At 36.4% G+C, this 68,922-nt stretch overlaps 6 protein-coding genes and 1 pseudogene across 8 annotated transcripts; 5 read left to right on the forward strand and 2 right to left on the reverse strand.

Annotated features, from left to right (window-relative positions):
- Positions 1–4,291: 4,291 nt before the first annotated feature.
- On the forward strand, positions 4,292–6,266 carry LOC137721474 (glycerol-3-phosphate acyltransferase 5-like). The gene is made up of 2 exons (XM_068460568.1): positions 4,292–4,980; positions 5,172–6,266. Exons 1-2 carry the CDS (start codon positions 4,408–4,410, stop codon positions 6,096–6,098), a joined length of 1,500 nt encoding a protein of 499 aa, XP_068316669.1. The 5' UTR covers positions 4,292–4,407; the 3' UTR covers positions 6,099–6,266.
- Positions 6,267–9,123: 2,857 nt separating this feature from the next.
- Positions 9,124–10,872, forward strand: LOC137720840 (probable E3 ubiquitin-protein ligase RHC2A). The gene has a single exon (XM_068459948.1). It carries the CDS (start codon positions 9,367–9,369, stop codon positions 10,579–10,581), a length of 1,215 nt encoding a protein of 404 aa, XP_068316049.1. The 5' UTR covers positions 9,124–9,366; the 3' UTR covers positions 10,582–10,872.
- A 9,916-nt stretch (positions 10,873–20,788) lies between these two features.
- LOC137719694 (uncharacterized) lies at positions 20,789–22,239 on the forward strand. Its single transcript, XM_068458738.1, has 2 exons — positions 20,789–21,890; positions 22,202–22,239. Exons 1-2 carry the CDS (start codon positions 20,789–20,791, stop codon positions 22,237–22,239), a joined length of 1,140 nt encoding a protein of 379 aa, XP_068314839.1.
- Positions 22,240–26,700: 4,461 nt separating this feature from the next.
- On the forward strand, positions 26,701–28,743 carry LOC137721565 (aspartic proteinase PCS1-like). Its single transcript, XM_068460660.1, has one exon. The coding sequence runs from the start codon at positions 26,711–26,713 to the stop codon at positions 28,211–28,213; it is 1,503 nt and encodes a 500-aa protein (XP_068316761.1). The 5' UTR covers positions 26,701–26,710; the 3' UTR covers positions 28,214–28,743.
- A 2,041-nt stretch (positions 28,744–30,784) lies between these two features.
- Positions 30,785–34,008, forward strand: LOC137720302 (E3 ubiquitin-protein ligase SDIR1-like). Of its 3 annotated transcripts, XM_068459353.1 has the most exons (10): positions 30,785–30,972; positions 31,417–31,557; positions 31,893–31,947; positions 32,035–32,087; positions 32,193–32,421; positions 32,575–32,689; positions 32,850–32,895; positions 33,088–33,213; positions 33,543–33,697; positions 33,817–34,008. In XM_068459353.1, the coding sequence occupies exons 2-9, from the start codon at positions 31,480–31,482 to the stop codon at positions 33,657–33,659; spliced, it is 819 nt and encodes a 272-aa protein (XP_068315454.1). In that variant the 5' UTR covers positions 30,785–30,972; positions 31,417–31,479; the 3' UTR covers positions 33,660–33,697; positions 33,817–34,008. The 3 variants fall into 3 exon arrangements, with proteins under 3 accessions (XP_068315454.1, XP_068315452.1, XP_068315453.1); XM_068459351.1 differs by having other exon boundaries at positions 33,543–34,008; XM_068459352.1 differs by lacking the exon at positions 30,785–30,972 and adding an exon at positions 31,079–31,324 and having other exon boundaries at positions 33,543–34,008.
- Positions 34,009–34,151: 143 nt separating this feature from the next.
- Positions 34,152–35,994, reverse strand: LOC137719696 (peptidyl-prolyl cis-trans isomerase FKBP20-1-like; annotated as a pseudogene).
- Positions 35,995–43,771: 7,777 nt separating this feature from the next.
- Positions 43,772–44,071, reverse strand: LOC137719697 (small polypeptide DEVIL 11-like). The gene has a single exon (XM_068458739.1). It carries the CDS (start codon positions 44,069–44,071, stop codon positions 43,772–43,774), a length of 300 nt encoding a protein of 99 aa, XP_068314840.1.
- Positions 44,072–68,922: the final 24,851 nt, after the last annotated feature.

The raw sequence follows: 68,922 nt of genomic DNA on the forward strand, positions 1-68,922 counted from the left end.
GGAGAGAGAGATAAAGAGACAACGAATGGAATTGCAGAGGAAATGAGCGATAGGGTTTGACGATGGATTCTGTGTGTTTCTACGATTATTCTTCTTCGCCTTGATTTCAGCGGCCATGGCTGCGGGTTGAGAACAGTGAAAGGAGAAACTTCTCCTTTGTTGGTGTTGATGCTGCTTGGCTGCCATGGTTGGATTGCTGCGGGTTGCAAAGTAAAGAAAGGAGGTTGAGTACGGGTTACAGATGAGAAAAGGGATAGAAAGGGGTTGGGGGTGTGAGGTAGGAGACGGGTGGGTGTTTGGGTCAAAATTTTTTTTTTTAAATTTTAATATACACATGACGTCCAGTCATTGTCCACATGGGCGCCACGTCATCAGTTAACAGAGTTTATAACGGAATACTTAACGGATGTATGAAAGTCTCCTAGAATTATGACTTTAGGTACCAGACTGGGACGGAAAAAACTTCATGTACCAAATGTTGAAAACCAATAAACTTTAAAGTAGTAAACAAAGTTTAACCCTTAATTATTTATCTTATCTTTTATATTCCAAACTCATATGCAGATATACAGATATTTTAATAAAGAAATCAAAGGAATGGATTTATATATGTATACATGAAAGGGTGAGGCATAACCTCGAAAATTGGCAAAGCGGAATTCATGACTAGCCATATGTCTGCCATAAGTATCTTATGTTGCTTTATCCTTATTAGGGCAACTGCATACTGTAATGATATTTTCATTGCTTACCTTACAGTCAATGTACATATATAGTATATAGTTATATTATGTGCTCTTGCATCTCTCATCTTGTCTCCAGTAAATACTTTTAATTATAAATGAGAGCTTCGAACTATGAGTATGTCTCTAAACTACTTATACTCTCCATTCTACCACATCTCATTCCTCGTATAACCCTAGTAGTTTAAACTGTTGTCGTTAATCATTTAGCTAGATTTTCAACCTTGCGCACAGGACTCAAGCAAGATTTCAACCAAGGTAGAAGATCTGTTGATGTGAAAGTGATCTTTGTTGATTTGAAAGGTCGGTGAAACATTGAAAGGAAAAGTAATGACCTAGTTAGTTCACAGTCGGCAGTGAACAAATGCCAAAGACTTTTGATTTTTGATTTTTTTGGAAAAACAAAAATATCCATTCACTTGTGGACACGATTTACGAAAAGAATTCGAAAAGAATCTGTTAGATTTGCTACTAACAAAAAGAAGTAAGGATTAGATCAAGTAGGTTACCCTTCACTGTAACCGAAACTATACATGCTACCAATGACGCTGTTTCATGGAGAAGTTTGTCCACCACCATAACTACATTTAACACTTTGTGAATAGTGATTCTTTTTGAAGAGGATTATTTCCGGATTCATTTTGTTACTAAGGATCCTCACATCTTAGTCATTCATTATAGTTTGTTCGCTCAGTTTTCGTCAGGTATTATTTATGTTTAATTTTAAATAAATAATTTAAATAATTTTTAACTGCACGATAAATGTTAAAGATGTAAGAATTCCTATGATCCTCATCATTTCAATCCGGATGGAATCCAATTCCGTTCTATTGGATGTCAGTTTCGTTTAGGTCATCATATCAACTTGTATGCTCCTGCACAACCCCAAAAATCTAAGCCCATTCAACGTTTTGGTGGGTTGGGATGAAGGTTTTCCTCTTGAAGGCCTGAACTGTCAATGTTGGGCCTATTTTGGGTGGGAAATTGAACTTAATTATATGCTACCACTTCTTCACGCTAATCGAAACGCACCTACAGGCCGGAAAATGTACGTCGGCACGTGTATCGGAGTCAGCCGGAGCATGTGACTAGCTGGTGAGAAATCAAAAGTAAGAAAGCCAAATTGAAATTGGGTTCGAGATTAGTGATTTTGTAGTATGCTCTGCCTGTATATATATATATATGTACAGACCTTTTATGGAGAGGGATCTCCATTTTGGAAGGAAAAAAAAAAAAAAAAGAATAAATTGTAGAAATGGTCCATTAATTTTAACTTAATTGAAGCAATGATCTATCAACCAAAAATCTATTACCATTGATCTCTCAACTCATCAAAACGTGCAGCTATGGTCCCTCAACTAAAAATTCATTACCATTGGTCCCTCAACTTTAATCCAACTAGAGAAATAGTCCCTCAAATTTAACCCAATTGTCGCAATGGTTCTTCCAAAATAACTCATTTTGACAAAATTCTAACAAAGTTGACGAAAATGACCATAGCTACATGTTTTGATAAGTTAAGGAACCCTAATTGTAGCAATGATCCTTCTAACATAACTTATTTTGATAAAATTTTGACGAAGTTGACGAAAATGATCATAGCTACACATTTTAATGAGTTGAGGGACCAATAGTAATGGACTTTTAATTGAGAGATCATTGCTCCAATTTGATTAAAGTTGAGGGACCATTACTAGAATTTACTCAAAAAAAAAAAAAGGAGATTAATATGGGACTCGCTTCACATCGAACTTCAACAATTTGAACCGTATATGTTATAAATTTCGATTCATAGGTCATCCTTGCAAAAATTTAATACAATCCAAATCCATTTGCCCATTCAATTGTCACAATGAAAATTTCAATCCGAAACATTTGATTATTCAATAGTCCCAATGAAATTTTAATGTTTCTTAGACAATAGCGTTCATCAATTTCATTGAGCTCAATTAGATGCCTCAATATTTACGATTTGGCTAATATTTTGCAAGGATAATTTATGAGGTGCAACTTGAAAACTAGATAGTTTAGATTGTTGAAGTTCTGTGTCGTTTGGGCCCACAACTAATTCTTATTTTCTAAAAAAATGGAGATCCCTTCGGTTAAAGACTGTGTGTGTATATATATAATGATGAAACTGAAATGTTGGTTTTCATCATCTATTCAAACCAACCTTACCAAACTTGGAGCAGAAATTTTCCGTGTCAATCTGATAAAGCAAATTAACAGCATACTTGATCGCACGAAAGCCGGAGACGGCAGATGGCTGGCCTGGTTAATTTCTAACCTACTTTGAATTGATTCTTCTTGCAAGCTTTGCTAATTGCTTTACCTATATGCAAGTGGCTAGCTTGATTTGAGGATCAATATAACAAGTGATTTGAGTTCTGTGTATCCTCCTCCTTTGAATTCTATTAGGACATTTGTTAGGTATGACCTACGCGAATTTGATATATTTTCCTGATTTATTACTATCCTATTTGAGTTATTGACACATTAATCAACACAAAAACTTGATATTGAAGATTTGTTACCTTTGCAAAACAATTTCCAAGGATATGAATCCTCTTGTTTTTACTTGACTTTTAACCTAAGTTATCTTTCCTTAATTTGCAAGTTCATCCATAAACCCGTTTAAACTAGAGCATAGAAGAAAAATTTTGGGTTGGTGACACAAGCAGGCAATGAAAGTTAAATATTGTCAAAACAAAAGTACATGAGATATTCAATTAATTTGTTGTTTTTTTGTAATTTTGTATTGGGTACGAATGAGAATCTTTACTTTTGTGAAATACGTACATATGACGTTTTGTTAGTATCCTCTTCCGTTTTATAAGATGATTATATATTATAAACCTACAGCTGGGGGATCTTTGTAGTATGTCCAAGTAATCTGTATTACGAAATCTCCAATTTTGACAGCAAAGAAAACACATCAATCATGAGTGCCAGTTTGTAAATAAGAGAATGCAAAAAGGAAATTAGTACAATGTGATCATATTCTTAATGGGAAAAATCTGTTAAGAACAAGGAAAAGCCATATAAAACTATATACATCAAAATCTAAAACGTGGAAAAACCAAAAGATCGAAATAATCGAAACCGATATCTGCCAAAAATTTCCTCATCAACCAGCTATTGGCATGGACTCGTATGCACCCCGTGCAACATGAACGTGGGGTGGCCACTGTTACAGAAACTTTCTGCAAGCCTTATATACGAAGATTGATTGAATAACATGTTCACTAGTAACGTTGTAACATGTTGAAGTCAGTGACCTAAAGGCACCAAGTCAGACCTGCTATTAGGTGTGTACAGATGGACTTTTGTATCGCAAATTAAACGTCCACGTCACCAAAGTTGCTGGGGTTAAGTAATCCATATTTTCTGTGGATTTATGTGGCGTATGATACTTTTTCCTTTGCAGTTACATCCACCTCAAAAACCCAAAAGCTGAGGGTCGAATTAGAGGGAGAAAGTTTGATCTTAGAAAATTTTATAAAGTAATTAGGGTTGTTGTAAACTGATAAACCGATCCATTCCTTCATTCTTCTAACCAGTCGTCAAATAATCATTATCCTAAGCCAAATATAGTACTTATAACCACATAATCCTTGTCTTAATTAATCCCAAACCGAGAAAAACAAGAATCCGTAGAAAACAAATGCAAACCCATACTAGCTCAATGGAGTCTATTGTTTCGGAGCTCGAAGGAACACTTCTAAGGGATCCTGACCCCTTCTCTTACTTCATGTTGGTAGCATTTGAGGCGTCAGGTTTGATACGGTTTGCCGTGTTGTTAATGATGTGGCCGGTGATCCGGTTTCTGGAGATGATAGGTATGGAGGAAGCCGGGCTTAAACTGATGACTTTTGTTGCTGTTTTTGGTGTTCCGAAATCAGAGATTGAGTCCGTGTCTCGTGCAGTGTTGCCAAAGTTTTACGTGGATGATTTGGATATGGAGGCTTGGAAAGTGTTTAGCTCATATGATAAGAGGGTTGTGGTGACTAAGATGCCAAGGATTATGGTGGAGAGGTTTGTGAAGGAGCATTTGAGAGCTGATGAAGTTATTGGCAGTGAGCTTCTTGTAAACCGATTTGGGTTTGCCACCGGCTTTGTTAAAGGTGAAGTTGACATATACAGTCGAGTGGCCAAGCTGTTTGTGGATGAGGAACAACCGACATTAGGGTTGGGAAGGCCTTCATCATCCGGTTCTTCATTTGTATCCTTATGCAAGGTGCGTGCATATTTGAAATGAATAGTATTATTAACTAATGACGTGATACATAATATATACATATTGGATCTGAACCATTTGTTCTATTCATTATCAACACATACCATAACGATGCATACTTACTAATTTAGTAAATTATCTTGGTGTGGTACTAATGAAGTAAATTATGCATGCTTGGCTTGTCACTGCAGGAACAAATCCACCCACCATTTATGATCACCAACAAAAAGCATGATGAACAGCAAGTCCTCCGACCACTCCCGGTGATCTTCCACGACGGCCGACTAGTCAAGCGCCCTACGCCCTCAACCGCCCTCTTAATCCTCCTATGGATGCCCCTAGGCATCTCACTTGCCTTCATTCGCCTATTCATGGGATTGATATTGCCAATGAGGGCTATACCCTACACGTCTCAACTATTTGGTGGTAAAGTCACTGTGAAAGGCAAACCACCACCGCCCTTCTCCGGTGGAAACTCGGGCGTGCTATTCGTCTGCACTCACCGAACCCTAATGGACCCCGTTATACTCTCCACCGTACTCAAACGTAGGATTCCAGCAGTCACATACTCTATCTCTCGACTATCAGAGCTCCTATCCCCAATCCCCACCGTTCGATTAACTCGTGTTCGGCACGTCGATGCTGAGAGAATCAAGCTTGAACTAACCAAAGGGGACTTGGTGGTTTGCCCCGAAGGAACGACGTGCCGTGAACCTTTTCTTTTGAGGTTTAGTGCACTCTTTGCTGAGCTTACAAACCGAATCGTCCCGGTGGCCATGAACTACAGGGTAGGGTTTTTCCATGCAACGACAGCAAGGGGCTGGAAAGCTTTGGATCCCATATTCTTCTTCATGAACCCTAGGCCAGTTTACGAAGTTACATTCTTGAACCAGTTGCCTGTGGAAGCCACGTGTTCATCTGGGAAAAGCCCTCATGATGTTGCGAATTACGTGCAGAGGATCTTGGCCTCCACGTTGGGGTTTGAGTGCACCAACTTCACAAGGAAGGACAAGTACAAAGTGCTTGCTGGGAACGATGGGACCGTTTCGTATACTTCGTTTGGCGATCAGTTTAGGAAAATGGTGAGTATCTTTAACCCTAAGACGATGAAAGAATAAGATGAACTTCTTTGTTTTGTGGACTACCGTGTGTGGACGTATGAAATAATATTAGTTTAGTTGGGGTGAATTAATTTGTATTTGGTTAATTAATTATTATTTCTTGAACTGTTGAATAAAGTATATGATTGTAAATGCCCATGATTTTGATTGCAACTGATTTTGGGACTTTGAATTGCTAATTAATCAAAACGAAAATGCTAGAAAGATCATTTTTCTATATCATATTTTGTAACCAAACGATGCAGTCGTTGATGGTTGGATTTCATTTTCAATGATTTTAAAGAATAATCTAACCATCAACCATCACATTACATAGTCTGCAAATATGATATAAAAAGACAGTCTCTAGGGTTAAATTAACTATATTCTTAATTTGGGTTTCTTTGTTTTACTATTGTTTTGATTTGTGATTGATGATCAAATGATGATGACTTATTTTGGAGGATTTATAGAGTGGGCCAGACCTTGGGCCGTAATATTGGTAGCTGGTATTTGATTTTTTAGGCTTAGTCCGCACCTAAAATATTTTTCGTATTTTTTGTCATCATTCTTTTTTAATTGAAAATATTAAAGATTTGAACAAACAAAAGAGCATCTGACCTTATCAAAATTGACATTGTCAAAACAAATATTATTGACTAACATACAAAACGATATTTTATTTATTTATTTGTCGTAAAAAATTAAAGTAATTTTTTTGTTGAAATATTTGTTTTCTAGTGACAAAGAATACAAAATGAATAATGAATGGAAGCAAACGCAGCGTTTAATGGAAAGAAGACAAAGAGGCATGCGATGTGACGAAATGATGATGACGTGTTGGACAACGAACCAGTTCAAATGATGACTCAGCTCCTTAGCCGTAACCACGTTGCATCTTAGGCCGAGCCGCCATTCACTCGGAGCTCGCTCCAGTTGGATTGCATATTAGCAATAGATCAGAAAGTATAAAAATATAGACAAATTTTTAAAACAAACGATATTATCAATATTAAAATAAGAGGAGCGGGCTTAGTTTTATAATAAGTTAGTAATAATGTGATTTTATTCTTACCAAAATAGTGAGCTTAGCCTCGCATTGGCCTAACAATAATATGATTCAAAATTGCATTTGACGAGAATCGAACCTTAGGATATTTCACTTAAAATAAAGAGAAATATTATCAAATCGTAGTATTAAGTAAAAAATACGTAATAATTTTTGTATATGTTTTTATGTTTTAACTGAAATATACGTTTCTATTCTTTGTACGTGTTTTATTATATGTTTTATTTTGGTTTTTTCTCCACAAAATAAAATAAAAGTCAGCAACATACACTACCAAAACATTGTGCTATTCTATAAATAAATAAATAAAAACGTTGTGCTATATTAATAGTTAGTAACCATTTTGGTGTATTTTAATGGGGCATGCCAAAAAGTCAAACAACATACAACAATTTTCACATAAAAATAATATACCAATACGGAAAAAAAAATATACCAATGCGGAAAAAAAATAAAGTAAACCATTTTTGGCGTATTTTGAAAAGATTTCACGTGCGGCAAGCAACCCAATGTTTAAGGAAAATAACAAAAAGAAATTAAAAATTTTAATTTTTAAATAAAAGTATTCAACCAACTTTTTTTAATAGTTAAGACTAGGGGTGCAATTCGGGTGAGTTGGACGAGTTGGAAGATCAATTCAATCATAACCCAACTTTTACAATTCGGGCTCGCGTTCCGGTTGGGTTTCATTCGGGTTCATTTGGCCTTGGGTTTAGTTGGGTTAGGGTTTACTTGGGTTGGGTTCGGGTTGCCCAACTTTTTCAAGTTTAATCTTGTAATAACTTAGTTTCCAAGAATTCCTAAAAAAATTAAGCCAAGTAGCATCAAGGCTAGCTAACTTTAATTTAATAAATCCATCTACTATAAAGCTTTAGGATTTAGAGACTACAAATATGGGCTAACTAATCAAAGCCTCTTATTTCCTAAAAACTTAAATAATTATAAAGGGTAATTTATTAAAAAGAATATTATAAAGTGCATTGGTTTTTTGACTTGGCTCACTTGGGTGTAGTATGATCATTAATTGATATGGGTTACAATCTGGTTAGATTGGGTTTGGTTAGTCGGGTTTGGTTGGGTTGGGGATGGACGGGTAAATAATGAACCCAACTCAACCCAATTAATGAACGAGTTGAAATTGGGTTGGGTTCGGGCATGTTATAATAACTCCAAAAAACCCAATTATTTGGATTTAAAGTCGAATTGGACATGGGTAGTTTCGGATTGGCCCAACCCAAGTTGCATCCCTAGTTAGGACGAAAAAATAAATATCACATTTCACACACCGTAGTTAATAGGGGCCTTACCATCAGCCACATTGATTTTAGCCCCAAGTCTAGATCCATGGTAAATACCATTAACAATGGATGCAGAGTAGCATAATCATATCAACATATTCTAAATTAACCTCAACTGTTAAAATAATTTGGTGAATAATAATTGTTATGACAGTAACTATTCACAATTTACTATTTAAATGGATAGTATCTGCCACAAGTACACTCTCAAACCCAAATTCAAATGCGTGTAAATGATCTTATAAGAGAAATTACAAAATGAATAACAAATGGATCTTACAAGAGATATTTAACACGTTTCAATTTACCTAACTCTATTCTGTGTACTCCTCCAACTGAAATTACACTTTTCAACCTAAAAAAAAAAACTGAAAAAACTCCTTTTCCCCATAAATAGAATAACAATAGAAAAATAAATTTAAAAAAAAATCTCAGTTGAGAAAAGTCTCGCCACGTCAGCCAGTTTACTGTTTAGAACAATGTGAAGCTTTCAAGCCTATAGATTTCGTGCCGGCTCGGCGCAGGCCTCTATTCCCGCGGCTTCTGAAACTCCGTTCCGTTTCATCCTCGAAATGCGCCGTCTCCTCCAAAATTCGACCGACTGATATCTAACGCTGACTAAACGTCGTTACGTGTCAGAAACTTGCGAGAGTTCTCACCACGCGGTTTTGCCGTTACTACCTCCATAAATCTTTCTGTCTTCGTTTTCTCAACACGCAAAATATCAAATTTGACCTTCCCCAAAAAAAGAAACCTTTACAAAATTTTCTCTCGGGGTTTTTGTCCATTTTCCCGTCTCCCAAACAATAATTTACGATTGGGAAGATTCGCATTTTCTCGGATCGAATTTCGTTCCGATTCCGACTTTCAACGGCGGAGTTTTGTTTTCCGATTGAGGGAGCGTTGATTGATTCTCTGCATGTCCGCGGCGACTCCGTCTTACTGGTGCTACAGTTGTAGGCGCTTCGTTAGGGTTTTCAACGACGCCGACATCTCCACCGCCTCCGCCCTATCCTCCTCAGTGGTGTGCTCGGACTGCGAGAGTGGCTTTGTTGAGGAGATCGACAACCCGACCTCCTCCGGAAACGTGGACTCGCGCCGCGGCAGGAGGTTTTCAGCTGCCGCGATGTACATGATTGGAGCCAACAACCGCTCGGTTTCCCGTCCGGATCATACCGCTTCTGTTCCGTCCGCCCCCCGAAGAGTTAGACGAAACAACGGCGACCGCTCGCCGTTCAATCCGGTAATCGTCCTCCGCGGAACAACGGCCGAAGGAGCCGTCACCACCGAGGAAGGCCGCGGATATGAGCTCTTTTACGACGACGGTAGCGGCTCGGGGCTTCGATCCTTGCCTACAAGCATGTCCGAGTTTCTACTCGGGTCTGGGTTCGACCGCCTACTCGAACAGCTATCGCAGTTCGAAATCAATGGAATGGGGCGATGCGAGCAGAGACCGGCCTCGAAGTCGGCGATTGAGTCAATGCCGACGATCAAGCTCGATGAGGCTCACATAACGGCGGAGCATCACTGCGCCGTTTGTAAAGAACCGTTCGAAGTTAACACCGAAGCTCAGGAAATGCCCTGCAAGCATATATACCACTCCGATTGTATACAGCCGTGGCTTGCGCTCCGGAATTCATGTCCGGTATGCAGGCACGAGCTACCGGCCGATTCGACGCCCGATACGGGTCAGGGTCGAGGTCAGGAGGAGGACGAAAACGCGGGTCTGACAATCTGGAGGCTGCCAGGCGGCGGATTCGCGGTGGGAAGATTTAGCGGGGGGAGAAGAGGCGCTGAGAGAGAGCTGCCGGTAGTGTATACGGAGATGGACGGCGGGTTTAGCGGCGGCGGAGCTGCGAGGAGGATTTCGTGGTCAAGAAATGGACGAAGAGGGAGACAGAGCGGTGGGTTGAGGAGATTTTTCATGAATCTGTTTGGCTGTTTCAGCGGGGGTGTGTCGTCGTCGGTGAGTTCGAGTTCGGGTTCGGAGATGAGGGTGGGGACGCCGACGCCGCCACCATCGACGGGTCGTAGAAGAGTGAGGTTTATGGAATTGGAACCGACGGAGACGTCGACGCCGAGAGGGCGGAGGACTTGGTCTACGGAGGTGAATAGCGGGATTGTGAGATGGTGACACGTGGAAAATGTAGGCCATATGCTTTTTTTGTCCGGGGAATTATGCTTATACGATAATATGCGTAAATGAGCGATTTTAAGTTCAATTCTCGTGAAATGTAAATTTAGCATTATTATTGTTAGCATATTGTAATGTCAAACTTCCCGCCTCCCTTTAGTGTAGTTTTTCGTCACCTAATAGAGGCAGTAGTCCCCTTTAGTGTAGGTGGTCGTCGCCTAGTCGGGGCCACGGGAGTTATCTGTGTAATATTGTTTATTAAAAAAAAAATATATATATATATATATATATCATTTAAATGTACTGACTTGTCGGTTCAATAATTCACCCTTTTTCTAATTCAAAAAGTTTGTAAATGCATATCAATTTCAATTTCAGAATCGAAATTTTGAATTCCATATACTCGTGTCGAATTTGGTATTTTTGAAATTGGATTATTTCATTTCAAAATTATGGGAGTTGTACCAAGAGAAAAAAAAAATGTCATCCCATGGCTCTCTCTGCAACCATAAAATTTTATAGTTCTCAATTCTTTTGTGGGAGTAATATATTTAAGAGAGTTGTAATTGAAAAAGATAGTTACATATTTAAGTACAAAGTCAACAAGTCAATAATTAAGTGTGTATCAGAATTGATGCAAGTTTTGAAATTTCAGATCGGATTCAAAATATTAATTGCATTTCAATTCCTATCCAAATTGTTTTCTTGTATTTTTGTATTTTTGTATTTTCTTTAATTTTAAAATTATCGATTTCCGATTCCAATTGGACGAAATATTTTCAGAATTATTTGGACTCGGAATTAGTTTGTACCCTAAATGTATGTCACACTATAGTTCTTGCATTGCTTAGAGGAAACTAATTGCTTGGAATCACAATAACGAATCATTCCGAAATAATGCTTTTGTCGAGTTCACATCGGACTGTTGTTTTTTCTTCTTGTATTTGCCATTTGGTGTGTATTCCATATGAGTCACGAAAATTGAGTGTACGTTTGCCAGATGCCAATAAATTCCAAATGGACAGTGACAGAGGAAAAAAGACAAGGCTTTCAGTATCCAAGTTAGAAATACAAGGTATCTTTCTACTGTTTAGGCTAGCTGGGTTTACAGCCTTTTCTGCAACCCCTCTCTTTTGGGTTGGGGAAATGTCGACAGATGCATCCTCCCCTCTCTCTCTCTCTCTCTCTCTCTCTCTCTCTCTCTCAATCGCGTAAACTCACTTCAAGTTATGTCATGAATGATTGCAGTGCCATGTAACCGATGACGTTTCATGACAAATATTTGTTGAATAGTTAAAGTAAGTTTTGAACACACGATAACATTTAACGGAGTGACGATGCCAATGAGATTATATATTGGTTTTGAAAAAGAATCTCTCATGCAGTGCACTCTAGTTTCTAGTTCTTGATGGGAAATTTCAACATTCAAATGGATATGACATAAGAACACATCTGAATTATTAATATCAATAAACGGTTCAGACAGTGTTCGTATGTGAAGGTTGCCAAACCCTATTTAGACAAGTACCTTGCTAGCATAGTTGACTACGAAACCAATACACAAAATGGTCGTCTAGAGTTGCGAAGAAGCAAAGCATAGCACATGCCGGGTGTACCTTTTTGGTGCCAACAGTGTCTCGACCGAAACCGGTAAATATCTTGAAGGGATTTGGAACACGATTTGATTCGATCCTCATCTGATTTAATTGATTTGTTTCAGTTCTTTCTTTCACGCAAAATACGAACCGCACAACATGAAAGCTAGATGCCATGAAAACATTTTAGAACCAGATATTTTGAGTTAGAGAGTCCATGAATTTTACCAGATTTTTTTTTTGTAGACAGGAGTAGACAGATTAGTGTTACATAAAAACTTCCATGCAACTGGTGGCATTCATTTTCACTTTGAATGAGATGTCTTATATTCGAATCTCGTGGATAATGAATTCGATACCAAATTAAGTTGCATATTGTGTGGCTCAGCCGAATTCCCTCTCTCTTAGTGTAAAATTATTGATTTATTAAAAAAAATATTAAAGTTCTAGAGAGACAAGTCATGGTGACCCTAATAGCATCGATATTGTCCCCACTTAATCACCCGTGCGATCAATAGGTGTAGGTTTTTATGCAAACGATATCGATACAATTAAAAGATGAACCATTTGATATAAGTTGTGATTTATTATGTAAGATGACATGGGACTCTTTACTTTATTCAACACGCCGGACCACTTTGGAGTTGGTCAAACATGGAGCTACATCGGTCATGTTTGGAAGTGAACCCGATAATTTGGGCAAGATTTGAAAGCCCTCTCTGAAACTATGTTAAAGTTTTAGAGAGATAGACTGCAGTCCACCACTAATAGTATCGATATTGTCCACACTTAATTGCTCATGCAATCAATAGGTGTGACGTTTTTATACAAAAGACTTCAACACAACTAAAAGTAGAACTATGCTATATAAATTGTAATTTGTTTTGTAAGATAATCGATGTTGAACTTTTTATTTTATTTAACACATGAATACCTGAGAGGTTCAATTTTTCCCAATATCTGCTTTCACTTCTCTGTTCTTTTACTTCTATAGAAATGGGCCCAAGAGTATTACCCACGTCGACCCATAACCTTTATCCTTTCTCATACCCCAAAAGAAGATAGTTGGCCCATTGCCCTTAACCCTTTCTCGATTTGAAACCTTCCAATATTATGCAAGGTTGATTGGCCCTTTCTCGATTTGAAACCTTCCAATATTATGCAAGGTTGATTGGGACAATTCATAATATTTATGAAACTTTAATGAAAAGTTTTCGGTATTATTCATTTAAATGAAAAATTGTATTTTTATATTAAAAAATTATTTCTGGTACTATTCACTTTACTCTTCATTTTGTCCTTATCGTTAAAACTCAAAGTTTTTAAATCATTTTCATTAGTTTTCTTTAATATTTATTGGTGCACCCCAATGCCGACTATAAAAATAAACATGTTAATCACTCTTAAATAATAATTTAATAATTAACATTCATATCACCGATTTACAAAATTTAATTAACAAAATTTGATTTCTAAAGCATTACTCTTGAAAAAGTTCAATCCACCTAATCCATTTAACGAGTTTTTAATTTTATATTATGTATTTTCTCAATATTTAAAGACATAGTTCAAATCTCATTTTCATGCTATACGAAACAAAAATGTTCATTGCACAAATTTATTTTGCATTCGATTTATGTTATTGTTAAATCAAGCAATAATGGTTATGAAGAGGCTAAAACACATCTTCAAATCTTCCTAATTTCTAAAAAACGAAGACATCAGCCAGTCTTTTTTTGAAAAAATAAAATAAAACATACATGGTACACTGCAATATTTAAAAGCTGTAGGTTGAAGACGGTGGACATCATATGGTTGGGCTAATTACTTTGTCAAAGTCGTGGCTATATGCAGGGTGCTGTGGGTATTTAATTAAGGGAGTAATCTAGTACTGTTCACTTTACCCTTTATTTTGTCCTTATCGTTAAAACTCAAAGTTTTCAAGTCTTTTTCAGTAGTTTTCCTTTTAATGAGAGTTTTAATGAAAAACCCACGGTAGTGTTCATTTTAATAAAAAACCAAATTGTTACATTAAAAAGTCAAACCTGGTACTGTTTACTTTACCTTTTATTTTATCCTTATTGTTAAAATTCAAAGTTTTCAAATCATTTTCATTAGTTTTTCTTTTAATTAATTGTAAGTTGGGCCAAATATTTTTAACCTAATTTCAACAACCCCATAAAAATATATATAGTGGGCAAACGCTCTACACTTTCATTATTTATGTAACACTATTTCTCCCATGCAAAACAACACGTCGTGAAGATGTGATTTAATGAAAAAAAAAGAAGAAGATATTTTTAATAAATGTTACTTGACCTTTCAGTCATTGACTAGGTTTTTGTTTGTTTGTCTTTTTTTTTTTTTTTTTCCTTATCTTGTTTCAAGAAATATTTTTTTTTGTAGAAGTTTAAATTTAAAATTAATTGAAAATATTGAGAGAGATCCCGATGTAGGGGTCACACTTTTAATATGTCCATTCACATATGAGTGAGATGACGTTATACTTAGCTTGAACAACGTATTCTAAATCATAAAAAATATTCGAGATTTCACCCTAAAATAAAATTTACATTGCAAAGTAAACCCATGCAATTTTTTTTAACTTTCTGTCGTAAGATTTACTATCAACACAACATACAGCTGAGACTGGGTAACAAAACTTGGAGAAAGAACAAAATAAGTCGGTGCCGATTGTCAAACCGCGTTTGCACAACAGAGTCTGTGAAAGAATCCAACTCACGTCACGTACGTATATAAAAACTTTGCATGCAACTTACCTTCCCTCTCCGGTCCCTTGAGTTTGTGAGATTGATTGAGAAAGCACACCCGATTCATTTGTTTGTTATATTGACTTCAATCTCCTCCAACTCCCTGGTCTTGTTAAAGCTAATCATCATTATTCAATCATAAAACTACTATCTTTAGTGACATCAAATCCACTAGAATAATCAAAAGCTTTTTTCACATATGTAGACTTAACCTTCTTTTTCTTAAAAAATGGATACTAGAAGCTTGTATCCTCATAATATAAATGTTAAAATTTAATTTTTGTGGAAAGAGTTAATTTTTTGTCGGATACATGTTATTCAGTAGCTATACGTTCAATATCATGTAAAAAAATTAAACCGTCATGTTTTCTAGTTTAACATCATAACATGCAAGACAATTATGGGAAATGAAAAGTTGGATCATAGTGAAGTTCCCCTAAAATTTTCTCACTCTGTATACCAAAATTTCCACCAATTACGTGTGCCAAATCTTTGTCCCACTGTCTGGGAATAAAGGCGTCGGAGACTTTTGAAATATTTCCAGACCAACTTGTCCATGCATGCTAATAATGTTTGGTTTTTTGCCATTAATTCTACCAAGAAAACTTCAAACCCTAGAAAGTCAGGGCTCTTTTATTGGCATTGACAATGCAGATGGTCCCTTAGGGTAACCAAGCTAATGGACGCACTCAGGGACATGTGGTTGGCCATGGAAGCTCTGATAATATATAAGGAAAACTAATGAAAATGACTTGAAAACTTTGAGTTTTAACGATAAGGACAAAATAAAAGGTAAAGTGAATAGTACTAGGATTGATTTTTTAGTGTAAAAATATGGATTTTTCGTTAAAGTAAACAGTACCAAGAGCTTTTCGTTAAAATTCCTTAATAAGTTAATATATATGCATGTAACTTGAAGGCCTTCAAACTATTAGGTCTAAAGATTATCACCACATGCTCGCAGCTATATCTTTCTTGTGAGACATTTAGTTTTGTCACTGCTCCAGTCAAAGCATGCCTAGGTATTGTGATTTCATCAAAGAACCCACACGATTCCATTTCAGTCTCTATCTGTTTGGTATTAGGTGTGCTTCAAATTTATTTGAAGATTTTATCCTTGTCGGAACCAGCAAATTACTTAAGTGGTATTCAAGCTTTTAGATGAGATTAGAGTGCATGAGCTATCACTCTTTATTTGGTGGATAATTGGGTACTCCAATCATTGATCAATTCTCGATAAATACAGATTTTTGGATTATTTAGACTCTACATTTGAGCGAAACTAGATTTATCTAGAATGAAAAACATTTTCCACCAAAGATTGTAGAACATAAGAATAAATCGGAATGATACTGCTAGTATTAGTGACTCAAATTGAATTTAGACGACACAAGATTAACAATTTAACAGTATAATTTATCGTGTTATAGTTTGCATTTAAATTCTAAATTTGAATATTAAGACAATGATTGACGAGGGTCTAAATGATAGAAGTTACATTGACTGAAAGAAAAACATGGTATATGGTAAGTCAAGACTGGCATGCAATAAAGCATTTCTGATTAAAGTAAAAGGTTTTGAGTGACATTTGGACTGATACAAGTAGTTGGGGTAGGCTGCCTTCAAGACCAAAGTCAAGAGTTTACATGTATGCCGAAATTTTCAACATTAATGTTAATGCCGGTGGCAGTATAATATTGTTGAGCTTAAAAACAACTAAGCCTATTTGTTGCGCATGTCGAATAACTAATTAGCTAACTATATCTTTCGATTGAATACGTGACGTGCCAACTGGTAAAACCTCATTCGCTGAGAAAATAAAATGGGTTCGACTGTATGGACACAAATATTCAAAAGATTTAAATAAGTGCATTGAATCGGTAACAGGCTGTATGGACATAAATATTCAAAAGAGTTAAATGTCTTGATTATAAATGTAATTCAGCTGTTGGAGTGCCGAAATCTAAATGCACTTGTGAATATCTAATCATAAAATGGGTTTGACTTTAATGTATCGAACAATGTAACTTGGTAAAAGCTCCCTCGCTGAGAGACTAATAAGATGACCCATTTCAACAAGGACTAAGAGATCCCTTGTTGACAAATTTGGATAGATAGTCAACCGAACTTGGAGCAGTGCTGTTAATCCAAACTGTAAGGCACAGATCGATCACCTGACGATACAGTTCCAGTGTTATTTATCCAAACTATAAGATGTCGTCGTTTTTCAACTACAATGTTGTTTATCTAAACTAGAAGATATGCTTGACGAAGTTAGGAATGTTGGTGTTATCTCAAAGATGAGAGGGTTTTGCATAAAGCAATAAATTGTGCAGGGCAGATATGTGTGTTATGTTGAAGGTCCAGCAAATGTTGTAGAACCTCTTCAATTTATAGGAATGATTTTCACGTTATTACAACATGTCGTAGTAGCTTCCTATCTGTGTTGTACTTCCTCGGCACCAAACCATCCAGACTTCTGCTGACACGCCCCAACCCCAATACTTCCAGATACCAGGGTAGGCAAGTGCTGGCCGACACCCGAGGGTGATGAAGCCATTAAAAACATGCATACCGATAAAATATTTAATTAGAAATATATAAACCGATGGAATCATGTACAGAGCATACAACTACTAAGAATAATATGGAAGGAATTATTATGAAAAGGTACAAACAAAAAAATGACACCTATACTGAGAAGACTCAAGAATATCTATGTTGTAGAGTCTTGATGCCGGGATCATGTGTCTCGAATCTAAATCCTGAAAGGGGTGCAAAACAGAAAAGGTGAGTGGACCAAAGTTTATAATATTAGTACTAATAATAGGAAAACATTTTATTTTTGAACATAATAACCCCCTGTTTTGAAAAAAAAAATATATATATATATATAATACTACATAGTAGGTTTTATGAAAACCCTAGCATGGAATGAAAAATGTTTGTAAATCTCATTAGTAAAGTAATCAACTAAGGGTATCATAATCGCTCGAAGGCAGTACCTGTCTATCACCCGAAGGTGAAGCTGAATAACCTATCCATCACCTGAAGGTGAAGCGAATAACCTGTCCATCACCCATAGGTAAAGCTATATAAATAGCATACATCCACACCAACACTAATTGCAGCTAGTGAAGTTGTCTGATACCTCTTTCGACAGTGAAGCTGGGGGTATATATAATATCATATCTCACTCTTCCATCATCTGTGTCTTATGGCCATAGACAATACCCATGGTGTGCGGATGTGCCGTATGATAAACCACTAAGTAGGTATCGAAAACATAACTCAAAACATTGTATCAAAACATCGACGCTCAAAAGCTCAACCCTCGTTTCATAAATCATATAAAACCATGAAAGCTATCCAACTCAAATCATTCTCATAAATCACATTCCATAATATTTCATAGGGTATAAAAACAATAGTATTAAACATTTTCTAAGTTTAAAACCAATAGTTTATAACGTTTCCTAAAACGTAAATTAAATAAATCATAATATAGAAATCCATAAAATATAAATCATATTCAATTCACAAACTATGCCATGTATGCTAGGTAATATTTATAAAAATATATAGGTTAAGAAGGGGTCCACTCACTAGTTTTCCATTGCTCGAAAGTCGTTCGAACTATCGAGAATGTGATCACTTCCCGCCAACGTGCCTAAACACAATTAGGAACCTTTTAGTAAAACTATACTAAAACGTTATAATTTTGGAAAACAGATGGCAGATTCAGATTTGCCACATCGAGGAACCTCGGGTTTTCCTCCACGTGCCTCCCCGACTTGTCGGAACATCCAACATCTCCAAAAATTTCCAAATTTGACAGGAATAAAGATCTTGATGAGAGGAACAACTTTCATACTTGCGACCAAGGCCAATTTGGCTGGAAAAAGCCTTAATTTCATGAAAACCCATTGAAACCCTAGATTTGGGTGTGCTTTGATTCGACCTCAATTCGAACTCCGACACCCTTAAACTTGTTTGGGCTTTGTTCCTGGGTTCAAGGTGAGTGGTTTGATGGTGGTAATGGTTGACAATGCTTTCACGATGGGCGGATCTCCGCCATGACACCTTCGGAACCCACGAGTTCCGTTCTTCTTCAAAACGGGGTCAATCTAGGTGGGGTTTTGGATGGAAATGAACGAGGGAAGGTTGGGTAAGTGTTTGGTAGTGGGGGTAGGCCGTGAATTGCCGGGAAAATGGACGGGAAACCCGTCGAAAATTGTTGCAGATGCAGGTCAGGTCGAGGGGAGGAACCAGGTCAAGGGTGATCCGGTGCTCCTCCACTCTCTCATTTCCCTTCCTTTCTTCTCTCCCCATTGGTCACTCTCTCTTTCCCTTCTTTCTGATCGGGTGTCATGCCCCTCCTTTCTCTCATTTATATTTCATCTCCACCACCCATCTTTTCTTCCCTTTAATTTGGGCCACACATGTGGCTTTCCAGATTTTGCTCCAAAAATCTAGAGCATTCCATAAAATATTTAAATGACTATTTTGTCCTTATTTTTACTCGCCCATAACTTCTTCGTTATAGCTCCAAATCACATTCCGTTTGTGCTCACGTGCTCATGTCGATGAGTACTACCCGAATACGCTAAGAAAACAGATTTTACGTGACATGACAAGGTGGTCAACAAAAGTCAACGTATTTGTCTCGATAGGTATTTTCGTAAATTCACATTTTAAAATTATAAAAACTATCATTTTTGGGGATAGGTCGTTACATCTGCATAAAGCTCGGCCACTCCTACTAGACTTAAGACTTTGAATCTAGCCCTATTTCATGTTTAATTCATTATAGATCTTGATCAGCTATGAACAATGATTAGCCGAATATTACGAACATTATGATTGTTCAATGATTAGCCGGTTATTACGAACCTTATCATTGTTCATTCTAATCCTTAACAATCTCACTCACTTTTGGACTCAACCGGATCGAATCTTGATCCCCAACGAATCAAATACTAATTAGGACTCGACTATCTCTTCCTGAGCTAGACATTAAGAATAGATGTGGGTATTGGCAGTCTTCATTTTGGGCCAAACTCAAAGTTGTACTCGGACCATGTCTAATATTTTGGGTCCAAACAAATACATGTTTAATAGTTAATCAAATAATTGTCTACTAATAAGGTTTAAGAGTCGAGCTTCACCACTCAGTACTACAGTTTGGTGGTATTCCTCTTCATTTGTAAGTGAGTGGTCTTAGGTTTGAATCTCGTGGATACAAATTCGATACCAAATTAGGTTGCCCATTGTGTACCTTAGCCGAACTTCCCTTTCGCTTGGTGTAAAAATATTGATGTATTAAAAAAAAAAAAGGTCGAGACTCAAATTAATAACGAATAATGCCAGTGATATAAAAAAAAAATGCTAGAGAGATCATGTGTCGTTATTGAACCCATGTAAAAAACACCCTATTTGTGTTTGTATAAAACACCCTATCTGTGTTTGTATTTATTCACTCACTAATATAATGAGTATCGTACTATTTCTGAAAAAGCAGTAAAAAAATACAAAATAAATGTAAATTAAAAAAAAAAAAATTCATTGACTCATGGTATGAAGGAAGGAATCACAGAATTGGTTAAGTAAATATTGTAAATTGTTAATTAATTATTTACTTACTTGTTTTGTATTTTGACTGCCTTGTTTATAGGCTTTAGTATAGGGTCCAAGTTAGAGTGCGACTCTATATAATGTTGTAACCCTAGTTCTTTCATAATAAGAAGAAGAAATTCATCTATCATATTTCTTTAGATGGTACCAGAGAGTTGATCTGGGAAACACAGCAAAACACAAAAAGCCACCCAAGCCGACGCAGCCATGGGTGACAAACCAGAAACACAAATAACTTCTTCAGGCATAGCCTCACATCTAAAGTGGGAAAACCCAAACCACCCACTCTATCTCCATCATTCGGACCAGCCTGGTGCAGTTCTCGTACCGCAGCCATTGGTGGAAGATAATTATGGTACATGGGTTCAATCCATGACAATGGCCTTAACGGTCAAGAACAAACTTGGACTTGTTGATGGCACAATCAAGAAACCAAGTGAGGACAAACACGAAGAGTTGCAACAATGGAATCGATGCAACAATTTAGTCAAGACATGGTTATTGGGATCGATGTCCAAGGAAATTTCAGGCAGTGTTATCCATTGTAAGGATGCTCGTCAAATGTGGCTTGACTTGCAAGAAAGATTTTCTCATGTGAATATCGTACAACTTTTCCATTTAGAGAATGAAATCCACGATTGTGTGCAAGGAACCATGACCGTGAGTTCTTATTTCACCAAACTGAAAAGTCTTTGGGATGAACGGGATGTCCTATGCTCAATCCCCGCTTGTAGTTGTGAAACGAAGAAGGAGATTGCTTGTTACGTGGAGACTCAGAAAACCATGAAATTCCTCATGGGTTTGAATGACTCGTATGCCACTGTTCGTAGCAATACCCTTCTACTCGAGCCACTGCCCACGGTGAACAAAGCTTATTCCTTGGTTCTTCGTCATGAACGTCAACTAGAAGTCTCTAATGGGAAAGGCACTGCCCAACCAGAGGCAGCAGTGTTTGCCGTGAAAACTACAAATCGGGAAGCCGAGTCTGAAGATCATGGGAATCGATGTTTGAAGTGCAACAAAACAAACCACACCACCAAAAATTGTCGGGCGCATCTCAAGTGCACATTTTGTGGATGGAAGGGTCACACCTTTGATTTTTGTCGTAAACGAAAGGCGGCTGCTGAGGTTGAACAAGGTCGTCCTTCCAAAGGCAACCAAGTCATGACAAATGCCAAAAGAGACGTGCTGCCAAACTTCCCTTTTTCCCAAGAGGATTGTAAGCAGATTCTACAATTGTTAAACAAGAGCAAATCCTCCTCTTTCGTCAACCAAGTGGGTAATTCTTCAAACTCTGAAGAACTTTCAGGTAAAACCTTCTCCTTTATACGTAATGGACAGAAAACCGTTTGGATTTTGGATAATGGAGCCACAGACCACATAGTATGTAGCCCTACCTTCCTTACATCCTTGAAACCTGTTGAAAACCTTACTGTTGAGTTACCCAACGGATCCCTTGCTACGGTCACCCATGTCGGACGAGTTGTTTTCTCTCCCCATCTTGTTCTTGATAATGTTTTATGTGTACCATTCTTTAAGCTAAATTTGATATCCATTAGCAAATTAGCCTATGATTCCCTATACATTACCATTTTTCTAAAACAATTTTGTGTCATACAGGACCTACGCTCGGGGAAGATGACTGGGATGGGATTTGAACGGGAGGGACTCTATTATCTCGACCCACCAAAGAAAGGAACATGCAACACCGTTACCACCCTACCATCTACATTTTGGCACCAACGCCTTGGGCATCCATCGCACAAAGTATCCATGTTATTTCCCTTTTTGCACAATAAAACTTGTGATTCAAATAAATGTTTTATTTGCCCATTGGCCAAACAAACAAGATCATCTTTTTCATTAAGTTCTATCTCTACTCAGTCATGTTTTGAATTAATTCATGTTGATATTTGGGGTGGTTATCAAGTTGCGTCTCTTTCCGGTGCCAAATACTTTCTTACTATTGTCGATGATTATACTCGGTGCACATGGGTTTATTTGATGAAACACAAGTCTGACACCCAAGATCTCATTGTTCAGTTCATTCACATGGTAGAAAATCAATTCAACACTAAGGTCAAACTAGTTCGAAGTGACAATGGTCCTGAGTTCAAACTAAACACATTTTACACTCTCAAAGGCATCATTCACCAAACTAGTTGCGTCAACACACCACAACAAAATGGTGTCGTTGAACGCAAGCATCGCCACTTGCTCAATGTTGCTCGATCCCTACTATTTCAAGCCAACCTTCCTAAACGTTTTTGGGGTGATGCCATCCTTACTTCGGCCTACCTCATCAATCGCACACCTACTCCTCTCCTTCAAGGGCAAACACCATATCAAAAATTGTTTCACCAAGAACCAACTTACACACACCTACGTGTTTTTGGCTGTTTGTGTTTTGCGTCCACCCATGCACAAAAACCTTCAAAATTTGACCCTCGTGCACGTCGTTGTACTTTTCTTGGTTATCCTTATGCACAAAAGGGTTATAAGTTGTTTGATCTCACACTTCAAAAGGTTTTTGTGTCACGGGATGTCACATTCTTTGAGGACCATTTTCCCTACCACACTTCCAATATTTCCGCTGCACCTAGTTCCTTGCCCAACCCCCCTTTTCCATCGTCACCGTGTGCTATGGATGTACCACCTCCCTCTTTGTCTTATGACACGTCTCCTATCCTACCTCATTCACTAGATATGCTCATTGCACCGCCCACCGACCCTGCTCCCATGCATCCTCATAATTCCAACCTTGCTCCCATGCATCATCATCCTTCCACCAATACACCACTTTCCACCGACTCACCTTCCACTACACCGACACCGTCCTCTACCCCTCTGGACGACAACCCCACGTCACCAATCCCACCTCTTAACCCCAACCCCATTTGCCCCGTGGCTGCTATACCATCTGCACCACGACGTGGCACACGCCCTACCAAAATCTCCCAATTTTTGCAGGACTTTCACGTCGAGACATCTCTCCCGTCCAGACCTGCTCCTTCATCTTCCACGAATGTGGTCACGTCAACATGTACCTCTCACCCTCTCTCTCACTTCTTATCTTACCACCGTCTCTCTTCACCCCACAGAATTTTTGTTGCTAACCTCACAGCCATCCAAGAACCTACCACATTTTTGCAGGCTGTCCAAAATCCAAATTGGCGTGCTGCCATGAAGCACGAAATTGAGGCTCTTCAGGCCAACAACACTTGGTCTCTCGTTCCTCTTCCCCAACACAAACGCCCCATCGGTTGCAAATGGGTCTATAAGGTGAAACTGAAACCTGATGGGACTATCGAGCGTTATAAAGCACGCTTGGTTGCGAAAGGTTACAGTCAGATCGAAGGTGTCAATTACAGATAAACTTTTGCTCCTGTTGCCAAATTGACCACTGTTCGTGTCCTCCTTAGTGTGGCTGCTGTCCGTGGATGGCACTTACATCAACTCGACGTTAATAACGCCTTTTTACATGGTGACCTCGACGAAGAAGTTTACATGTGCTTGCCTCCTGGTTTCGGCCGAAAGGGGGAGACTCGAGTATGCAAGTTAAATAAATCCTTATATGGCCTAAAACAAGCTTCGAGGCAATGGTTCCTTAAACTTTCCAGTGCTCTCAAGGCTGCTGGCTTTCACCAGTCATGGTCTGACTACTCATTATTCGTCCGAAATCGTCAAGGTAACTTCATTGCTTTGCTGGTTTATGTTGATGATGTAATACTGGCCGGAAATAATTTGCAAGAAATTGAGGATACAAAGCAGTTTCTCTCGCAACAATTTAAATTGAAAGACTTGGGCAAACTCAAATATTTCTTGGGGATAGAGGTTGCGCGGTCCAAGCATGGCATAACCTTGTGCCAAAGAAAATATGCATTGGATATATTAGATGATGCGGGATTCTTAGGTGCCAAACCTTCAAGATTTCCTGTAGAGCAAAACATTTCTCTCACACAGACAGAAGGAAAGCTATTAGTTGATGCATCACCATACAGAAGGCTTGTAGGAAGATTAATTTACTTGACTATAACAAGGCCGGACCTAGCATATGCCGTCCACATGCTAAGTCAATTCATGGAAAAACCTAGACAACCACACCTTGAAGCAGCACACAAAGTTCTCAAGTATATCAAAAGTGCACCTGGACAAGGTATTTTTCTACCCTCTACAGGATCATTGCAATTAAGGGCATTTTGTGATGCTGACTGGGCTAGATGCAAGGATACGAGGAGATCAATAACGGGTTATTGCATTCAGCTTGGTCAAGCACCGATTTCTTGGAAAACAAAGAAACAAACTACTGTATCTCGCTCCAGTGCAGAGGCAGAATACCGTTCCATGGCCACTACATGTTGTGAGATTACATGGTTGAAGAACATTTTAAAAGATTTGAAGGTGAATCATCCACAACCAGTCACTTTATTTTGTGACAATCAAGCAGCCATGTACATTGCTTCGAATCCGGTATTTCATGAACGGACGAAACACATAGAAATTGATTGCCATTTGGTAAGAGAGAAGATTCAAGAAGGAATGGTTCGTACAGTCTACATACGGACATCTGATCAACCAGCTGACATTTTTACCAAGCCATTGAGTTCAACACAATTTGAAACACTACTCAGCAAGTTGGGTGTCATTAACATACACTCCAACTTGAGGGGGAGTATTAAGGAAGGAATCACAGAATTGGTTAAGTAAATATTGTAAATTGTTAATTAATTATTTACTTACTTGTTTTGTATTTTGACTGCCTTGTTTATAGGCTTTAGTATAGGGTCCAAGTTAGAGTGCGACTCTATATAATGTTGTAACCCTAGTTCTTTCATAATAAGAAGAAGAAATTCATCTATCATATTTCTTTAGACATGGAAATAAAATTCTAAAATTAGCGCAATATACTTTGTAAAAAAAAAAAATAGTGCAATTTACACTAAAAATTGAAGGAAATCAGAGCATAATTGAGGTCATGCTTTCTCCACAAGGAGATTTGATTTGAAACTTTATTTACGAACAAGATTGTTATGGAGTAGTAATAGATGAATAATTATTTTCAATTTTAATCCTCTTTTTGGGGTGGTTGGATTCGAAGCTTAATCAACGAGAAAGAAAAGAATTAGGCACAGTCCAGCCACTAATATATATATTCATGGCTCGTAACCAACAAGCAAATGAAAAAACAGCAGCTGTCTAATTTTACAGAATATAATTCGACCTTTAAATTGTTCACCAAGCAAAAGAAAGTAGAAGAGCAAAAACCAAGCTGTCAATCGTATAACTATTATGTACGTGAGGGATGCTTGAATACAAAATTTTTATGAGAGCTTAGACGGAATATGAATGAAAGCATCTGACTGGCTCTAGAGATGAATATTGGTAGAGCTTACCAAATACACCATTGATCTCAGGCAACTCAACGGGGTGGGAGAATAGCTCAAAATAAATAAAAGTAGTACATTTAAAGATTACTAGATTGTAAGTAAAGGAATGATATTCCCTTTAACGTGAATATATGTTGGCTTTGAGCTCTATCTAGGCCGGGATCCTGCTCTTGAGGAGGCGGAAACAAAAAGGTAATAACTAAAGGAGTGTGATATTCACACATACCATTTTACTTTTCACACATTTTTTTAATTTTCGACCGTCGGATCAAATAAATTGAAGAAAATCAGCGGACAGAAATTATCAAGGGGTGTGTGAGCCGCACACCCCTAACTAAAAATACAAAAAAATCCATTATAACTCCTAACAGATAATATCGGTTTTATAAATAAATGCTCTTAATTGTTTAATATTACAAAAGTTAGCGCTCTTGAGAACTTGATTAATTACAAACCCCTAGCAATAAAATCAAAACTTTTGATTGCGTAACATCTCTTTTATTTTCTTAGCCATCTCACTTTTATTTGGTAGAAATACATAATCATGAGATTTGCATGTAATAAGTATCTTAAAACAAATTTTGTGAGAGAGAGAGAGAGAGAGCACCTACAAGACACCACACTCACACACACTAGCAAGCAGAAATTTACCAATTGTGTCCGAAATACGGATGATATATTACATGTTATTATATAAGTGAAAAAAGTTTTCTTTGTTAAGTAAGTTTCATTGTATAATGTTATGCGGTGTACTCTACTCGTATTCTGGCTACGTGGGAAAATGTCTCCTCACGCGGACCATTCGCCCCATTCACACGCACACCTACAACAAATACAAAGACCCCGCCACAAACTCTCTCTCAAACTCCCCTGCAACACCAACACGTTCAAATCCCAACTCCAACAAAAAAAAACATACATTCCGTTCGAATTCAGTTCCCCGATTCGTAATTTCAGCAGAACAATGCCCATTCTCCTCGCTCTCCTCCTTCTTCAACTCCTCACCACCCTCTGTTTCTCTGCACCAAAACCAGAAACTCTAATCCTGCCCCTCAAAACACAGACCCTCCCACAGGGGTCCCTTCCAAAATCCACCAACAAGCTCTCCTTCCACCACAACGTCACCCTCACAATCTCCCTCTCCGTCGGCTCTCCGCCGCAGCAAGTCACCGTGGTCCTCGACACAGGCAGCGAGCTTTCGTGGCTTCGCTGCAAAAAAGCCCCCAACTTCAACTCTGTCTTCAATCCACTAGCCTCCAAGTCCTACTCCCCAGTCCCCTGTTCCTCCTCCGTCTGCCGGACCCGAACCCGCGACTTCCCCATACCCGTTTCCTGCGACCCGAAAAAGCTCTGCCACTCCATTCTCTCCTACGCCGACGCCTCCTCCATCGAAGGTAACCTCGCACGGGAAACTTTCAATCTCGGGTCGTCCGCCCAACCCGGTACCATATTCGGGTGCATGGATTCCGGGTCCAGTTCGAACGCTGATGAGGACTCCAAGACAACCGGGTTAATGGGCATGAACCGCGGTTCATTATCCTTCGTTACACAGATGGGATTTCCGAAATTTTCCTACTGCATATCGGGTCGCGACTCGTCTGGTGTTTTGCTTTTCGGGGAAGCGAAGTTCGATTGGCTCAAACCGTTAAATTACACCCCACTGGTTCATATTTCAACCCCATTGCCGTACTTCGACCGGGTAGCGTACACGGTCCAGCTGGACGGGATCCGGGTTGGAGGGAAGGTGTTACTGCTCCCGAAGTCCGTTTTCGTACCGGACCATTCCGGGGCAGGTCAAACAATGGTCGACTCGGGAACCCAGTTCACGTTCCTACTCGGTCCGGTTTACACCGCGCTGAAAAAGGAATTCACTCAGCAGACCAAACCGGTGCTTAACCTTTTGAACGACCCGAATTTTGTGTTCCAAGGAGCGATGGATTTGTGTTTCCAAGTCCCGACGAACCGGCCGAGTCTGCCCGCGTTGCCGACAGTAACACTGATGTTTCGGGGGGCCGAGATGAGCGTATCGGGGGAAAGGCTGCTGTATCGGGTGCCGGGAATGGTGAGGGACGGGAATCAGGTGTATTGCTTCACATATGGGAACTCTGACTTGCTGGGCATACAGGCGTTTGTGATTGGTCACTATCATCAGCAGAACGTGTGGATGGAGTTTGATTTGGAAAATTCTAGGGTGGGAGTGGCTGAGGTTAGGTGTGAACTTGCAAGTCAAAAGCTTGGTCTCTAGGTGCTTAAGTGGGACCCCTGCTGGGTCTGAGCTGGCAAATCTTTGGTGGGGTCTATTTCTGGAGAATAACTTACACTTCGACTATGTTATTGTAAAGGTATCTTAAATTAATAACGCATCATAACAAAAAATAATTGTTATTGTGCTATTGGTTTAAATACTGTTGCAGTTTGTATCTTACGTTATTAGTTTAGAATATTGGACGTAGATAAGTCTTTTGAATGGACCATGATGAGGCCAACATAGTGTTGGTACTGGATAGGTGGCCCATTTTGTTCAGATATTATGTGGTCATATGTGGATAATTTGGGTAATTACCAAAAATTTTGGGGGGGGGGGTACTGTTTTTGGTTTTCGAATAGTTTAATTTTACTATTTTAGTAATTTTAATTTTAAATTTTTGTTAACAGTGAGATTCTCTGAATCTCAGTTGGGGTAATTGAGTTTTTTTTCAGTGACGGCAGGAGGGTGCAGTGTCCATTTCCCAAGATTCCAACTCCAATGGTGATTTTGGATTGTCTGTGGGACCCAGGTGGATGATGAAGGGTAGATTAGACAAGTGGGTTATGTTGTTTCGTGTCATATTTATTATCATAACGAATTATAACGTGTCAAACTCAATAACCTTATGAATTCTTAAGAGATGATTCGGTAACGACCGACTCGTTAACAGTTTATCTTTTTGTGTCAGCTTAATAGGCTATACCTAAAATTATCATGCCTAATGTTAGACTTGGCAAATAGATCGTATTTGTGTCATTTACATATAATATCTATTATTTTAACGTATGATCTGATAATGACATTACTAATTAACGAATTAATTCGAATTTGTTATTTTTGTATCATTTCGTGTCGAGTTAATAGTAAATTTAAAAAAAAATTCACGCCTGCACAAAGATGCTAATCTATCAGGATTCATGGAATTGCACAATTTGCTTTCTAACTTTGAGTGCCCCAATGTAAAACATTAGCTTATTTGATTTGTAGTATAGAATCATACATCAATTTTCGCACTTCAATTTCTTTGGCTGAATTGTGATTTTGTAATTATGCAATGGCAATTCTATATGAAGACTTACATGGAACGTGATTGCCTCTGTTGTGGCGTTCAGATCTAATAATATCATATTATGTGTAAGTTAGTTTTTCATATAATATGTTATTGGATTGAAACGGCACATGATGATGAGTTAGTTTTTCATATAATATGTTATTGGATTGAAACGGCACATGATGATGAACCTATTACATTGAACTTGCTCTCCCTAATAAACAACCTAATTACTTATTTTCTTCTTTTTATATACAATGATATATCTACGCATGAAGATGATGGAATAAATTAGTTGAAAACTCACTATTCTCGAAAATAAGACTTGAAATCTTTTTACTTACCAATGAAATGATTACTATTAAATTGTATTACTAAGAGCATCGTCAGTGGAATCTCTAAATAGGAACAATCACCGTGTAACATAAGTGTAAAACAAATATAAAGACAAAATGAATCTCCAACAGATCAGAAAGAATGGTGTGCTTAAGACAGGATACTGATTGTGGAATCTTGAAAGAGAGATATTTTTTAGTGTGCTGGAACACGACCCAGTACACCAAAAGCGTGTATGTTTGCACTCACTAAGGCTCACTGGACTAGACTGGCGTAGCTAAGAATATTAATCTGTGTTTGCTTCAAGCCAGGACTGAGTTTAATAGGACTACCTCGGACTCGTTCCGACTAAACTCTTCACTAGTTAGGCTTAGCGAGGCCGGGGCAAAAAGGATGGGATTGCAAAGACCAACACTTTGCATCATCATCATGCTGAGGCTTCAACTTCCTATGTCGTCTTCCACATATCTCCAATCCATCGCCATTAAGCTTTTCTTCTCCGACCGTCGCGTCCTTCTCAAGGCCGTTAAGCACTCCGCCGGGAAGATGCGTCAGCAAGTTTGTCATTGATTGGCAGAGATCAATAGAAATCAATTGCAAATCCGACGACCAAGCCTCTACAAATTGAAAAAAAAAATTGGGATTTTTCTGGGTTTGATCTGGAGAGAAAATAAATTAAAAGAAGAGAAATATGAGTTTTAATTGAAGAGAAAGCAAATGAAAATAAGAGAAAGTTTATGGTTTTGATTATTAGTGGGAGAAAATCTGGGCTTGAGATGAACAAAATGCAAACCAGATGAACAAAATGCAGTGTGTATTAATAATAACAAAATATTAATAAAATGAGTTTAAAATGACAAAAAGACTCTAAAATAATTTAATCCGTCGTTTAGTATGATACTGCACCAAATATTTCAGTATCTTTATACTACTTAGTCTATGTCAAACCAATCTAGCTTGATTCTTAAAGTTAATCTAGTCCGAAATAATTCAACATAATAAACACATCCCAAGTGTAATGACACTGTATTAAAAGTTTAAATTTATTTTCATTCGATTATATTGTAACACTTGACGTAACAGCCCAGCCCAGGTTCCAAGTGGAAAAACAGAGTACAAACGGCGTCGTGACGAAACAGTAATTGAACTAATCTCTTTCTTAGACTAACCAAACAGTCCGACAGACAAAACAATAAGCTTTATCAGACTAACCAAACAGAGTACACGAGGCAAAACGCGTCCGAGTCGACTCAAATCTCTGCACGCTCCAACTCGCTCCCTTTCTTCCACCGAAGAAACGTTTGCATGGCGTTTTCGTGAAACGCCGCCGGTTTATGTAATCTGAACAATCTAAAGTCGTTTCTTCCCGGCAAGTCTTTAATCTCCTCGCATTTCTCAGTCTCCTCGTGATCTCTGATCGTTTTAATTTTCTTGATCATAAATTATGAAAGGCTTCGTCCAATCTGCCTCTGTAATTCTTAATCTCTCACAGCATTCAATTGCGACCTGAATTACTGTTTTTTTCTTCTTTCTTAAAAGATTTTTTTTTTTTGTTAATTGTATAGTTTAGGGAATGTGATTTGGGGATTAGGGATTTGTTGATTTGTGATTTGCGGATTAGGGTTTTGTTGATATGTGATTTTTTATCAGGAATTTGAAGTTAATTGGATCTTAGTTATTTCAGTCGTGAGTTTTTACTGCAAGTCAATTGGGAATCTTGAGTTAGGTTTTTTGCATCAAACTAGCTTCTTTTTGTTTTTGAATTAAGAGCATTACTGAATGTATGTTTACATATTTTTTTTGCGTGTTTCAGTTCAGTGAACTGGAAAGTCAGTGAGTTCATAGTTTCAGCAGAGGGCTTTTGAACTCAACAATCATGAGTTTTGTGTTCCGGGGCAGCAGAGCGGATATCGAAAGTGGGTTCCCGGAATTCATACCAGGGCGGCGTGCAATGGTACATTTCTTGTCTTTCACAAGTTTTGTATATGGTCTTGGCTATAGTTGTTAGTTTCTATTGCATTTGGCTCTAATTTTACCTTATTCCTTAAGAATAAGGGTGGAGGTTTCAGTTTCATGGTTTAATCGATGGTCAGTGTGTATGCAATTTGAGCTGTTTTTCGCAGTTGCTAATCCCCTTTGGGCCTAATTTCACCTTCTCCCCCTTGAGAGCAAGGGTGGAGGGTGAGTTATGGGGTTTAATTTATGGCGAGTGTCTGTGTAAATTATCTAGGGAAACAGGGGGCAAAGTTATTAGTGTAATTTTTATTGATATTGGCTGTTTTGTATCAGCGTGTTCATCCACCACGCTCTGTCAATTCCAACTCACTTGCTTTTCTTGTCACAGGTACTTATAATCCTATCCTTTGTCTTTTTAGTCTTGTAATTATGTTAGTTGGTTCTAATTTCTGTTTATATGTTTGCAAATTGCCAGTTCTCTTGCTGTTCATGATACTGAACTCACACCAGATGTCACCGAATTTTCTGGTATTGTCTTTCTAGCATGTGTAAATTGTTTTACTACTTTTACTGGTCAAGGTTGCTGTTCGTTAGATTGTTATATGAGAAATTTAAACATCCTTATGCATGTAGCTGTGGCTAGTTCTTGGTGTCTTTTTGATGGCTACAACATTAAGGATGTATGCAACCTGTCAACAACTTCAAGCTCAAGCACAGGCTCATGCAGCGTCAGCCAGTGGCCTTCTTGGTCATACTGAATTGCGGTTGCGTATGCCACCATCAATTAGCTTAGCAACAAGAGGGCGCCTTCAAGGCCTCAGACTTCAGCTTGCACTTCTTGACCGGGAATTTGATGACCTAGGTTGGTAGTTATATCCCGTCTAAAATGATTTTTATATCTTGAAACCCAATACATGGCTATCAATATTTTTAATTAGCCAAACCATAGATTTTTCTCTTAACGTTGTTTACATGCCTTTACTTTTATGCTAAATACTTTTCTGTTGCATACCAGATTACGAAACTTTGCGAGCTCTGGATTCCGATAATGTTCCAGCAGCTTCTTCTATGAGTGAGGAAGAGATAAATGCTCTTCCAGTCCATAAATACAAGGCTGTGGGTCCTCAAAAGTAAGTTCTCTATTTGTTTATTTTTTATTTTTGTTGAGTGACTGAGATAGACCAACAGAGTTGCAGATTTTAGGGGCAAATGAAAAAAGAATTGAATCATAGTTGTTTAGCCGTTGCATTTTGAATACGTTTGTTTTATAATGGTTTTGTTTGTATGCAGTGGCGCTTCGTCGATGCAACAAGCTTCATCTTCAGTACCTTCTGAGGTATTGGCTATATATTGTCCCTGTTTCCTTTTGTATTTTTCACCCTTTTGCAACCCTTCAAAAATAAAGATGTTCCTGCATTTCAATTTGTATGAGTACAGACAGAAGAAACTTGCGTACATTATTATCTCATATGATATGATAGCATTGCATTTATTCTGTACCGTCGTATATTTCTAATCTATTTTGCAGAAGAAGCAAGAAACTGTCGACGCTGTTGGCAGCACAAAAGCAATGGAAGATGAACTGACTTGTAGCGTTTGCCTGGAGCAAGTTACTGTGGGAGAACTAATCCGCAGCCTTCCATGCTTGCATCAGGTTCGGTTCTCTTTTCAGACATTTTTTCCATCTTCCTGTAATTTTCAGTTGTGAGTTTTAGGGAGTTTTTGCTACACTAAAATGTTTGCAAAGAAATTCTTGTGATGCTGAGTCAAAATGTGTGATTGATTCCAACTACAAAATGCATCTAGTTCCTCTCGACCCAGCACACACTCACACATGCACACACATTCCCTAACCAGACACTCTGCGACACTCACGCAAATTGTCAACTGAAAACGCATCATCCGAAGAGTTGATCTCTAGCTAATTGGACTCGAGGAGTCTTTTTTTTATTATCGTGTTTTTTCGCTGTTGCTTTGCTGCAGTTCCATGCTAGTTGCATTGATCCATGGCTGAAGCAGCAGGGAACCTGCCCGGTGTGTAAATTTCGAGCAGGATCAGGGTTGCATGAAAATGGACAAGGAGGGTACCCACCTACATAGTTAGGCACATGGGATTTGGATCCTCTCCTGAGCCCAAGGTGAGGATCCTCCTGACCAAGGAGTGTGGACCGTTGGATGAAAATCCAACGGCTATAATTATTATAATTTTAAAAGGACCCCCTTATTTGTAATCTAATGGCCCACACTCTTTGATCAGGAGGATCCAAATCCAGGCACATGATGGATCCGATTCACAGATTATGCCCAGCATTGGCATTGCTGTAATTATCTTGATATATAGGCATTGGAATGGCTGAATATTATGCCCTCAAAACAACCAAGTTGTGTATATTTTGAATAGCACTCCAAAAGTTTTCTGCCTTTGGGCAAACTCGTTGCGAGGGACGTTGTTGAAGTTAGTGTGCCTTACTTGGACAACAATCGAAGTTTCCAGTCTAACATGCGTCCCTCGGTGAACCGACCGGGGCCGATTTATTGATCCAAAACATGTTTGGCACAAGTTTATAGCACACACTAAACTAGGGAAAAGGGTCATCGTTTGTTCAGTCGGACTCACGAACTAAAGTAATTTATTGAATCTACTTGGTTAGAAGGATCAACCTCGTTCAAACATGCGAGTCTGCGACTAAGTGCTATTTTGCTTTTCCTTTTCCCTCTCCTCCGCCCTTCTTGGCATCCAACTTGGCTTGAATACGAGCGGCGGCCGCAGCTTTTGCCTCTTCTCTCTTCTTCTTCTCTTCCTATTTGTTTGCAGCAGCTAACTCCCTCTGTTTCTTCAGCTCTCTGTTGTGAGTAACAATGAAAAATTCAATCAAACCTACCCTTGATGAAAAAGTTGGTAGATCTCGACGGAAGCAACAAAAAGTGTAAGGATGATGGTATGACTCGCAGTATATCTCTGGAATATAAGTCGCGGAGAAGATGAAAGTGGATAGCTTACTCTAGCCTAGCCCTTTCCTCTGAAGCACTACCCAAACTTAATCCCTTCCGCGGATTGCAAGCAACTAACTCCACCTCAAATACAAGGGTTGCACTGCAGGATTCGTTTGTAATATACAATGCATTAGTTCCAAGGACATTGTAAAGAGACCATTTGTGACAAGAAAATCGAGTTAATTGACCGAGCAAATTGAAGCAGACTGTTACAAGCACTTGGATGCAACCATAAACCAGAATAGTCAATGCACAAATTGGCTTGTACTCGCGTGTGAAGGCTTCCTGGCGAAGTCTTACCCCCCGGAGTTTATGTACTTTTCTTTCCAGCATGCATCCGGAAATTTTACATCTATTCAACATATATCTAGGTTTAAAGTTAGGATATCAAAGATCACCAACTAAATAACTCTTATATCATAAACTAAGATGTAATAGTTGCCAATAAGCATATACCATCCATGTTTGGTGAAGAATTAAGTCTGGACAGTGTTGTTTTGGTACATCGATGCGTAAATATATCTTTAAGTTAAACAGAAGTACTTGCATTCCTAGTGTCCATTAAAAACAATTTCGACATAAAAATAGAACAATGACATTGTGGATGCAAATTTTCGCCTTTTCCTTATTTGACAAAATTGCATCTACAAAACAATCAACATCTTTGGTCAAGGTCAAAAGCCTCACGCGTCCACGATGATTTTTTTTTGGGGGGGGGGGTGCTTTGGCCGAAGAACCTCCGATGTCAAAGTTAGAATTTAAAGAGAAAAGTGTTTGAAGAGTTTTTGGGAGTTTTACAAGAGTGTGTAACTTAGCTTTTTAGAGAAAATAGGGTCCAATTTATAGAGCATGGCCGGCCCTCTTTGGGATAGAGTGGCCGGCCTTTGGGTGTTTTTTGGGGTGTAATGGGTGAGTTATTTGACAATTAATGGATTAATTAGGTAATAAATCCATTAATTGGCCAATTAACTCAATTTATATAGAATGTTTTGAAGGTTATGGAGTAAATACCTTGTAGGAAATATAAGATGAGGATAGATGAAATAATTTTAAATTTGTTACCTATTTTGGGTACTTTTGGCTTTGTTGAGGGATGCTTGCCTGCTGCTCGAGTGTAGGAAACTTGGTGTGTCTCGAGAGTAATTTTATCTTTTTCACTTAAAAATCCACGTGTCGCCTATTGATTATTTTCGGCTCCACAGACATTACTCTGGTGGAATATCTGGTGGAGAACCCGCACTACCATAGGCATGTTCCGGCTTGCAAGTGATCTTAGCAATCTCCCCAACCTGATGCAACCAACAAAAGAGAAAACATGTAACAGGACACTTTTAACACTTCCAAAATTTCCTTGAAGATAAGCGTATTTTTCGACCTTCATGGTTTTCACGGCAATATCCCAAGCCACGGCATCATAGTCAATACCATCAACGAGCGGCATTATAGTCAACTTAACCAGAAAATACTGTCACAAAACCAACAACAAATGAACACAACCAGCCACGGCATTATAGTCAATTCCCGTCGTTTTGGTGTAGTCGGGTGGTATAGTCGGGAGCTTCGGTGGCCATGGGCGTTTTGGCGTAGATTGTGCTCAACGCAGAAACTTGGGGCTTTTGTACTTCGATGTTTAATGAAATCCCACGCGCACGTGTAGCGTACGATATCAGATTTGCCAGTAATAAAGAAAATTTAAGGTTACTGAGTAATTTTAAAATGACCGAATTGAAACGATGGGATTTTATTTTTAGAATTTGTGAATTTCTTTGTTTGATTAACATAAAAAAAATAACAGAATTTGAATACATAATTCGTTATTTTAAACTCTCACTCATAGAAATTTAGAAATGACACATGTTTACATGAAATTTAAACTTGGGAATTGGTAGTCCTAAATTCCAAGTTCTTTGTCCATGCGAAAATTCTAAATTCTATGTTTATGAATCCAAATAAAGGAGTTGGTGTATGTCAATTCATAAATTCTGATTTTTATTAAATTTTCAAGTTTATTTATCTCATCCAAACATTTAGTTAGGGAAATCAAGAATTTTCAATAGGTGGGTTAATATGTGTGAAATCATTTCTCTAATAGATAATATAAAAAAATAATAATAAAAATCAATCATTAGATTTTAAGCGAATCCACACCATTCCCTCTACATTATTTAACACACGAATGCTATCATTTTTCAAAAACCATAAAGAACAAGCTATATGATTTATTTACCCTATGAATAATTGATATTAAACTTGTCATCTATAAAACTAAACATAAACTTATCAGTAAAGAAAAATATCAATTAGATATATATCGACTATAATATATTGAAAATGAACACAAATGGACCATTTGAGTCCACACTATGCGTAGAATGAAAAAGCCCAAAACCTACACAAAATGGTGCGTCAATTTCTTTAATTTTTCAAAGGTCATACAAAATAGCGTACAAATAAAACATGACCACTGGCCCATTAATAGCCATTGGGCTCCGATTAAAAACTAAAAGGCCGGCCCTTTTACACATATTTCGGCCCGAAAAGCCCATCCTTTTGAGTTCACATGAAAATCTCGAACATTGATGACGTGGACGCTGCATGAAGCATGCACCGACAGGGACCCACGTAGGAGTTCAGTTTCCGCGTGATCGTGGAGAAATTTTTTATTATAATGGGAATACAGATGATACATCACGTATTTTTATGTAAGTTGTGAGAAGTTTTATTTTTTAAGTTATTAAATTTTTAACACACATATTCTAATATTTGTATAGTAACACATAATATATCAACTTATATGCCGATTATGTTAAAAAAATCTCTCGTGATCGTGGGGTCCTAAATGAAGCTCCACGTGAGCAATGGTCCAAAATGGCAGAGAGTGTTTTGGATGATTATTTGTTGACAGGGTGCCACCTGTTGATTAACTTATGTTTCGATTAAATTCCAGGGATGGGGATCCAGAGAGCTTATCATGTCGTTCGACGTGTCCGTGATGTGACCGTTGACTAGACACAGCTCCACTCCAGAATGTTCTACTTCTTCTGCCAGCGCATCAACCAAAGCCATGCCAATTGCTGATAATTGCAATTTTGGTAAATAATTCGCGTGCTTAGATTAGAAAGGATAATCAACAATGTTGGTTAGAACGTCTTCAATGGAGATGACTAAAGATTCAAAAGTTAAAAATGATTGATGTGTTAAAAAATTAATCTCTAATGAAATGACTATACTATAATTCAATAGAGCTAATCAACTGAGCATCAAGGTGACCAATTGTAGCCATCTCCTAACCCCTTTTGTGGTTCAGCTCATCTGCTGTAATAATTAGTTCAAATTTAATGTTTAGATTTGAAAACATTTGAGGGTAGTTTGATTAAATTAACCGATAAATTTAAAATATAAACTTAAAACTAATAATTATTGAGCCCTTTCGATTGGAGATGATATATGTGTCACATCCCAGCCCGAGATGGATCACTTCCCAGGCTCGCTCAACCATCGTAGCATGATATTGTCCGCTTTGGGTCCCGACCACGCCCTCACGGTTTTGTTTCTGGGAACTCACACGAGAACTTCCCAATGGATCACCCATCTTGGGAGTGCTCTTGTGCGCTACTCGCTTAACTTCGGAGTTCCCATGAAACCTGAAGCCAGTGAGCTCCCAAAAGGCCTCGTGCTAGGTAGAGATGAGAATATACATATAAGGATCACTCCCCTGGGCGATGTGGGATGTCACAATCTACCCCCCTTAGGGGCCCTACGTCCTCGTCGGCACACCACGGCCAGGGTTAGGCTCTGATACCAAATTGTCACATCTAGGCCCGGGGGGGGATCACTTCCCGAACTCGCTCCACCACCGTAGCACGATATTGCCCAAAGCCTCGTGCTAGGTAGAGATGAGAATATACATATAAGGATCACTCCCCTGGGCGATGTGGGATGTCACAATCTACCCCCCTTAGGGGCCCTACGTCCTCGTCGGCACACCACGGCCAGGGTTAGGCTCTGATACCAAATTGTCACATCTAGGCCCGGGGGGGGGATCACTTCCCGAACTCGCTCCACCACCGTAGCACGATATTGTCCACTTTGGGCCCCGAACATTCCCTCACGGTTTTGTTTCTGGGAACTCACACGAGAACTTCTCAATGGGTCACCCATCCTGAGAGTGCTCTCATGCGTTACTCGCTTAACTTCGGAGTTCCCATGGAACTCGAAGCCAGTGAGCTCCTAAAATGCCTCGTGCAAGGCAGAGATGAGAATATACATATAAGGATCACTCCCCTGGACGATGTGGGATGTCACAATCCACCCCCCTTAGGGGCCCGACGTCCTCGTCAGCACACCACGACCAGGGTTAGGCTCTGATACCAAATTGTCACATCCAGGCCCGGGGGGATCACTTCCCGGACCCGCTCCACCACCGTAGCACGATATTGTCCGCTTTGGGCCCCGAACACGCCCTCAAGGTTTTGTTTCTAGGAACTCACACGAGAACTTCCCAATAGGTCACCCATCCTGGGAGTGCTCTCATGCGCTACTCGCTTAACTTCGGAGTTCCCATGGAACCCGAAGCCAGTGAGCTCCCAAAATGCCTCGTGCTAGGTAGAGATGAGAATATACATATAAGGATCACTCTCCTGGGCGATGTGAGATGTCACAATATGTATATGACCTAACACTGTTAATTTAAAAATAATTTTTTGTAGGGCTATAATTCTAGACAATACTATATTTAGCTCTTCGGTTAAAGATGACCTAACTTTATGCCCCATATTTTCACTTGATGCTGCAATAGTAATTCAACGCATGCTATTTTGTTTTTGAAAAGGCATACAGGGCTTGTTTAAAAATGCTTTTAAAATGGTTGAAATTACTTTTGATAAAAATATTTTTGAAACCAATCTTTAGTTAAAAAAAACAAGTAAATCCTAGAAAAATACTTAAAGTGCTTCCTAAAAAGAGCACACATAACTTGTGCTTCTTGCAAAAAAAAATATTTTCTCTAAAAATGTTTTCAATCATTTCATTGTATTTCTAAGCTAGCACATAGTGACTAACACATGTTGCATAATTTATGTTAAGGTAAAGATATAAACTAGTGACTGATCAACATGTATTCGATAGTGTGTGCAAGAAAAGAAAATGGTAGTCGATATTATTTTCTCTCCCAAGTGTTATACTAGAGGAAGTACTTAGTATGGTTTCTATGGAAAGGGATCATCTCGGGATCCCTTCCACCAAGTTCATCAAGGCTATAAATCCAGGTCTTTAAAATTTGATCCAACGGCTAAAGTTATTATAACTTTTAAAGTGAACCCCTATTTGTAGCTCTTAGATCAAATTTCAAAAGCCCGGATTTGTGGCTTTGGTGGACTTGGTGGAAGGGATCCGGAGAGGATCCCTTTTCGGTTTCTATGATGGGGCCACAAAGCATGGAAAAATCTTTATCGGTGCCCCCAAAGAAATGGATAAGAGTGGGCCAGTGTCTGTAATTGCAAAGTGTCAAAAATCTCTCGTACAAGCTTCCTAACTCTGGACCCTACTTTTTAATGCATGGTGGACTCACAATACATACATTCATTAACTTATGCATAAGCAGTTGTACTTAACAAATTTTACAACTGTTATATTTATCATGCATTACATTTAGCATGATGTTACTAATCGATTTCGTATTGACTCTCAGTGGCTAAATCAAGCAAATCGTACAATGTATAAATCGATTATAACTACTCACATGCATACAACGACTGCTACTAACACAACTCTAGCTTTTGATATCATGTAGTTCTCTTTTCACATTAATTAAACAATACTTCAACATCAAGTGTGTGTGGGAAAACTACAGTTCAGGATCATTTTGTTTAAGACGTCCAAAAATCCACTAACATTTCTAATCATCCAAAGGAAAAAGTGGGTTAAGATTTGTGTGAAGATTTGATTCTCACTTTTTCCTTGATGAATCTATTGGGTCCTTGGATTACCTCTCCAAAGTCCACTGCGAGATCCTTTTTTCTCCCTTTTTTTGTTCGTTTTCGAATCCTTTGGCACGCCAAGCTTAATCCCAATGATTAACAGTCAAAACCCTAATCAAGCATGATCTTTTGAGTTGATGTTTGTTTGATTGCCTCTAATTAAAGTGCATAAAAGTGATCACGTTTTAGCAAAGCAAAGCTTTCTCCTTGACCTACTCAACCAATTGATGTATAAATTATACAAAACCCATAGAAATAACAATAAATAAAAGATATAAAAGGAAAAAAATAAGAAGGAGATAGAGCTACAGAGGAAAAGAAAAGCCTACGAAATAGCAAAAAGGCATACGGAAAGAATCGTGGGAAGCGGTAATGCACGAGTTATGATTAGCCTTACTGTTTTACAAAACCCTACCTCAAAATATAAAGTTGAGAAATGCTAGCTAAAGAGAATCCGTTAAGAGTGAGACTCTTTATGAATTTTGACATAGAAATTAATGTTAATATACGAGATGACAAATAATTCATGAAGAGTCTTTTAGCATTTCTCTTCAATCTTTGCATTAAAAAAAAATCTGAATAAGCAATAATGTGTTTCAAATTCGCATTTGGTGAGAATCAAAACTAAAACCTCTCACTTATAAGTGAAGGAGAATACTACTAGACCGTAGTACTAAGTGACACATAATTAACACAACATAATATTATTAACATGACATAGTTAATGGAAGATTTAACCCTATACCTACTACTTATATAATATATGTAAATGTAAATTTTGTAAGTCAGTAAGTAATGGAGCCAAAAAGAAACAGACTAGACCTGAACAGCACCTGAACCGCCCAAACCAAATTGAACAAATCATTTAAAACTAACGCTAGTTTGAAGGCGTTTTAAAATGATTAAAAGCATTTTTAATGAAAATATTTATGAAATCCAAGTGAATCTTGGAAAAACACTTTAAATGCTTTTTGTAAGAAGTACATATATGGTGCTTCTTTCAAGAACTTAAAAATAGTTTTAGAACCCAAAATCATTTTTATCAAAGACGATTTCAATTATTTTAAACACACTTTAACAAACCCTTAATTAGCTCGTTTTGGTTTAGCTTACTCAATGGTTAATTTTTACTGAATCAATCGAACCAATTATCGTTGTGTTATCGTTTATTGCTCCTCAACTTTAGAATAAACTCGATCAAATTTAGACCGCGCACTCCTACAAAAGTTTAGGAACACAAGGAAAAACAACATTTGTGCTTTTTTAAAAAGGAAAATTACGGATTATCTGCTTGGAGCAATATTCGTGCTCTTTTTTCTTTCTTTCTTATCAAGGAAAGACGTTGAGTGTAAATCATGTGTAGATGTTGCCGCTGCCGTGTCAGCCAGTTGGCCAACTTGCCACTCCCTTCCATGTCATTTCTTGAGAGATTTATCAATGCGCTCGAATACCAATAACCAGTTTTTTCTAATTCAAGTTTTCACATCTCACGAACACTAAAAATTCTAGTATGCACCGATGCATTTTGCGACATTATAATTTTCAGCTATTATATATTTGTGGTTAAACGCTATCTACAAATTTAATAGCCGAAAATTATTATTAATGTCACATTACTTATTTTAGTAATTTCGAGCTTTTAAGATTTCAAAAAGCTTCCAATTTTGTTAAGAAAAACTAATGAAAAGTGCTTGAAAACTTTGAGTTTTAACGATAAAGACAAAATAAAGGGTAAAGTGAATAGTACCAGGATTGATTTTTTAGTATTAAAATGTGATTTTTCGTTAAAATAAACAATACCTTAAGCTTTTTGTTAAAGTTTTTTTTATTTTTTTTATTTTAACGAACGGTCAAATACATGACGACATCACAATCACCATCGAAATGAAACTTCCAATGTAAAGAGAGATTTTTCAGTATGATTGGAACACATGACAGTACTATGAACAAAATCAGCTGTAAACTTTTGCGTTGGCGAAAATGCCCCCTCACATGCATAGTAATCAGACTCCCTCACATGTCGAGCAGAGCAGTTTGGGAATCTGGATACCGAAATATATACAAACGATGAAGCCAGGGTTAAGGTTCCAAGACTACCCCTGTCCAGCCATACCAGATTAGTGGTCAAAGTGGTCCTCCACTGGTCAAACGCCTAAAATATCTAGGACAAATGGGTCATTTTGGTTTCAGAAGCATTGGAGGTAGAAGTGGCAGGCTGATTGCATTGTGCTTTGCTTTGGTTGCACACAACTTTTTTTACCATATTTTGTACGACATTGAAATTGTAATGCAAGAAAAGGGCATCTTTTGTGCATTATGATAAACAACGTGAACAGTTGGGTAGATCAGTGTGCTCGTTTTCTTGTTTTTGAATTTGAAACTTCTTTCGACATTCGAGCTCGAAGTTGTATATCTATAAATTAGAGTTACTTACAATTGAACATCATATTGTAAGAAGAAAAATAAGAACGTGGTTTTCAAACCACGTTTTTCTCTTCCATTTCGTTAGCCTCAAGCATGAAAATTAAGAGAAACGAGTGTCGGAGAAGAAAATAGAAGTGTGAAAACCACCGTCTTTCTTTCAAGTTGCGCAATTTTATATTAATCCCTAACATCCATGATTCACATTAAAAATTAGGAAAATACAAATTTAATGAATTATTAATCCTACTTGTGTCAGCCAAGCTCACCGGATCCACAATTGCATCAGCTGCAAGGCTGCAACACAGTTGAAGGGAATCTCCCCATCTCTTTGTGCTAAATAAAATATTTCAACCATTGCCCCATCTCTTCAATCTCAAAATTCAAGACCAACAGATTAACCAAACCATTAAAAAAAAACACAAGAATTTAACTATAAATAGCTAAAGCAAATTAATAATTTAAAAAGGAGGAGGGAAGAATAAGAATTAGACCTCAATAGCTCTATTTTCATTGAAATATTTCTCATAATTCTCAGATAAATTAACATCAAGAACCCACCTCATCTCCTTTGTCTGGAGATTCAGAGGCCCAAAAAAAGAAAATTCAAAATCTAAATTCTTAACCCCCATTACAAATACAAATAAAAACAGAGCAAAATTTTATGTACAAGTATAAATCTTTCTCCTCGTGCTCTTTCCTCAAGAACAAAAGCTGATTGTGAACTGGGTTTTTCTGCAGCAATCAAACCCCAAAAAGATCTAACAAAAACAGAGGCAAAAGATTGCAACTTTCTCTCTCCTCTGTTTTTTTCTCAGTTTATGAATCGCTGTAGTCGTGCCAGCAGATGAGCATGGTGACGCAGCGCCTCACGATGTAGAACCGAGCTCTCTGCTCCTTCACCAACCTCGCACACTTTCTGGAAAACGCGCACCGTCGATTCGACTGCGATGAATTCTTCATCAGATGAATGGAAGATGATGAACGGCTCGATCTCGACAACCCTCCTTTCTTCGACAGCTTCCACTTCTCGTCGAAGTAAAAAGGAGGCGGGTGGTGATGAGAAGCACTTGCAGTAGAAGCACTGCCGCCAGCTGCAGGTACAGAAACAGAAGCCATTTCTCTAAAAAGCTGGTATCTTTTGTGCCTTTGATTACTTGGGGTTCTAGAGAGAGAGAGAGAGAGAGAGAGAGAAGATCACAAGTGAAAAATCAGTGGGTTTGCGAGTAAGTTTGGGGAAGGAATGGTGAGTGAGATTGGTATTTAAAGGGAGATGGAGGAAAGAAAATGAGGAGGTTGCTGATGAGTGGCAGTGGGTATCACCTGGGCCTACTGTGCCTTGAGAGGCCCACAATTATTGTTTTTAATTTTATATCTAAATTATAAAATTGGGAGGTTTTATAATATATGTATAGATATACATACAGAGATATATTTTACATTAAAGGGATGAGAGTTCGGTTAAGCCACATAATGGATATCTAATTTGATATCGAATTTGTCATTTACGAGATTCAAATCTAAGACCTCTTACTTATAAATAAAGAGGAATATCACCATACCGTAGTAAGTAACTATTTTGATTGTTTGTTAAGAAGATAATATTATGGTAATGTGGTGGGTTCCCAAAGCAAACGTCATGGAGTAGTCTTTAGGTCTGTGAAACAGAGGGGGAGAGGGGAACTTAAATGCACCAAATCTCACTTAGCTTGTCACAGTGAATATCTAGGTTTGGGGAAAATAAGATCTTTGTGGAGCTTCAAAGCTAAATAGAGCTATGGAGGAATGGGTGAGGGAGAAAGGAAAAGGTATTTAGATTTCAGAAGATCAAATTAGGCGTAAGCATTTTAAAAAAGTTAACTTATTTGGCAGAAATGTGAAGATTTTACGATTTGATGATGTTTTTATTGAGACGGTTATTCAAATTTGAGTGTAAGAAAACAAGTATATTTATTTGCCTACATAAGACTTTTTAACTAAGAAAACAAGCACATTTATTTGGCTACGTAAGACTTCTTAACTATGAAAACAAGCACATTTATTTGGCTACGTATAAGACTTTTTAGTTAAAATGGTTTCTGATATTGTCATAACTCTTTATTTTGGTTCCTGATATTTAAAATTAATAAAACTGATCCTTGAGTTTTTCCGCCTTCAATCATTTTAATCATTCTGTGAAAATCTCAGTGAACTAAGGAAAAATATCAAAAATATCCTCAATTTTATCAAATAATTTTGGCCCATTGTTGCTTAAATTGAGTGTATTTTTCTCATTTTGATCTTTTTATATAACAGAGATTTTTATGAATTGACCAAAATGATTGATAGTGGACAAAATCAAGGACTACTTCTATCTATTTCAAATCTCAGGGACCTAAGTGAAAAGTTACGTCAATCTCAGGAATTATTTTGACCAAAATGCCTACTGCATGATACATATACGAAAAAAGTGAAGACTCCTCAAATTTTCATGATATGTATAATGTATAAATAATTGAGAAAATGTATACCAAGAAACAGTATTCATGTGTATATGTATGGTTGTGTCTACTGTTATGAAATTTTCTAATGAAGAAAAAGAAAATTATATAGTGTGAAACAAAAAAGTCTATCCCTCACTTAATGGGTTATGGAATCCCTAATAGTTTGTGAATTTGACACCATTTATGCCATATTATGGGATCCACAAAAATCTGAGATCCCCCAACATCTTTATTGCCAAAGACAGATGCATTTTTGGGTTCATTCACGTACTAAATTCAAGATCCAAAACTTCATATGAGTTAAATTTATTTCTTCTTAAATTAAAGTAGTTTAAAATATTGTTTTGCCAAAATTCAGAATTTAAAATATACAAAAGAACGACGGACAATCCCAACACTAAGCCGACTGAGCTTCCACATGAAGAGAATGCATGTCACATCTCGACCCGGGCGGGACCACTTCCCGAGCCCGACTCTACCGTAGCACGATATTGTCTGCTTTTTTGGGCCCCAACCAGGCCCTCATGGTTTTGTTTTTGGGAACTCACACGAGAACTTCCCGATGGGTCACCTATCTTGGAAATGCTCTCACGCGCTACTCGCTTAACTTCGGAGTTCCTACGGAACCCGAAGCCAGTGAGCTCCCAAAAAATCTCGTGCTAGGTAGAGATGAGAATATACATATAAGGATCAATTCCCTGGACGATGTGAGATGTAACAATGCACCTATCAACAAGTATCCGAGAAATTCTATCCAACCGCTACAAGCGTATCTGCAACAAAGTTTACCCGCGAATTGATATGCATATGCATAATTAAGGGGGTTAAAGTAAACTAAAATGCTTGTGTGGAGATGTGACATTACGTGAGAATTGGGGGGCCGCCCTTTCCTTCTGTATGGCTGGATAAACGGAAAAAAGGGATTTGAGATCACCAGTAGTGACATATCATAAGGTAAGGTCTGATGAATCAGCGGATCCTTCTTAACGGCATGCGGGAAAAAGTTGATTGAACGCAGCAATCTGGTGTTCGAGTGGCTTCATCAGTACGCACCGGCATGCACCTACTCATTTGCTTCACTTTTAACTCTCTACGATCCAGCTACAACTTTCTTTGTATTTCTAGAACTCTCCTTGTATTATTGTAACTTAACTCTTCACGTATACAAGAAAAGAAAAAAGAATTATTCGTGTTGTGCAAGTTTTCTATGCGCGTATGCTATTCTGTAATAAAAATATTTTTAATGTTTACTATATACCTGTTTGGGCCCAAAATATTATTGTTGGGCCTAGCGGCAGAATGTGCTCGGCCCAAGGTGATGATAAATACTATGGGCCGAATAATAACTCTCGGGCAAGCTGGCAGGGTCGGCCAAATCTTATCCCAAGTAGTCCGGGTGAATAGAAAAGGGTCGAGGAAGTCCTGGTGCAACCAAGATTCTCGACCGGCAAGGAATGGAGTCCCGAAAAGAGGAAAATTCAGAATCCCAGTGGGAGTAGGTTTGTTCGAGTTAGAGTCAAAATGGGACAAGGACTCCCAATCCAAATCAGAGTTGGTTTCAAGGAATGGGGCACTATAAATACAAGAAATTATGCAACGGAAAAGGCCCTTCAAAATCAGCATACAATTGCCCTGCGCAAAACCTCTCAAACACCTTGAGATTTTTTCCTTTTCTTTTCCTGCCAACACACCTTCAGTTTGGATAAACAGCACTGTGGAAGCACCCGGCGAGCATCTTCAGTTTGGATAAATAGCACTGCTGCCGCAGAATCAGCCGACCGAGAAGCACCTTCAGTTTGGATAAACAGCACTGCGTCGAGGTCGACCGATTATCTATCCAAGTCTCTGTCGAGAAAGGTTTTCGAACCTTTGTTGGCAGAGGTCACCTTACTAGCCTTCTCGGCATAGTTAGGTGTTACGAATTGCATTGCTCGGCGTACTGGTCGCCGAATGGTTTTATGATTGGATACTCACAAGCGAGTTTCAGGGTTCGGCATTCCGACGGCCGAACTACGTTTACCATCAAGACATACATCACGTTCGAGTACCTGTGCCCATACATTTTGGTCTCGATTCGACGTGCTTATACTCTCACGAATATAATCACAGTGACCGAATCGGGCTCGGACGATTTGTGAACTCCGCAGAATTAGCAGCCTTGTCTTCAGGCTGTAGAACCCAGAGATCGAGAGTGTTCCTTCCTCGGTCGCAATCGCAAGATAGAGAAGTCAGCGACGCGCTCAAAGCTACATCAACAAATTTACTCCTCGGCCAGGCTCGGTCGACGAGTTGGCACGCCCCGCATTCGACCGAAGGACGTAGTTAGCTTATTAGTTACTCGACCTGCGCGCCACGTAAGTTTTGTAATTTTTAGGGTCAACAATACCACTATCAAATTGTATGAAAGGAAATCAAAATTGGGTGGGGAGACTATTTTAGTCTTAGGAACGAGCATGAGTTTAAATTCAGGATGCAATTAGTTGAAAATGACTACGGTATACCAGATAAATCTATCAATGCAGGCTTCTTGTATACTATTATTCTATATATTATCATATGTGAAATTTATATTACAAGGGAAATTTGTATTATGTCTATAGCTTATAGAGGAATATATTGGGGCCTAAAAGTAGGATACAAACTTAACTTAATTTTTAAATTTTTTTTATGTAGTCAATCTCTTGAACTACTTTACCTTATATTTGCAATAATACACATTTATATTAATTGATGATTTTTTGAATTCATTAATTTACAAATTACATCTCAATTTCCTAGTAGTAACATTTTTTTTTTTTTTATCAAACGATAGATTTTGTTAAATTAGATGTTACATTAATCATCGACAAGATTTGAACCTATCTCACCATGTAAAGGCGTAATACTTTTTTACTACTGTGATAAAAATAACCACTTGCAGTAGTAACATATTAATTTAATTTTTTTTATTTGTTAACTTATGGGAAAATGATTTGTTTTAAAATGGTCGGAGTTTTAACCCCACAAGCCCATACCTTCAAAAATTTAAGATAAGAAAATGTCCAAAGCGAATTGCAACTAGTTGTAAGGATAGGGTGTGATCACATGCTGCACATGGCGACGGTATCATGAGTGGGCCCGCCTTTTTTACGGTTTGCTTGTGCTTTCTCATGCACACGTGTCGGTTGGCCCAATAGGAGCTCTGTGTCCCCGGTCGCTCGAACCAAAAGTCCCTCCTGTGCTCTACTTTTTAGTCAAAGGTCAACGTTTTCATCTGAGAGAAGATCTGATGCCTACACGTGTACATAAAAATGGTAAAATAGACTGGACATTTGAGATTAATTTTTGTTTATTGGCATGAAAAATTAAAATTTATAAAACCGTTTGATTCCTCCTTGGGTCGCAGCACCAAAGAAAGTAAAGAAAGATTGATAAAAAAAATTAAAAAAAAATTAAAAATAAAGAAAGAAAACTCTAACGTCAATCAAAGCTGCGGAACAATTCTGTAAGCTCTAATATATATATATATATTTTTCACCCAACATGCATATGCATATGGATCATATATGTTTGAGAAAAATATATATAGATTATATACAACCACCAAATGAATTATGAAGTCAAAACTTTAAACTTTCAATTTATCTATAGAAACAAGTTGCAGATTAAATTTTGCACTAGTTTGAGAAGTATAATCTTAAGAAAAACATATTTTGAGTTTCCAAAGTATTTGTGGTTCCGATGTTCAACTTGAATGCATAATACACTGTTTCGAAGGTATAACAAAGTGGCATTTTTTCCATAATACTAGGGCATTTTGTACATTGTGAGATTTGTTTGATAGGTAAACTCCTAATTTCCAATTTATTGAATTTCAACAATTCGGTAACTTTTTTTTTCTTTTTAATTTTATTTTAGGGTTTGGGTTTGGTAGAAGTATTTAAACATTGGAGGCTGCCCTAATGTTAGTGTACTATTTTCGTACAACAAAATCATTGTGTATTCATACATATTGGTCGAGTTCGTTTGCAAAGTTAAGTGCATGACGAACAGTGTTCACATATTCATGCTGACTCTGAACTCTTGATACATCAACCTCTCATGAATAAACAGCATATATATTTCATGTCTCAGACAATCTTTCGTGGCCAAAACATGAAAATCTTTAGCTGTGTTCTTGTTACATTTGCTACTGTGTATATAATATATTTTTCTTAGCCACAATTGCTTCATTTCCACTCAAAATTGTGTCTTCTATCAAACAACAAAATCTAGGACAAGCTAGGAATCCAACAACAGTGATTAATTTCTCCACATTCAACATTCTCTAACTATTTCATGAACAAAAGGTCAACCGTTCGAACTCATTCATATTGATAAATGATGATTATCCTTGATTATTATTTACGTATATTACTCGTGTACTTTGTTATTGTCCCATATTCTTTGAACTTAGAAGGATATAATTCATCGAGTTTCAGTCATAAGTTAGAATATAACTTACGACTGAAATCCAAGTTCACGAACCACAAAGAACTTGGAGAGATAATAGAACTTATGACTAAAACTCAATAAATTGGGTGTTGACAGTTTTCTTCAATATATATTGTGACACATCATGGTGGATTTGTAATGAGATGATCATTCTGATTGTTGTACATGCAAAATGAGGTGCAGGCAGAACCCTCTTTAAACATGCCATGTTCATGAAATGAGGAACAACTTGCTATAAAAATATTCCTCAAGCTTTTCTTCCATTGGATTTCATGAGTATCTTGTATCGCTTTTCCATGAAACAGATGAACTTAACCAGTAAATAATAAGAATTGTTATATATTAATGCATGCCGCCGCTCAAAAGGGTGCTAAAATGCATGCAGTCATACATCTCCCACATGAATAAGAAGCCAATGAAAGAGTCTAGGTTCCAGAACCTAAATCAGCAACCAGTCGAAGGGCATCTAGGATCATGGGTAGTTAGTCAATTCAACCGTAATTAGACTTCATTAATCAAGTTTTAGAATTGATTAACTCAGTTTTTCTTTGTCCTGCTCGGTCCTTTGTCCTTTCCGTTATTATTATTATTTTTTTTTTAATTTAAGCTTTGGGACCACTAATTAGTAGAGATTTTATATAACCCTCTCTTCTAACTTCTCAGATGTGCTTACCAGCCACAGATACTTTGTTGTTTATGATTGAATTGTTGAACAGGTGCTGGATTCTTGTATTGAATATTGAAGCAAATAATAAGAAAGAAACGGTACTAACAGGGACAAGATAGCTGCAAATTATTGAGGGAAGAGCTAGTAAAATAAACATTTATAAAACATAATCAATATAAGTCCGTTCTTCATTAATGGATGGACATACTATAAATATCTGATTGCTTGATAATATAATTAAAATTAAAAAACAAAACGCTCAACATGTTATCCATATGTTATCAACATTAATTATCGATACCAATATCGATACCAATATCGATTATTATGGATAAATTGGCCATGCTTAGAGAGAATTCTTGACTGTTGATATATAAAGAATCCACAAAACCCTTATCAGAGTCTTCTATAATGTCCGAAAATTAATAACAATTATATTGCAAAACAAAGTGCAGCCAAACTAGCCACCTTTTAGCATGCCATGTTAATGGGATGGGGAAAGTATTCTTCACCAGAAAACGTTTTGATTATGCTAAAAAGATGCCATGCACATGCGAATACTCTAAAAGCCAACTTAAGAAATGAAGGGTTGGAATCTTTATTTTTGATTAATGTCTTAATCTGCTGCCTCTTGCCCTCCAAGTTAAGCTTAATTAGCTGAGAGTTTTCTAATTGTTATGATCCTAAGTTGTCTCCATTTCTCTTTTCAATATCTAATTAATATTTATTCTTCTGTTTAATTGGCATGTATGATCGTTCCACCACACTTCTATTCTAATTAGTGAGAAGAAACAGATTACTGTAATCTGTTCATAATTATATATATGAAATTAGTATCTTTCTGTTGTTTGGCAGTCTGCTGTACAAAATTTACAAATTGCAGACACCTCTAAAATTTTAATTACCCCTCAAACAAGAAAAGTTTTGCTGTGTTTAGCTAGCCATGCAGATTTATAATACCATACGCAGAAGTGAAACTTATCTTTCTTGGTTGATTATGTGACTTAATAATGACAATGCCGACGATGATTTGTTGGGATTTTGAATCTCCATGTTCGTTTGTATCTTCTCCGAGCTAAAAATCAAGTGCATGGACTCGATGTTCCTGTATAGTGTTGAGAATGAATCTCACATTGATGAGAGAAGAAATCTTGCGTAGACTTATAAGTAAGTTGGGCTACTTCCCATATTTCCAATTGGTTTTATGGTGGAACCTCAACTTCTTCATGGTATCAGAGCAGGTTGTCTCATTTGTGAAGCCCAATGGCCACACACGCTCCACGTCACCCTGTTTGTGTTATTCACGTGTTAGGCTTGAAAATTCACCACAAGTGAAGGGACATGTTGAGAATGAATCTCACATTGATAGGAGGAGGAATTTTGCGTATGTGAGGAGGCATGTTGAGAATGAATCTTACATTGATGGGAGGAGAAATCTTGCGTGGGCTTACAAGTAAGTTGGACTACTCCACATATTGTTAATTGGTTTTATAGTGAAACCTCAACTTCCTTCATATAGATCACTAATTTTTTTCTAACTTTTTAACGATGAGCTATCAATATTTGTGGACAATGTTGTGACAACCTTGTCAACGTGATTACTTGATTCATTAGTTTTCTAAAGAAGCAACTGATCTAGTTTTTAGCAACAATAGAAGTGCAATTTTTGCACTTTGCACTGCATGCGAAGCATAAGCAGGCAACGTTTTGGTGCAGTGAGCAAATAAAAGAGAGCAGATTAAACAACTGAAGCATTCGCTTGGGGGGTGAAATTGAATGCACGTACTCAACGTAGTCTCAATTTACGTCCGAGTTGGATGTACCAGACGAAACGAAAACACATTGTCTGTGTGAAGTCTGTTGAGAATAAATCCTATATTGATGGGAGAATGGATCTTACATAGGCTTATAAATTGGCCTACCACCCATATTGACAATTGGTTTTATAATAGAACATCAACTTTATTCATGGTATCAGAGCAGATTATCCCATATTGTGAAGCCCAACGGTTACAAGTAGTCCATGGCATCACGTTTTTTTGTGGGCATTAATTAATTATTTGTTTATTCTCTGAAGCAGAGCGGTTTCCCTGCTCCCCTCCACGGGGCTGATTTTTCTTGAAATTCTTAGATTGATACAGTAACACTATATTTTCGTATGCCCTATGGTACTTTTACTCACATGCAACTAATTCCTGACAAAAGTTTTCCACTCATTGATTAGTTTCATGCAAATTGACGTTACTTTTTTTGAACAAACATTTATCTTATTTTGCAGCAAGACAATCTGCTTGATTATTACAAAAAAATCTTGCATAGACTACTTTCTACGATCCAAAAGCTCGATACATTGCGAACAATCATAATTAGCAGCTTCAAATATAAATGAGGAGCAGCTCCCTTAAGTTCTATTTTCCTTCTCACATTCGAAATTTTATTTTAACTATCCAGAATACAAAAGAGCATCCAGGTAAGTGATTGGGAATCTTTTTGCAAGAGATACCCGAAGTGGTGTTGCTATCTTTTTCTTATTGCTTGTGATTAGAGATTATGATTTACATGAGGCCAGAGTTGTTTATGCTATCAACTTGGGAAAACTCAGTATGGGAAGTGCAACGAAGTATGGAACGTGCCAAACATTGGGAACTACGTACCCCAGGAGGAGTTAGGAACAGGAAGAACAGCTAACTAAATGAAAGATACCGATACGTACCATGAGTTTGATTTCATAGTGCTGTGCGGACTGTAAAATTAATAAACTGATCTCTCTTAATAGAATACTCTAATTTCTAATTGATCCACACAGTTTGAGGATTTTTTGACTAAATGTTCTGATTGATTGAAGTTAAGTAGCATCCTGTAATATGTTGTCCGATTCAGTTGTGTCCCATTTGACTAATTAAAAGAAGTTGATGAATGTTTCTCGTATAGCAGATTAATGAATTGTTTATATTTGTTGCTTAAATAAATAAACATGCATCAAGTGCTCTCTCCTTCTCTTCTTGTGTTTTTGTTTGAAAGTGAATTAATCACGAGCTAGCAAAGGACATTCCCATGATTGGAAGTAGTGTTTAACTTCTGCAGAAGCAAAGGGCGCTGAAATTGAGCTTAATTAATTACCAGAAGTAGATTTAATTTCTTCCTAATGATGCCTGAGTTCAAGTTAGAATTTACTTAGCTGCATTAGTTATTTGCATAAGATTGTAATCAAGTGGGAAAAGATGAGCACATCTCAGATAACACCATGTGAGCTACATGTTCCAAAGAATCCGAACTCTCCAGACGCAAGCGGCTAATTGCTCCAGGTATTAACATAAAAAGAACTAACATATTATATATATGGTCCAGGGATTAACACACACACACAGACACACACACACACACACACACATATATATATATATATATATATATAGAGAGAGAGAGAGAGAGAGAGAGAGAGAGAGAGAGAGAGAGAGAGAGAGAGAGAGAGAAACAGAGAGAGATATGGATGTTAGGGGGACATGAGACACCATTCCCCATATTTTTGCTGAAATGAAAACTGATTTTTGATATTGCTGTCGACTACTTGTAAACATATTAACTAAATGAGAATGAAGTGGAGCAACAAGAAATCATCTTATAATTATGATTAATATTCAATTGAATGCATTAATATTTAATTTAGTTCTTCTAACAATCGCGTGATCTTATGGTTGAATATTATCGTATTGGAGGAGATTTTGTTCCCCTTTCTCAGATCATCTTTTGCTAAGATCATGCACATGTATAGCTGCGTGTTTACAGATGTTCATTCCTCCTAATTGTTGCAATTTACATTTTTGAATTTTTTTACGCAAGTTATATATATATATATATATATATATATATATATTTAGTTTCTTATTACTACCACATGCAAATTGGTCAAAGTATACATGTTTAATGTGTGCAAAGTGTACAACTGTGTGTATATATAACATACCGCGACATTACTGACACTATATCAACAACAAGTCACAAGAACATGTCCATGTTCATATTTACACTATATGAGCGCGGCATCTAGTATTGGCAACTCATATCAACATTTTATCAATTATGGGTGACTTATCAATGACATATCGAGTTTATATATAATATTCCACACAAAAGTCTTAGTTAGTATTTTGGGTAAGTGGGATAAACTAGCTATAAGTAAGATCTAGCTCCAGATGAATTGTCCTATGCTCATTTAACCTATGCTTAAGCCTAAGGTTTCATTTTATCCCAGATGAATCATGCACCAAATTAATTAAATGACCAATTAATCACAGCAATTAGCGTTGTATATGGGATACATATAGAATCTAGCTGAACTAGTTTTTAGTTAAACGCATTTAGACAACCAATCCGTATTCATGCCGTTTAAAATTCTGATACAAGCATCTGCTTCTCAAGAATAAACAGGATGCATCTTGAATGTGTTTTCACAGACAACTTATCACGGAAAAACAGGAAAATCTTTATCTGCTTATAATGTTAATGTAATGGATGATTCTGGTAAGTCAGTTGCTTAATTTCCACTCAAAAAGGTGTTTGAGGAATCCGAGAACAGTGATTAATTTTCTCGGAAATTTATACGTGTGTGTGTGTATCCTTAATTAATAAAGTTTTGCAATGGATTAAACCAGTTTGTCCTGCTCTGTTCTTGATGCTTAATTTCCTCTTTTTTTTGGTAAAAAAAACAGGTTGAAAAATTCAAGGTTTTTCTTGATGCATATGACCAACTTAATTTCCTCTTGTTCCTTCTTAAATTCAAGGTTTGGGACCACTAATAATGCTAGCTTTTCAGTTTTCTTGGAAGCAATAGCAAAGATTAAGATTATATACTCCTCTATTCTGACATGTACTTACCAGCTCCATATATTTCTGTTTGTTTCTGATTAAATTGTTAAACAGGTGCTTGATTCCTGCATTGAGTTTTGAAACCAATAACAAAAAAGAGACAGAATTAACAGCCTGAAAAATAAAAATTAAAAACCCTTCAATAAATCATTTTTCTAATTTCAACAGTTCAAAATAAAGTGCAGCCAGCCAGCCTCCTTTAACCATGCCATGTTAATTGGATGGGGAACACTAGAACTATAAAAACTATGTATTGAGAATCTGAGATATATCTTAATTATTTAAATTCATGAGGACCTTATGCATATCTTATCATTTGGCTTGATATAATTAAGATGACTTGGTAAACAATCAACTGTATTCTTCAGCAGCTGCACAAGAAACGTTTGATTTGATTAGGAGTCTTAATCTGGTTGAATAATTATATATATATATATATATGTATGTATATGTTGTTTGGCTGTCTATACAAATTATCACAAAACAAGAAAGATATAATTACTTAATAAAACTAATGATTCTCTCTTAATTAGTGCAACAAAATCTGTCTTGGGTCAATAAGCTTCCAGCATTACCCCCTCTACCGTGTTTAGTTACGCAGATACGGAAACCCTTTACACAGAGACAAAGAAAGTGAGAGAATCGCTAACTTATCTTTGCTTAAAATAATATATGAATCAGCAGGAAATCATTTAAGTTGATTGCTTTTCAAGATTGATTACGGGACTTAATGATAATCGGGACAATGATTTGTTTAACTTTTTTTATTTTCTATTTCATTGTATCTTCTCCTAATTCAATTCTCACTAAGATCTGCTGCATATTCCTCTAAATTGCTGATTTTGAATTATTACTTTCATTTCTGATTGAACTCATCGATATTTGTGGCCAATATTGCGACAACATTTACAATGTGATTACTTGATTCAATAGTTTTCTGAAGAAGCCAGAACAAAGCGATTGATCCAGTTTAAACAAGTGAAGTATATATGCAGCACTTGGGTGGCGGGGGTTGAAATTGAACGTACTCAAAGTATTCTCAATGTGATGAGTGGTACTTTTAGACACATGCAACAAAATCCCAATCAGATATTTATATATTTCTTCCACTATTGATTAAACAGTCAAAAATTGATAATTCTCTATGAACAGACGTTATTATCTTCTTTTGCATCAACACTTTCTGCATAGACTACTCTTAAGTTCCATGAACCAAAACTTCGATACGTTGCAACAATCCGTTGGGCCCTCCTTTTTCCCGCACCAAACTCAATCATTAGCAGCTCAGTTATGCCATGTTACTAATTGGATGAGGGAATATATATACCCTTGAAATCTTTCTGCATGCTATCTTTCTTTTTGCTTAAGCTTAGTGATTAGGGCTAATGATCGATTGAGAGAAAAGTTGTTTATACTTACTGCATACTATCAACTTGAAAAAACTATTTAACAGCGACCATGAGAGTGATTTGCATAGTGCAGACTGTAAAATTAACAAATAGAATCTTTAATCTTGGTTTTGATACCATGAGATTTGCATATTTGCAGCTTAAAAATTAATTGCAGCAGTGGATAATAAGATTAATGATCTTTTATGCCGGGTTTACAAGATATCTTCTTATATCAGCACATGGTTTCTACAAAGTTCTAGGATTGTTTGATTAATTAGCAATGTGATTGATTGAAATTAATTAACATGCATATATGTTGTCCTATTCGGTCGCATCCTATTTAGCTATTTAATAAGAATAAGAATTATATTTATTTATCAGAAGTGCAAGAATACGCTTCTGAGAGATTTGTATTATTGTATAAGCATGCCAAGATTTTATTTGTAATGATGATTAAATTATATTTAGATCCTTGTCTAATTTGACCAAGTTGGAAGAGATGACTATGTATCTCCATGTGAGCAACATGTGCATATGACCAACATAAAACTAAAAAAACAAACACAATATAAAACAAAACTATTAACAACAACCAAGTAGCAACCAAAACTTATTCCACTTTCAAGCAAGAATGAGAGAGAAAGGAGACATGATCATTCCCATATGTGTTGTTCACTTCTAAATAAATTAATTAATCAAATTACGAAAATTAATTACAGCTACAAGGAATCGACTAAGGCGATTTAGTGCCTTATAATGTTTTAATTTTGGTTTTTGTTCATTGTTAACATTTTCTTAAATCTTAGGTTGATTATGGTCATAATTGGAAGTGAAATTGTTCCCATTCCTCAGATTATATGACCCAAAAAAAAAAAAGATTATGTCATGATAATATCATGCAAATTGGTATACGAAAATGTTGATTCATCATGTTTTTTGCAACTAATAACCTGATCTTTTAATTCTGTTTCAAATAGCCATGTGTGTTATTTAGGGCATGTTTTATGACTTTTTAAAATGGTTAAAAATGTCTTTCTCTTTCATATGAAGAGACTGTTGTTGGTTCATATAAATATTTTTTAGTGCTAAAAAGAATATACAATCAACTGCTTTTCCATAAATAACTTAAATTTATATAATTTTTTTTCACTTACTTTGTAGAAAAAACACTTTCAACATAAATTAGTTGTGAGCATAAGTTAGGATATGGATTTATATAAGGATGACTTCCCTAAATATACAAATTCTACAAAAGGACAAAAATATAGCCCATTAAATTTCCTGTCACCCAATAGGTCTTTTGAGCTGTTTAGCCTCGCCCAACAAGACCACAACTTACAACCCAGCCTGTACAATTTGTGATCCTAAAGATTAAGGCAAAAAGAAATGCAGCAGAATGTTAAATGTCCCACATCGGTGGGTTCAAAGAAATCCAATAGGTTTGAATAGAATTACTCTACTCTAACTAATACCGAGTTTTTTTGTGGTAAAATCTCACACCTGACGGATTAGGCAGGTGGTAAAGTTGAGGATAGTATTGGTGTCGTTAGAATGGGGTGGGCCCGACGATCCAAAAATCCAACATGGTATCAGAGCCCACAGTTTCGAGTCCGTGCAAACCAACGAGCTTGTCACTCAGAAGGAAACAAGTCTGAACTCATAATATAGAGACAACCGCTAAGTTCCATTAAAAACAAGTGGGCCCAACGTGAGCCGATCTCTGAGTTTTAATTACCAATGTGGATCTCCATGTGTAAACCACTAAATGGGGTTACACGTGAGGGGAAGTGTTGAATGTCCCACATCGGTGAGTTCAAAGAAACCCAATAGATTTAAATAAAATTACCCTACTCTAACTAGCTAATACCGAGACCTATCTTATGCCCAGAAACAAGACTCATGTACTCCTCTACTTGTTTTTTTTACCTTAATTTTACAATTCGTAATATAATCTCGTGCCTAAAGAGTGCATGAAGATAAAAAAAGGAGTGCAAAATCTTCCTCAGAAGAAAATTAGGATAGGGAATTCATGGAAGCTGCGTCCAGTACTGATTCAAGGCCAAACCCATATTAAATATTGTGAGTCACTTTTCACCAACTTATGGAAAATCATATCAAGTTTATTTCGACCAACTTATTGATTGCAGGGAATAAATCAGATTACAAGGTATGATTCAAAACGCATCATTAATTGGTTCATAGGAAGGGAGGTGTATCATAGAAGAACCAAACATGATAACAGAAAGCGAATTTTCTCACGACTGTAAGTTGAACAAAATCTATAACCCTAAAAATTCCTCCATAAGAACAACTGTAAGATCCGTTTAACCAACCAACATAGATGTAAGGTGTCATCAAACCATAGTAGTTTTGGTCTGTTGATACTTCTCTTCTCAACCATCGAAGAGATCCCAAGAGCGAATCACCATTCCACAATGATAAACAAAAGGTGTCATCCAGCTATCTAACTTATATACAAAGAAACAAAATGGACTCATGTTTACAAAACAATGTGAATTTACAAAAAGTTTGAAGCATATATGCACATCATCCCATAGAAAAGGTTCCATATATTTAAATACATAATATCTCAAGGACAAAGGAAATTCACGCTTGAAGATAGGTGAGCTCTGTAATGTATTATTCGATACAAGTTTTCCCTTGTTTACACGTCCTACTGTTAAAACATTTACGCACATTAAAAGGTTTTTGGCTCTTTATGTCATTAAGTATAATTGATCACTACTGATTGATGCTGGTCTGGATCTCTCAAAAACAATATGCAAACAAGAGACCCATCAAATAAGATCAAATCACTCTGAGAAACGAAAACTCCAGTAATATCAAGAGACCTAAAATAAGAGTATAATAATTAGGGAAGTGATAAACACTCTTTTTAACTTCTTATACACCTCTATTAAATCTTGTTTGTTGATTTTGTTTGATTTATCCAATATGATTGCCATAAACTAAGAAGAGTGTGTGAGAAGCTAAAACGAGTGTCTCCCTTACAATTATTTCCAGCAAAGATATATAGCTTATGCATCACATTAATGAAATAATTCAAATAAATATTGCATCAAATTAACAAGATATTTAGCATACTAAGTAGTATTGTAGTAAAATAAAACCCAATTAATAAGGATCAACAAGACAGACAATTCTATAAGCAATGTGAAGCATACATTTATGAAAGCAAAACAAGCCACATATATAGCAAAATCTTTGGTTTCTCCAAACCCTAAAGTGCTATGAAGATCAAACTATATCCATAAAGAAAACATGAAGTCAAATATTTTCTTTTAATTAAAATCTCAGGATCCCAAAAGCATATCCTATGTACTCAACAAAAAAACATCAATGAGTACAAAAGATTGTAAAAAAGATTAGAAAAGATATCCTGAAGCAGAGATATAAAACTCAACTATTTTCCGTACAGATGCAAAATCATGATTGTATGTGTGACTCTCTATTGTGTGCCAATTAATTCATGTTTAACTATGAGGAGAAAAGCTGGTCACAAATCTGAACGCCATGGTAGATGGTAAAAATCGATCTAGAGTAAGAAAAGCCAAAGCCGAAATAAAAGAGGATATCTAGAGAGCTCAGAAGTACCCAATAAACAAAAGGTGCCCATGACTTCTCGTACCATTTCGACCAAAGTGGACATTCCTGAGATCAGTACATGGTTTGCAGTTTCAGAAAATTTATCCCCATCTGAAACTCTGATCAATGAACTCAAAAACTCTCCCTCATCTTTCTCTTTATCGATAACGACAAAATCGCAGAACTCGAAATGGTGCAGGTGGAAGCCAAGCAAACCGACACAGAACCCAAACCATAAACATGTGTGGTTTGCTGGTTAGCCTGGTTAAACAAATTAACAGGCCAATAGGAAATACAAAACAAAGCAGCAATGTCAAGATCAATGAGCTTAAACATAGATTAGAGTATTACTTAAAACCAAATTAAAACAATAGTAATGCCAGTATCTCATATAATAAATTCACCAGAACCCTAAAAATTGTAAAAGTAAATGAATATACTCGGCAGTATTTGTTGGAGTGCCGTCTAATAGTAATTATCCAGTCTCCACCCCATGATGCTGATGATCCGCCAGAAACCTAAAAGCATATGATGATATTAGTCATTTATTGCCGCTGCAGCATCATCAAGATTCTCATATCATCAAATGGGGCTAAAATTGGAGCCCAAATAAGATTGTGAATCTTGATGATGCTCCACCCGCAAAAAGTGACTGGTTTTTCTTTCTTGTATTAAGATGGTATTTTTCCATCTGCATCCATCATCACACCCATCATCACAGGAGGTAAAGGAAACCCTAGATATCGATCTAACCCTAAATCCATGGAGAGAGAAAAGTAAGGAGAGGCAGAGGAGGCATGACTGAGAAGGACTTTAAATACAAAAAGTAAAGGTAGCAATGTGAATAGTTATACATGGACCCAGGGACCACAGGGTGAAAAGATAAAAAAAGAGAAAAGGGTAAAGCCTTATATAGTTCTTCTCTGTGCTTGAACCGGCAATGGAAAAGTGAAAATATAAAAGGAATTATTTGAAGGCTCAACGGGAAGTAGATAAAGAAAACTGAGGGAGTGGTAAGAGGCGGAGGGCATGAATATATAGAGATTCACCACAGGAGTAGGCTGGTAATTTAATGAGAGAGACAGAGAGACAGAGAGAGGTGGGTTGGTGACGAGAGATATGAGGAGGAGTAACAGTTATCAATCGTAATATTCGGTACCAAATTGACCAAAATCTTAATCCCCTCTGACCCAGTCTGTGCTCCACAGATGTAAAAAATAAAACAGAATAAAAATTAAAAATGACTTTTTGCTAACGACCCTCAAGTAATGCTCTATCACTTTATTTATCATTTATCACTGTTAAATGAGTTTATATTTTGAGATGTGTCTATTGAATAGACATAATTATTAAAATTTAAAATCATCCAACAATGATAAATAAAGTGATGAGTGTTTATATTTCGAGATATGTGTATTGAATAGACGTAATTATTAAAATTTAAACTCGTCCACTTGAGGGTGGTGAGAAAAAATGATTAAGTTTGACATTAGAACACCAGGTCTCATGGTTTGAGGAACCTCCCGATGTACTTTTTTGGATATTCTGTTTAAGGATAGTATTACTGGTTAAGTTTTTAGTGTGAAACACTTTTTTTTTCCTTTCGATTGGGTTGAAAACCCAGTAAGGTTTTTATGGAGGCACATTGTTAGCACCCAATCCTCCGGTTTTACGTATTCCTCTTATTCAATAAATATCTTACTTGAACTAACAAAAGGCCACTTCTCTCTATACAATCAATTATTTAATTAAATTAGCAATTGTACGCATGATATGCATGTGCTTAATTATTAAAATTTTGAAACTATAATTTACAAAGAGAAAACATAAAATGGTCGGCTAAATCTTTTTGGTGACGACCTTCAAACGATTTTTCGTCGTTGAAGAGGTTGTTCATATTTTTAGCGATTAGTTTTTTATAACTATTACATCACTAGAAGTTTATTTTATTTGGGAAAAAAACGTGAAAGAGAAAATGAGGTAATTGATACGGTTACCTAGCTGTGAGGCTTTTAAAAAAATTATTTTGTTCTTAATTTGCTATACTACTCATAGCTTTCATTTTAGTTATTTTTCTTTTATTTTGGTCTTCATCGCCACATCACCTACTAAATCAATGACAATCATCTTAACTTTTAATTATGACCATTAGATGAAAAAAGATCCAAGACCTAATGAGGAGTGTAAAGATATTTGTAAAAATAGTTGTCCCTTAATTCTATCCTTTTGTTAATAGCTAGGTAGTTTAGAAGTTTAGATTAAGACGGTATTGGAAAATGAAAACTTAACCAGTAATAGTACACTTTAACCAGTAAATGTACACTTGGTGATGGTGATCCTGTTCAAATATTATTGTTGTTGATGTTTTGGGGAAGTGTGGGGATGGCGTTTAGGTGTGGAGATTAAATATGTTGCGTCCTCCACAAGCATATTTCTTGTTCTTGAGGGTGGGGATCAATTGACAGGCCCCCTTCACCCAGATCTGTGACCTTCATGAATGAATTGAGACCCTATACATCTAATTCTAGCTAGGGTTTAAGGTTCCTTGTGTTGATCCTTCATTTCCCACTTTTGGTTTCTTTTGAGGGAATAAGTTTTACAATTTTATGCCCTTTAATGTCCTGTAATCTACATGTCTAATCCAACTTAGTTTTCCTAAGCGCCTACACCATCTTCTCTAGCTCTTATGTTTGCATTGGCTTAAGTCACCCCCAATTCTACATGGCTAATTACTTTCCCATCAATCACTGCCTTTATATAAATTTATAATAAACAATCCCATTGTTTCTCTTTTATGTTTCTATTTGAGCTTAGTTAGCTGTTTGGGAAATCTAGTTTTATTATCGTGACGAGTAGTATTGCTAGAGACACTAATTACGTGACAAAGCAATAATTACACTGAAAAGCTCACAAGTAGATGGAACTTATCACATAATCTTTCACAAGTATATGGAGCTTATCACATAATATTTCACTAGTAAACGAGTTTTATTGTTTGGTTTTTCTTTCCAAACCCCATTTTAATTATAATTGTGACCAGTAAGTATACTTGTATCAGCCATCTTGCACGACTCAAAAGTCATTTGAATACGCATTTTTCCGTTTTCAGTGGACAGCTGTAGTGGTCCAAAATTAAAATAAATGGAAATCTGCAGTGCATCTGAATTAATTAGCATGGGGTGGTCATTTTCTGAAAGATCCATTTCCCACTCATCTAAATTTATGCGATGAATTTACAACCAAGTTTTATTTTACTGGTCATTATTTTTATACGCATTTACAACCAAGTTTTATTTTACTTCGTTGACTTTACCACTGGTTTTGCCCGCGACTGATGAATTTCACCAGTCCATCTTTTTTGGTTGGAAAGAGGCTAATGTTTAATTAGAGCTTTTGTACCATCATAGTATTAGAAAACTGAAAAAAAAATGTCTATCCTCCACAGCCCCACCCCATTATCCGTTGCAATGCTAGATATCCAGTATATATATGCTCATAATCATGTTCCCATTCATCAAACTTTGAGAAAGGTGTGATGAATCATGATACTTCTAAGTGGATTAATTAAGATAAGATTACAAGAATCTTGTTATATTAGAACTTTTGGATCTATCCTACTACTCATACGCAGGACATGCGCAATACAAGTGGAAGGTACGATTCCCTGAGTGTAAGATATCATTTTCAACCAAGATAAAGGATTTGGAAGATAATCATAATTTTATGGGGTCTAAGATAAGCTTTATTGAAGGAACAAATTGAACTTCACTAGCTTTAAGAACCTTTTCTTGAGTAGATGGCCTCTTTGTTTTTAATTAAATTTCATAGTGTTTCTCAATCCAGAATATTGTCCAGCTAGGGTGAAGTAAAGAAACTTCAGGTTTTACCACCAAATCAATTAAAAATACCTAGAGAGAGTGGCTCAATTCCTTATTAGCCTTTGTATGGTTTGGCAATTCTCAAATGTAAGACAATTCCTCAAATTCTCATACGAAGGCAAGCATGCCAATTAAATTTCGCAGACCTACTTTAATGATGTTTTGTGTAGATTTCTGGTTCGGGTAAAATATTTATACAATACCAATTAATTTTAAGGTTTTTCACGTTCAAGTCATTGATAACACTTAAAGAAAAACACTTAAAAAATTTCACTGACTTCTCGTTGAGAGGAGCACTAATAGAATCATGTAATTAAGAATCAATTAAAGCATAATAAGTGGTTAGCAGTGGCTTAGAGCATCTCCAAGATAGTCTACAAAACTAAATTTAGAGTGTCACGCATAATTTTCTGTGCTCCAGCAGAGTTGTTAAACTTTAAATTTAGAAAATGTCCTACACTCTCTAGATTTAGATAGTTTCAATCCCACTCTTCAAACATTTTTTTCTGATTATTAAAAGTTATCTTTGTCAGCGTTTATTAAAAATAAATATAAAAAAAAAGGTTACATGATGAAAGTAATAAAAAAATATGAAGATTCGTGGAGTATGTAGGAGCAAATTAAATTGTGGATCAACATATTTTAGTGAAGCTCAATGGCCATATATACGTGCTGCATGTTATCCAATTTTTGTTGTTTACGTCCTAGGCTTAAAAAATCACCGGTGAAAGAAGCAACTTTGCATGTCCATATAAGTAATTGGCTAATTTTCATATTGCCAATTAGTTTTATGATAGAACTGTGAACATCGAAATTTTTCGTGTTTACAAGAACCTCAACTTTTTTCAGTATATAGTTATCATGGTGTTTTTTTTTCTTTATCTAAATTAGAATAATTGTAATATTTAGTATTCACATCCACACGCTCTTGTGTGTGGCAATTTACTCTTTTACATCTTATTCTTTGTTATTTATTTGTGTTTAATTTGGATTTTTTAAAAGTTAAATTATTTTGTTTTAAGATCCCAATTAGAGAGGGGTATTTTGGAGATGTTGAAAGTTTCATCATTTTGGTGTGTGTTTCATATAAATATATATGGGACGTTTTGATATAGACATCTTGTTTTTAAATGTCATAGACTAAACATCTATTCCTTTTGCAAATTTGATTAAACATTTTCACTACAATTTTGATACTTTAATTTTATTTCATTAGAAGTCTATTCACATTAGCATTCCCTTTTTTTCTCCTATTTTTATGCATCTCTTATTATGATGATTTAAGATTTTTTTTATTAAAATATTTATTTTAGTAAATTAAATAGAATGTAACAAAACTTGTTGTTACATTTAATTATAATGGTACATTTAGTTACTTGGTACATTTGAATTTTTGGTCCATTTGGCTTCTTGGTACATTTGAATTTTTAGTACATTTGAATTTTTGGTACATCTAGTTTTTGGTACATTTGAATTTTTGGTATGTTTATTTTCAAAACATAAGTTTTATTACTTTTTGTCCTAATAATGAAGAATTACTGTAATTAATTTTTTTTATATATAGAAAGAGTCGTTAACAATGTAAAAGTTTAGATTATTTTAATTAATTAATTTTTTTTTTATAGAAAGAGTCATTAATCAAGGGACAATAGCATTTTTTGTTAATTCAAAATTATATGATTTATCGTTATTATTAATAAGGATTTATCTCCGATCAACTAAAAGTTGTTCTAGAGACTTATCTACCAAAAAAAAGACTGTCTAGAGCATTGTGTATGAATCAAACATATTTTTAAACATTCCAAAAAGATGAATATTCATTTTAATATAGTTTATAATTGGGTACGTTTTAATTCGGGGTTGGTATGACGTTGATACGTTTTCATTTAATATTGGCACGTTTTCATTTGGCGTGGGTTTACATTTAGATTTGAAAAGTTTAAATTTTAAGACTTAAATATAGTTGAAATTATTTAAAATATATAGCAGATATTTAAGTGTAAATTAATTTCAATTAATCTGAAGTAGTTCAAGTCTGAGTATCTTAATTAAATGTTTCAAAAGCTTAATCAGAAACTCAAAAAGTATAAATATTTAGTCTACAAAAGTCTAAAACGAGACATCTAATTCTAATTTATTCTCTCTCTATATATATAGACTAATTAATAGTTACAAATAAAAAAACAGCATGCAAATACAAACTCAACTAGCTAGCCACTTAATTAATACCTATGATTTAGTGGTATTTTTGTCCATTTTTAATGATAGGTTTAGGTTCATCTCAATTTTTTTAGATGGTGAGTTCGATACTAACTTATTATGGTTGATTTATTGTATAAATTAACTCAAATTTCTCAACCTTTAATATAAATGCATCCATGCATTAGAAAGAAAACAAGCCAACTGACCAAATAGGATTTTGATTTTGATTTTTTTGAACAAAAATAGGATTTGATATTTAATTTGCATTATGGTTGCAATTTTGTATCTAAACTACCTATTAACAAAATTCTTTTTATCAATCAAAATAGGGTGAAAAGATCAAATTAACCCTGTCAACAAAACCAAAGAAAAATAACCAAAATAAAAATTATGGCAAATATAGTAAATTAAGAATAAAATAATTTTATTGTTTTTTTATTGTGACGAATTAATTATTCAAAAACAGTCACTAAAGATATAAACAACCTCTTAAGCGACAAAAAATTATTTAAAAATCATCATCAAAAAATTTTAGCCACCTCTTTATATTTTCTCTCTTTGTATGTGTGCAAAATTTGAATAAGCATATTTATAATATATGTACAATTGCTAGTTTTATATTATACAAAGAGTATAAATTCAGTCCGAACAGAAAAAGAACAATGGTTTCAGATTAGTTGATAGCAGTAGAAGTCCCACTGTAATGGAGGCAGATTGACTGCCCTATCTTTTTTATTTTGTGCGATTATGATTAAGTTACGTTAATATTTTATATTAATTTTTTTTATAAATATAATAAAATAAAAAGTAATAAGAATATAAAATATTAACGTAACTTACCATAATAGCACAAATAAAAAGAGATGAGAAAGACATCCAAACAAGAGAGCAGACAATTTGCATCGCAATGTAATTATACAAAGCTTATTATTGGGTGGACGGTGCGGGAATCTGACATACGATTTACAACTTTGAAGCAGCGAGAATCATATATATATAAAGAGTTGATGTGACATTGATGTGGCTGAAATTGTACTGGAGAGAGAGAGAGAGAGAGAGAGATGGCGTCGAACACGAAGTAGTGGATCAAAGAAAGCAACGCCCGCTCACAGAAAACACTCTTGATCTCTTTAGTCCTGAGACTCCACCTCGTACGGGTTGCTGAGGTTTCTGCTAGTCAGCTCTAAGATCAAGACAAAGTTTACTTTATTAATTATTTGATATTTGACTGTGTAATACAAGAATAAGAATCCTTCCTGGATTCATTTTGTAAGGATCTCGAAAAATTTTCAATTATGTGTGTTTATTCTATATCTTATAGTCAGAAATCATTGAGAATTTTTTTATTTAAAATTGAATATAAATAATACCTGACGAAAACTGATCGCACGATATACGATGAATAAATGTGATTCGAAGATCATCAAAATCTTGACAAAGAGGATCCTCGTTCCACTATAGCTTTAATTATTATTGTTCTTTAATCCTAAATTTTGTTTTTGAGGGTCAAATCCTAATCCTAAATCAACTCGCTCCAACTAATGTGTTTTCTTTAGTAGGAAGATATTTCACTAGAGTCCAAGCTTCCATCGATTATAATTACATCACTCGCATCTTTTCAGATATTTCCTCTAAAAGAAGTTTATATATGACGAAAAAAGATCCGGAGAGGATCTCTTACACCAAAACCCGCGAATCAAGTGATTCTTGAAATTTGATCAAACGATTAAAATTATTATAAATTTTAATATGGACCTCTACTTTTAGCTGTTTGATCAAATTTTAATACCCAGATCACTTGATCCGCATGCTTTGGTGGAAGAGATCCAGAGAGGATCTCTTTCCATTTATAGCCTATCAACGAATCAAAAGGGATTTTAGAGATAAGAGCTTCAACAAGATAATTCCTAGAATATAACCTGAAAGGTTTTATATATTCAAAAAAGATCATTTATTTTAATGCACCATGACATGTCACTTATAACAAAACCATAGATTTTACTACTATTTACAAGTATGTCATCAATCATTGTCTTCAACGTAACCTCCACCATCAAGGTTTTAGAAACCTAACTGTTGATTCACTATCAGTTTATCACCATAAATGTAACCTCCACCATCAAAATTTTAGAAACCTAACCGTTGATTCACTATCAGTTTATCACCATAAACGTAACCTCCATTGTCATACTTTTGAAAGTTCTCATACTGATATTGTGAACCAGTTCCATTGTCATACCTTTGAAAACTCTCATACTGATATTGTGTGGAGTACATATGCACTAATTTATATCCAAAAATTGTCTTAGCAAAGGCATGATTACTTTACAATGCATACCATGTATGTGTTGAAAGGCCTATGTGGGGATTTTGCGTTGTTTGGTTCTTTCGGTTGAATTGGTAC

The sequence above is a fragment of the Pyrus communis genome, chromosome 16 (assembly GCF_963583255.1).
Source record: "Pyrus communis chromosome 16, drPyrComm1.1, whole genome shotgun sequence".
NCBI classification, from domain to species: domain Eukaryota; kingdom Viridiplantae; phylum Streptophyta; class Magnoliopsida; order Rosales; family Rosaceae; genus Pyrus; species Pyrus communis.

What these genes read in the sequence shown, in the direction of transcription:
- LOC137721474 (XM_068460568.1), top strand. Translation starts at nt 4,408, where the DNA reads ATGCAAACCCATACTAGCTCAATGGAGTCTATTGTTTCGGAGCTCGAA. An exon ending in CATTTGTATCCTTATGCAAG is followed by an intron (nt 4,981 to 5,171) that starts GTGCGTGCATAT and finishes TTGTCACTGCAG; the next exon opens with GAACAAATCCACCCACCATT.
- LOC137720840 (XM_068459948.1), top strand. Translation starts at nt 9,367, where the DNA reads ATGTCCGCGGCGACTCCGTCTTACTGGTGCTACAGTTGTAGGCGCTTC.
- LOC137719694 (XM_068458738.1), top strand. Translation starts at nt 20,789, where the DNA reads ATGGGTGACAAACCAGAAACACAAATAACTTCTTCAGGCATAGCCTCA. An exon ending in AAACTCTGAAGAACTTTCAG is followed by an intron (nt 21,891 to 22,201) that starts GTAAAACCTTCT and finishes TGTGTCATACAG; the next exon opens with GACCTACGCTCGGGGAAGAT.
- LOC137721565 (XM_068460660.1), top strand. Translation starts at nt 26,711, where the DNA reads ATGCGGTGTACTCTACTCGTATTCTGGCTACGTGGGAAAATGTCTCCT.
- LOC137720302 (XM_068459351.1), top strand. Translation starts at nt 31,480, where the DNA reads ATGAGTTTTGTGTTCCGGGGCAGCAGAGCGGATATCGAAAGTGGGTTC. An exon ending in TACCAGGGCGGCGTGCAATG is followed by an intron (nt 31,558 to 31,892) that starts GTACATTTCTTG and finishes GTTTTGTATCAG; the next exon opens with CGTGTTCATCCACCACGCTC. An exon ending in AAGGCTGTGGGTCCTCAAAA is followed by an intron (nt 32,690 to 32,849) that starts GTAAGTTCTCTA and finishes GTTTGTATGCAG; the next exon opens with TGGCGCTTCGTCGATGCAAC.
- LOC137719697 (XM_068458739.1), bottom strand. Translation starts at nt 44,071, where the DNA reads ATGGCTTCTGTTTCTGTACCTGCAGCTGGCGGCAGTGCTTCTACTGCA.